Source organism: Ambystoma mexicanum, chromosome 4p (genome assembly GCF_040938575.1).
Source record: "Ambystoma mexicanum isolate Mex_15411 chromosome 4p, UKY_AmexF1_1, whole genome shotgun sequence".
NCBI classification, from domain to species: Eukaryota; Metazoa; Chordata; class Amphibia; order Caudata; family Ambystomatidae; genus Ambystoma; species Ambystoma mexicanum.
In genome coordinates this window covers 453,181,807-453,253,895 of record NC_090927.1, presented here as the reverse complement: position 1 = coordinate 453,253,895, position 72,089 = coordinate 453,181,807, and the positions used below count along the sequence as shown (strand labels likewise).

The 72,089-nt window shown below is 46.8% G+C and overlaps 1 non-coding gene and 1 pseudogene across 1 annotated transcript; both read left to right on the top strand.

Moving 5' to 3' along the window:
- Positions 1-29,647: 29,647 nt before the first annotated feature.
- Positions 29,648-30,451, top strand: LOC138452835 (5-formyltetrahydrofolate cyclo-ligase-like; annotated as a pseudogene).
- Positions 30,452-30,602: 151 nt separating this feature from the next.
- LOC138460413 (U2 spliceosomal RNA) lies at positions 30,603-30,790 on the top strand. The gene has a single exon (XR_011263136.1). It is a non-coding gene; the product is annotated as a U2 spliceosomal RNA (small nuclear RNA).
- The last annotated feature ends 41,299 nt before the right edge of the window (positions 30,791-72,089 follow it).

The following is a 72,089-nucleotide window of genomic DNA, read 5'->3' as shown; positions in this document are numbered from 1 at the left end:
TCCGGAGAGGGCGGACCGAAAGTACAGAAAGTGACCGAGGAGGTCAAGGCTGGAAAACTAGCGTGTAAACCCAAAGCAGCGAGCTAGCGCAGTGAAGGGGGTTGCAACGCCGCGATCGCTGGGAGAGGAGGAAAGAAATACTACCAGCGACGCCATGTTGGAAAACCACTAGACCGTAGGGTGAGTAACAGAGAAATCACGTAGTGGAACCTCCGCACGCCCTTCCAGCGCGTAATCGCCAACGCGGATACAAACGCCAAACAGGACGGCGAATGACAGTATGCCCCCTCCTAGAGCGTAGGACCCCCGGCTTAAAGGGGAAGCGGGCATGAAACTGAGCCAACAACCGAGGGGCATGAATGTTGGAAACCGGTTCCCACGAGTCCTCCGACCTAGGGTAACCCTTCCAAGACACCAAATACTCCAACCTACCACGGTAGTGGCGGGAGTCACGTAAAGCAGAGACCTCATATTCCCTAGAGGAATCCACCTGAGGAAAAGGCTGGTCAGAAACAGCTCTCTGGTGGACGTCCGGGATGAAAGGTTTGAGAAGAGAGGCATGGAAGACAGGATGAATGCGGCGGAGATAAGGAGGTAGTTTCAGTCGAAAGGCAACAGGATTTATTTTGGAAAGAATGGGAAAAGGACCCAAAAAGCGAGGAGAGAGTTTAGAAGGGTGAACCCATCGCGGCAAGAACCTGGTGGACAACCAGACCTTGTCCCCTTCCTTCCATTCAGGGCAAGGCCTACGATGTTTGTCCGCTTGGGTTTTGTTGTATTGACGACTCTTCTCCAAACACCTTCTGGCAGTGACGTGTGCATCAGAAATAGACTGCAGTACTTCTTCAGCCGTCGGGGAATTGGTGGGTGACGGAATGTAGGGAAGAAGAGATCTTGGGTGTACCCCATAGGTGCAAAAGAAAGGAGAGAGTCCAATGGCTGTATGAAATGAGTTATTATAAGTAAACTCTGCCGTAGGAAGCAAAGAAACCCAATTGTCCTGAAGACGATTGCTGTAGCATCTAAGGTACTGTTCCAATGTGGCGTTCAGGCGCTCAGTTTGACCGTTGGTCTAAGGGTGGAAGCCAGACGACAGAGCACGTTCCATACCAAGGCGAGAACAAAGAGCCTTCCAAAACTTCGAAACGAATTGGCTGCCCCGATCCGAGATGATCTTGTCAGGGAGACCATGAAGACGGAAGATATCCTGGCCGAAAACCTCAGCCATCTCGGTAGCAGTAGGAAGACCATGCAATGGGGAAAAATGTGCCAGTTTGGTCAAGGTGTCAACTGTAACCATAATACAGGAGCAGGAGTTAGAAACAGGAAGTTCTACAATTAAATCCGTAGAAAGCAAACCCCAAGGGCGAGAGGGTACCTCAGGTTGGGTGAGAAGACCCAAGGGCTTGCCGGTAATGGACTTAGTCATGGCACAAACCGGGCAACTGAGTATGTATTCCTCCACATCCTTTTTGAGTTCCGGCCAAAAAAAAGAACGAGTGATAGTTTCTGTGGTACTTAGCTTGCCACGATGACCTGCAGTGAGTGAATCATGACACCAATTTATGATCTTCAGACGTAGTGGACCGGAAGGTATGTATAGACGATGGTTGAGGAATAGCAAACCCTCTTTGTTGGTGTAGGAAGTCTCTCCTCTGAGTAGCGGAACAGTACCTTCCGAAGCAACACCGGCTCGAACCTCTTCCAAAAAGGTATTAGCAACCGTTAAGATCCTATTCCTGTGGAACATCGGCTCTGGGGTATGTCTTTTCTCCTCACATTTGGGACCCTTCCGAGAGAGAGCATCCGCAAGAGTATTGTTGGTACCAGGCAAGTAGGTAATTCGCAAATCATATTGGGCAAAGAAATATGCCCAGCGAGCCTGCCTGGAGTTGACACACTCCATATTCTGAAGGACCTTGAGATTCTTATGGTCCGTTCTGATGATAACGGTCTGCCTTGCTCCCATCAATAGATGTCGCCAGGTCTCACATGCGTGTTTTATAGCCAGCAATTCTTTTTCAAGTACGGAGTAGTTGACTTGGCTGGGAGAGAACGTCTTGGAAAGGTAACAAATGGGGTGTTCTCGTTCCTCGAACACTTGTAGCAGAACAGCTCCAATGGCCAAGGCCGAGGCGTCCGTTTCGACGATGAACTGTCTATTCTGGTCAGGATGGCGCAAAATGGGAGCAGTACAAAAAAGATTCTTGAGATTGTGAAAACTCTGTTCTGCTTTGGAAGTCCAGCTAAAGGGATTGTTGACCTTCTTGAGTAAAGAAGTAATAGGGAGAACTGCTTTAGAGAAGTTTGGGATGAATGAGCGATAGAAATTAGAGAGCCCAAGAAACCTTTGGACCTCTTTGATCGAAGCCGGAGAAGGCCAGTCCAGAATAGCAGAAACTTTGCTGGGATCCATGGCGATGGCTCTTTCAGAAAGATGATACCCTAGATAGGGCACTGAAGTAGCAGCAAAAACACACTTCTCTGGTTTGACAAGAAGTTGGTTGTTTTTAAGTCTTTCCAAAACTTTTTGGACATGGGTTTTGTGGTCCTCTAGGGTGCTGGAATATATAAGGATGTCGTCCAGGTATATGATCATGGAGACAGACAATAAGTCTGAAAACATCCGATCCATAAACCGTTGAAATACAGCAGGAGCATTCACCAAACCAAAGGGCATTACTCGGTACTCAAATAGACCGAAAGGAGTGCGAAAAGCAGTCTTCCATTCATCTCCTTTGGCGATGCGTAACAAATGGTAGGCATTTCTGAGGTCTAATTTGGTGAACCAACGTGCACCTTGAACAGCTTCAATGATCTCATGTATTAATGGCATAGGATACCGATCCCGGATAGTCACCTTGTTGAGGCCTCGGTAATCGATACATGGGCGCAATTCCGTTGAGTCTCTCTTCTTGATAAAGAACAAAGAAGCTCCGGCAGGAGACTTGGAAGGTTGAATGAGCCCATTCTGAACATTGGCATCAAGATAATCCTTAAGAACCTTTCTTTCCGTTTGAGTTAAAGAGAACATCCTACAGAATGGAACCAAAGCATTGGGTTCTAAGTCAATGTTACAATCTTCTGGCCTATGGGGAGGTAAGGTCGCTGGCTTTCTTTCGACGAAAACCTCCGAGTAAGGGGAACAGTACAGAGGTAGAGCATGAACCCCAGCCAGTTGTGTGGTAGACCCTGTAACAATCTGAGGAATACCGTCATCAGAAAAACAGTTGAGCTTGCAGTAGGAGGAACTAAATTGTAGTTGATTGTCCGCCCAATTGACATGAGGGTTATGTTTTCTAAGCCATGTGATGCCAAGAATGACCGGAAAATGGGCAGCTCGAATAATGTCGAACCGGATTGTCTCAGAATGTTGAAATATGGTAACTGATAGATCCTCGGTGGTGTGAGTAATAGGCCCTGAAGAGAGAGGAGAACCGTCGACCCCTTCTACCTTTTGATCTTCTTTGCGAGGCAAGGTACGGAGACCCATCCTTTTGGTCCAGATGGCATCGACAAAGTTTCCGGCGGCTCCGCAGTCCAGGAGTGAGAGACACTCAACTGTTCTGCCGTTGACCTTTATTATAACAGGTATAACCATAAGCCTGGAATCCTCAGGAATGTATGGAGCCGAAATAGAGAGAGAGACATAGGGACTGGTGGATGAATCAGAAGCCCCTCGGAACCAGGTCCCTACTGGCGCCGAGGGAAACCGTTTCCCTGACGTTTCTGAGGAAGTTCAGTACATTCCTTGAGGAGATGTTGATCCGATCCACAATAGGCACATAGACCTTTCTCCTTCCTTCTTCTTCTTTCAGCCGCGGTAAGAGGTCCTCTAGTTGCTCCAATCTGCATGGGTTCGTCTGTAGTATGGGAAGGAGAGGAGGAGACGGTGGAATCGGAAAAATGAACGGTTGTTCGTTGTTTTCGGCGTTCTGACCTTCGTTCCTGCAGTCTGTATTCAATTTGTAAAGCTGCGGAAAGCAGATCCGAAAAAGATGGTGGCATGGAAGCCCTGGCGAGTTCGTCCTTAATTTTCTCCTTAAGGCCTCGCCGAAATATGGCAAATTGTGCCTGTTCAGACCACCCAGCACCCGAAGCCAATCTCTTGAATTCTGATATGTACGATAGAACATCCGATGACCCTTGTCGGATATCCAACAGGTCCTCGCAGGCGGTGAAAGTCAGTTCGGGTCTCTCAAAGGTCTGCTTCAACAGGGTCTGAAAACCAGCAAAATCGTGTAAGATGGGATTAGCCCCGGTAACCAGCGGAGTGACCCATGCCAGGGCATTGCCGGTCATGTTCGGAACCATGACGATCTTTGTCTGGTCGTTGGCAAACAGCCGGGGCCTGAAAGTAAAATATACTAAGCAGGCCTCCAAAAACTCTTTGACCTTTTTAGGAGTTCCATCGAACTTCCCTGCCGAAAGAGCCATGACAGGAAGTTCTGGGGATTGTGGTTCGCGGGCAGTAATCATCTGTTTCAAGACTACATTCTCTGCCTTAACAGTTTGTAACTCTTGGGAGATTCCCTGAATGGCCTTCCATAATTCTTGTATCTGCTCTTCTGCCGACATCTCGGGGCGTTGCAATCTGTCCGATTTGGCCGATTCCGCTAACTCCCGTTCCTCCCCACTCTCCTCACCTGATTCAAAGTCCTCCGGTTGCAGTTGCCTGTGAGAGAGATAGTCCTTCTCCTTTTTGTGTTGAAAGTATCTGTCTCGAGAGGAAGCCACAGTGAGTGCTAAAGTATAGCAAACCTGGGACCCCCTTCCCGAGGCGAGACAGTACGAAGGGAAAAAGCCTGTTCAGGCAGAAAAAACCCTCTGAGGAGTGCAGCGGTTTGGGAGGATCTGGAGCAAGCAGTTGTAGTTCTTGAGGCAGTTAGCTGATGGGAGCAGGCAAAGCCGGACATCCGAAGCAAAGAAGGTTCCGGACAGAAAGATAGCCACCGGAAAGGGTACCAGCAGAGAAAACAACTCCGGAGCAACAGGAACCGGGGCGGCTGAATGACAGCGCAGCCGAAAGGTAAGGCAGAGGAGGCGGGCGTGGAGAACAGCGCACCGTAGAGCTGAGGGAAGGAAGGGAGAGAGAGATAGTCCGGAGAGGGCGGACCGAAAGTACAGAAAGTGACCGAGGAGGTCAAGGCTGGAAAACTGGCATGTAAACCCAAAGCAGCGAGCTAGCGCAGTGAAGGGGGTTGCAACGCCGTGATCGCTGGGAGAGGAGGAAAGAAATACTACCAGCGACGCCATGTTGGAAAACCACTAGACCGTAGGGTGAGTAACAGAGAAATCACGAAGTGGAACCTCCGCACGCCCTTCCAGCGCGTAATCGCCAACGCGGATACAAACGCCAAACAGGACGGCGAATGACATTAACAAGTAAATCAAAACAAATTATAATTCATATTCGGAGAACTAGTCTGAGTCCAGTCCTTCTGATTCAGTGACGTTTTAACTCTCATGGGAAATGCCATCAAATTCTGTGTACTGGTATCCAATGTTTTTAACAAAGTGAGAACCTTTCCTCTCCATTTGTTAAACTCTGAACATGATTGTAGTTCCTTTAACTCTACAATTTAGTGAACAGTGAGTTGGGAGAGGGATTTAACACCTTGGAATAGAGAAATAAAACCTTCCAGTTTATATATGCTTAAAGTGATTTCAAACCTAGCTAATTTTGTATGGTTGACACAGGTACTCCCCTAGGGATAGTTAAAGCCCATCTCTATAGGTTGCCCTCCACATTCTCCCACTTGATTTTTACTGGCCTACTTTCAGCTCCAAAACTTTAACAAGAAACTTTTTTCCCCTATATAACCTTAAGAGAAAAAATAGAAATGTCCCATATTTCGAATCAATTTTCCTCATTTGTGACCCCAATATCAAATATTTAATGTGTAGTTCTTTGGAAGTAGATTGAGAGGAAATATTTTGCTCTACATTGATCCCAAGGAACCTCCAACCTTCCACTAGGTTCTCTTGTTCCTTGTTAATATACCATTTAAATATTGGTTTTCTGTTAATCACAAAATTACAAACAAGTGTTTTGGTTTTTGTCTAATTGATTTGTAGATCATTATCACACATTTAGTTTTGTGAGCATTATATGAAGACCCGTGGGTGTTTGGTACATCACCACTATGTCATCCATGTGCAACAACAAATGACGTATGGGGAACAGGCCCAATTTAGGAGGAAAGACTCACCGTATAATAAGACAGTTCCTACATCAGAGATATAAAAGTGTTGGCGCTAACACCCATCCTTGGTGGAGACCATGAAAAGCTAAAATAGGTCCTAAATGTATTTCTAGATTCACTTCCAACTTGACAACCTTATTCTTGTCTTGTAAAGAATGTACAGCTGATTTTAAACACTGTATTTTTTACTCTAAATGTGTTTTTTCATTCTGGGAAAGAATGTGGACAAGACTACACAAAATGCTTCATTGTACACCTCAACTCAATCTTGGCAATTTGATTTTGATTTGATTTGATTTATACCGCGTACCATTGACTCTGAGGCATGAGGGCGCTGACAAAAAAACAAATACAGAAATCAAATACAGAAATCAAACAGATCAGTTCAGAACAATTCTTAGCTTAGTGGGCGAGGGCATTTCATGCAGTTTTGTAATTCTATTAAAAAACAAATGCAACCTACTGAAACTACATCCAATCACAATACAGTCAGTGTTGTCAACGGAGCACCAATTATTAATCTGTATTCTACGGAGGACTTTCAGGTCCTGAATTCTAACACAATTAGAACCCACTTTTTGGTTATGCCAGGCTAGAATTTAGTTCTTAAGTGCCTCCCTTGATTCATACTGTCTAGGCTTGTCAACATTAGTAATGATGATATTTCTGCAATCCAAAACCAAGCTCCTTAAGCTAGAGTCCATAATTTTAGCTATTGTTGATTTTTTTTGTCGGATATCCTTGAAAGGTGGGGGAGCCGATAGTGTAACAGGCTTAACGGGAGGCAGAACATCCTCCGAGGGAACTGCACACACTGGGCAAAGAGAAGGGGAGTCTACCTTCGCCTGCAAGGATGAACCTTTATTGGGAGACTCAAAAAGGTCTGTTTGGCAGCCCTGATGAAACCCATTCTGAAAGATGGGTGTTTGGGAGGACTTATCCTTTCCTTTAAGTTCCGTTTGTCTAGGCTTCTGCGAGTTTGACAGATGTGATGAAAACATTTTTGGACCAACAGAAACCCATCCAAGACTGAAAATCCTCGAAGTTTAAGCATGCAGCAAGGTCCCGCAGCATGTGTTCCTTAAGAAGCAAACAGTTTTCTGGCGCCTTGGGGTCGTCCAACTCCCTCGTAGCACTTTCTACAGTCTCCTCTCCAGATTGCTCCCCTTTTTTTATTGGCTGAGGTGACAGGAACCAATAGGCACATGGCTTTCTAATTTGTCGGGTACCTTGGCCTCTAATAACGCCCCATTTAACTGTAATTGCATAGATGTGGGTGAGAGGGAACAAGCAGCAATTGCATCACTCTTGAAATCTTTATTAATAAGCAGGAGATTAGTGAGCAAGAGATGTTCTTTCTGGAGCTTTTGTTTCCTATTAGCACTTAGTGCTAAAACGTCTGATAAACAGCTACCACTCCTGTGGAGTGCCGGGGGTGGTGATTGTAGGGAAGTTTCCAATCTAATTGTCAGATCACATGGTTACTCAGATTTAACTAATATTTCCTCTTCCAGGTTATTTCACCTACTTGTCTTCATTGGCTTTCATGTAATATCTTCTAAATGGAAATGTTTTGATCGCTTATCTTATGCTACTTGGTGGAATTATATATGCTACATTAACAGAATAGAAAACGGTTGTGCCACTTCCCTAATAGACGTATATAAATATATATAATCAAAATTGGAGTCCACATCACGGGATGGTGGAGTGACAAGATCTGCTGGCAGGAGGGGATGCAGAATTGCTCCGAGCTGCGCAAGACAGTGCCAGTGCCTGAAGCTGTGTCCTTAGAATGGGCATCAATGTGGCGCAATCATCGGCCGGCCGCTAATGTGAGGAATGTGTGGTTAGCAGACTCGGACTACAAAGTACTTTAATTGCAGGCGAGTGGTGTGACAAGTGGACCGCTCTTACTGCAGCGACGTGGGAGGGGAAAAGAAAAACGTGACTTCAGTGAACAGAAAGATCAAGGACAGCCCTGGAGCAGCAACTCGGCGGGGATCCCATTGGCATTTTCTTTGCCGTCTGGGCGGCCCTCACTTGTTTCACAGCCCTTCCGCATGGTATATAGGGAAGAAGCAACCCAAGGCACAATTGGATACATTTGATATGCATAATTCACACACAGAGTCCGGACGACTTGGGCTCTATTACTTGTTTTTCGAGTTGCAGGAGAATGCAGTAAGAACGTTGCATTATTCTGGTTGCTTAAGCACATGCCCGCACAGACGCTAAAGGCCAGCAGATCTTAAGTGAAATAATTACCTTTGTGCAGGCAAGGACCTTGGTGTGCCTGACAGGGAGGGGATCGTGGTAATCCACTGCATAGGGACTGATGTACATTTGGCTGCTACTATCCGGATGACAGTTGGTGATGGTGTTCTGTGGAGCTTAATAGACAGTACTGCTCATGGGCATTGGAACAGTATCTTATTTCTATCACCATACCACATGTGACGTCGCAGTTTGGTTGATGCGCATGCGCGGGCCTCGTTGTGGCCCCGCGCATGCGTAGTTTAATAAAGTGCGCCCGTGCGGCAGTTCCCGCCGGGACGCGGAGCAAGCAGCATCGCGTCCCGAGTGTTCTTGTGTCCGTGTGTGTGTGTCTGCGTGGGCCCAGGGGGACCAGATACTACAACTGGCGACGAGGCGGGATCGCTGCCACAGCGTTCGCTCTACGGACGTGGGCGTAGGACACACGTCGTCGGCACGAGAGTGCACGACGCGGATCGAGCGAGAACGTTTGTCGCCTCGAGGCAGTAGCGGCCTGAAAAGGTGCTCGTGCGCTGCCACGAGGGAAATTTTTGGAACTTTTGACTGTCCCCAACAATCTGGGGACAATCCAAAAAAAAAAAAAAAACTAACTACAAAAAGACAGACACAAAGCCACGGACTGGACACAGCAAAGAGTGCGCGGAAGAACGCATCAGCCAGGTTAGCGGCCTCTTTCACACCGAGAGGTGCCTGTGCGACCTGTGAAGATGTCAGGCAGCGAGGAGGAAGTGGAAGTGGCGACAAGAGTGGTGAGGACAAAACGGGGATCACTACTGCCCATGCAGGAATTCGACATGTCAGGCCCCCCCGTCTAAACTGGGTCCCAGGTGGCTCCTATGGGTCAAGAAGTTGGAAATGTACTTTACAGCGACGGGGACTTCAAATGACGATGCAAAAAGGGCGACCCTTCTATATTTAGCTGGCCTGGACATTATGCGCATCTATGAATCACTTGCCCTACCGCGTATGACAAGGTCAAGACCGCGCTGGAAAACCATTTCATCCCACAGTCCAATGTCGATTACGAAAGGTTCCTTTTCTGCAGAGAGAAGCAAAGGGAGGAAGAACCTCTCGATCAATTCTGTGCCAGACTTCGATTGATTGCCAGCACGTGTCGCTGGGACAACGACGAACTGATGATTAGAAACCAGGTGCTCCAGGGCTGCAGCTCGGGCAAATTGCGACGTCAAGTGCTGAGGGAACCAGGATGGTCACTGCAGCAGATACTGGACAGTGGGAGGACTTACGAGCTAGCGGAATCCGGAGGGGCGAGTATGGACGCAGCAGTCAGGCCGAATGCAAGGGAGGAGGCCTTTGTTGTTTCCAAGAGAACTAAGCTGAAAGAAAAGTTGGCCCCGAAGGCATCGGAGAACAGGTACCCGTCCACGCCTGGGTCGATTTGTCCGGATTGCGGGTATGACTTGCCCCATGTTGAGGAGTGCCCCGCCAAGATGAGGTCGTGCGGGCGGTGCAATGGTCTAGGACACTACGCTCGCATGTGCCGCGCACCGGCCCCTGTACCCACCCAGAGAGGTCCCGCGAGGGCGAGAGGTGGCGGATTCAGAAGGCAACGCAGCATTGCTGCCCTCGAACAGGAGATACGGAAGTTACAGATCGCAGAGGAAGAGGAAGAAGACGAAGAGGACGAAGAAGAGGTATTCTTCATCTCCAACATTGCCTCGGAGAGCAAAAGGAGGAGGCAGCCCAGGTGCGAGGTGGACATATTGGGGGTGCTGACCCAGGTACTCATAGACACGGGTGCTTCTGTGTGCGTGCTGGCAGAGGAGGACTACCAGAAACTTCCAGGTCCGCTGACACTAGGCAAGTCCACGGCGAAGATATTTACTTTTGGAGGAGACACCCCGCTGCCACTCAAGGGTGTGTTCGTGTCACCTGTGTCGAAAGGGGGTAGTAGCATCAAGGCAAAATTCTTTGTCACTGACGTGAGCCCTCACTCGCTCCTCACTCGCTCCTCAGCTGCGCGGCGTCGGAGGCCCTCATCTTGGTTCACTTTGCATATGGGGTATACCAGATAGACATTGAGACACTGCTAGACAGGTTCTCGGGCATCTTCGAAGGCATAGGGAAACTTAAAGCACCCCCAGTGCGCCTGCATATCGACAAGTCCATCAGACCGACGGCCCTCAAGCATCGCAGGATCCCGTTTCACCTACGGGAAAAGGTGGAGGAGGAACTCCGATCACTGGTAGAGATGGACATTATTGAGAGAGTGGAGGGACCGACGCCCTGGGTGTCCCCGATAGTGGTGGCCCCCAAGCCAAAGCAGCCTGGGGCAGTGAGAATCTGCGTGGACATGCGCCTCCCAAACGCCGCAATTAAGAGGGAAAGGCACATCACACCCACTCTGGATGACATCATCGGAGAGCTTCAGGGGGCGAGAGTATTCTCGAAGTTGGACCTACGAGCGGGCTACCACCAGCTCGAACTGCACCCGGACTCCAGGTTCATAACTACTTTTACGACGCATGACGGCCTCATCCAATTCAAATGACTGAGCTTCGGCATCTCATCAGCCGCCGAAGTTTTCCAGAACACCATCAGAGGAGCTTTGGCTGGCCTTAAAGGGGTGCTGAACATGAGCGACGACATCTTAGTCTTCGCGGACTCTGAACGGGAGCACATGAAGAGGTTGGAGGACACGCTCCTGAGGTTGAAGAACCTAGGGCTCACCCTTCATCGACAAAAATGTGAGTTCTTCAAGGACCGCATTGGCTTCTTTGGGTTCATTTTCCACGCAGCCGGTGTGTCGCCCGACCCCGCCAAAGTGAAGGACATTAAGGAAGCCGCCCCCCCCAATCACCTACGGAAGTGAGGAGCTTCTTGGGGATGGTTACTTATTGTGGGCGCTTCATCAAGGGGCTAGCGTCGCTGGCAGAACCACTCAGAGTACTAACGAGGAACGGCGCTGCGTGGAAATGGGGAGCCAATGAGCAGGAGGCATTCCAGACTCTGAAAAATGCCCTATCAGATGGAGACACCATGGCTTATTTCAACCCCAAAGTGGAGTCAGAGGTGGTGGTTGATGCCAGTCCGGTAGGAGTGGGAGCGGTGCTGATGCAACCTGACGAACGTGGGGACATGCGCCCCATCGCATATGCGAGTAAGGCCTTTTCGGACACTCAAATGAGATACTCTCAGATTGAACGGGAAGCGTTAGCCATCCTGTGGGGCTGTCACCACTTCCGGTTGTACATACTGGGCAAACCTGTAGTGGTGGTAACGGACCACAAGCCGCTCCTGCCCATACTGGCTGGGGGGTCGTCCAAGCCGCCCCCCAGGATAGAGAGGTAGATGCTAGCCCTGATGCAGTACGGGGTGAAACTCGTATACCGACCAGGCACGAACAACCCGGCCGACTACCTGTCGCGCCATCCCAATAAGGAGAACTCTGGCACCGACATTGGGGCAAATGAGTGCCACGGGCTGTTGTGTCAGGTGGTGGAAGGGTCTCTTCCAATGGCAATATTGAGGCTGGAGATGGCAACAGAATGCTCAAAGGATGAGGTGTTCACCATAGTCAAGAATGCCGTGAGGAGCAGCGAGTGGAGGGAAGTGCTGCAGGACAACTCCCGCCGTCAAGCGGAGGCTCAGAACGACCTCCGGGCGCTCTGGAAGGTGAAGGATGAACTCTCAGTCGCGGACGATGGACTCATACTTCGAGGGCGGCAAATTGTTGTCCCAAGGGCACTGCGGTCAAGGATCCTCGAACTTGCCCATATCGGCCATCAGGGGATTGTCAAGATGAAGGCTCGGCTGAGAAATAAAGTATGGTTCCCGGACTTGGAGGGGCGAGTGGAGAGTTTCGTGAGGAGGTGTATCGCATGTCAAGCGGCGGCCCCGGGGGACAGAGCTCCGCCGATAAGGTCGATGGAGCGTAGTTGCAGACCATGGGAAACTGTCCATGTGGACTTTGGCTCGACGGGTCGGGGAATGTACTTCCTGGTGGTGGTGGACCAATGGTCCAGGTACCCCGAGGTGGAGGTGGTACAGTCGACGGCGACAGAGTTCGCAACGAAGGCACTAGACAAAATGTTTGCCACCCATGGATTCCCAGACCTCCTGTGCTCGGACAATGGGCCACCGTTCACCGGCAGCCAGTTCGCAACTTACCTCCGTGAACGGGGGATCCGGCATCGCAGGGTGTCCCCACTCTGGCCGCGGGCCAACGGAGAGGCTGAGAGAATGATGCGGACTCTGAACAAGGTCCTGAGGATCTCCGCCTGCGGCGGTGAAGACCTGGAGAGGAAGCTTGTGGAGTTTCTGAGGGAATACCGGACGACGCCGCACCAATCCACGAAAGTGGCCCCAGCCGAAGCACTATTTGGGCGATGCCCGAGGGGAATGCTACCGGAGGAGGATGGCCGTCTGCCCGGAGTGATAGACGATGAGGGTGTCAGGGATGAACGGGCCAGGCGCAATGATAAAGAAAGTGAAAGGAGGGGTCTGCAAGAAAAGGAGGTGCAAGTGGGTGACACCGTGTTGGTCCGGAACAGGCACCCCGAGGGGAAGTTGTCCCTGCCCTTCGAGCCGCGCCCGTGGAAGGTAACGCATGTCAAGGGCACCACGGTGCCGGCAGCCTGCGACCGAGGAACAGTCACACGCAACCGGTCGTTCTTCAAACGCATTGAAAGACTGGCTGAAAATGGGACCTCCGAGGAAAGCGCAGGGCCGGCTGGTCCGCCAGGAGATCCGGGGAGCGGGCAGGCTAGTCCGCCAGGAGCTCAGGAGAGCGTGCCGGGAAAGGAACCACCGAGACCGGAACATGAGGCTTCTCCTCCGCCTCCCGCCTCGCCAAGGTACCCTATCCGCCGTGAGCGGCGGTTGCCCGGGCATCTCAAGGACTATGTCCTGGACTCACGTGACTGAGCTGACCGAGGAAAGGTGAGACTCCTGGGTGGTCATGTGTCCGCCCGTGCACCCGGCGTGCAGGGAGATGCGCGCCCAACTGTTTACTTTGTTTTGATTAAAGTTAAAAAGGGATGTGACGTCCCAGTTTGGTTGATGCGCATGCGCGGGCCTCGTTGTGGCCCCGCGCATGCGTAGTTTAATAAAGTGCGCCCGTGCGGCAGTTCCCGCCGGGACGCGGAGCAAGCAGCATCGCGTCCCGAGTGTTCTTGTGTGCGTGTCCGTGTGTGTGTCTGCGTGGGCCGAGGGGGACCAGATACTACACCACAGAGGCGAAACGCCCCATGAGGATGGGGGTGGTAGTTAGGCTTGTTTACTGCTTATTCTATGGGCCGGGAGACTGCTGATTTCTGTATAGGACATTGTGTTAAGGACAGTGGCACATTAGAGGTCAGCTCTGTGGCTGTTTGGTGTTCAGGATATTCCGGCTTTGTACCTCATATCAGCAAAAAGAACAGATTTTGCGTACGGCTCAAAAACTGAATACCATCACATACAATGGGATGGAAATTCAGCTTTTTCAAGACCTCTCACTAATCACTCTCCAGAAAAGGTGTGAAATGCATTTGGTTGGTAGAGTTCTACGGGAGCGAAGGATAAAGTATAGGTGGACATTCCCATTTGGACTTCTTTTCTCCTTTGAGGGTACACAACGCAGGATTACATCTCGCGAAACAGGAATGGCGCTTCTGCAAATTGAAGATGACGAAGGGGCTGCAACTATGGACCCTACTCGTATATCCCAGTAATCGAAATCATGGGAATGGTCGGGGGTGCCGCGTCGTCGGCGGAGGCAAAAAGAAGATTGGAAAGTTTGCTTGCGTGGCCCAACTTCCAAAGAAGCATATTAAGGCATAACAAGCTCAGGAGAGGAATGCTTTCAGTTCAAACTAAGCCTTAACGTTACTAGACATGGAGGATGAGATGTAATATTTCATGCTGTAGCTCATTTCGGAATTATCTGTCATAGCACAGATGGGGGTACTAGGATGCCCTGCACGTTGTCCTGGGCGGTTAAGGGGCACATGGCTGGAGCTGGGTGCTCTGGATGTTGTTAGGGACCATAGCTCACACAAGGAGACTATGAGAAGCGTTTGTTGGCGACATGTTGGAGTTAGAGGGGGTGTAACAGGGTAGGGGAAGCTGGAAATGAGGGGTGGAGAGGGTTAATCTACATGGTATCGGTGGGTCATATACAAAAATATGTCTGAACATGTGGCATGTCAGCTAATTAAAAGTATTGTAGTCCAGTGGGTCAGCTTACATGTTTTACACTGAACATTAGAGGTCTTAACACGCCAGCAAAGTGGAGGAAGCTTGATGATCTTTTGGGGCGTCACCAACCGGATTTGGTGGTGCTCCAAGAGACGCATATTTGTTCTTCGGATAAGCACAAACTGCGTCTTCGTCGTTACCCGTTGGTGATACAGGCGAATGCAAAGGCAAAAGTAGTGGGCGTGTTATTGGCATTGAAACCTGGCCCTTGATATAAAGTATTGAAAACACACAGCCACAAAGAGGGACAATACGTATTTGCCACCTTGGAGATAGGCCTAAAAAAAGTAACAGTGGCATCTATGTATGCCCCAAATATGGGCCAAGAGAGCTTTTTGAAGTCAGTTTTAACCCAGGTAGAAATGGTCTGTGAGGGGGACATTATTCTATTGGGAGATCTCAATGTGGATTGGGACCCATCGCGGGATCGGAGTGCGGTAGTGGCAATGCCGCAACTTACACCTTCTAATCTATTAAAACATACATTTGCATATCTGGCATTGGTGGATGCATGGCCGTCCCTAAAATGGGAAACTAATGGATATACATTTTATTCCCATCCCCATCGTTCATTCTCCTGTATCGATTATGTGTGGGTTTCTAAAACGCTCATGGGCGGGATTCCAAATATCACATGTCATCCAATCACGCTCTCTGACCATGCCCCACTATCAATACAGATACACATAAAAGGGATGCACCAAAGGCTTTGGACATGGCGATATCCGTCTGATGTAGTTCAGGATATTCTGGTTAGGGGGAAGATTGAGTCAAAGATCTCGGAATTTTTTTATATTAATACAACACAAGACACTTATCATAATGTGGTGTGGGATGCTTTTAAGGCATCTTTTTTATTTTATTTTATTGCAATTGGTTTATACAAACCTTTACAATTTAGAAAATAAGAACATAGGTCTATTACAGTATACCAGATAAGATAGAAAGAAAAAAAGAAAATCACATTCTTAATACATTAGAATTTGTACAATAAACGATATACAAAATATAGTCATAAGGAACCCTATAGATCAATCAATCACATCAACAAGAAATCACCTCAACAATTTATATGGATACCATTAAAAAACATTCATACTTCAAATTCCATAACCAACTGTTCATTACAATTCATACATATATCAAATAATTCCTTACAAGTAAAATAATCTTCATACCGAAGAATAAAAAATCTAATAAAAAATTAAAGATTTAAGAATCACTCCATCTTACTACTCTTCAGAAAACCAGAGAGGGCCAAACCTTCACATACATTTTGTATGCTAAGACAGCCTTGCCAGATTGTATCGATGGAGTAACAACCAAAATGATCCTTTAATCTACCTAAAAATACATTCCTTAAATCATCCAATACCTCACAAATAAGATGTTTCACAGTGTCAAATTTTGCATCACAAAACCAACAGCTACTTTCTTTCGAAGTTATTTGTCTCCTTCTCACTAGAATTTCCTTTGTTGGCAAAATGTTCCATCTCAACCGCAGTAGTATCCCATGATAGAACCGATTTGGAAATAAGAGCAGGATTTTAGAGAGGGATCCTCGTTTCTTGTATTCATGAGCCAAATGACTCAATGAGCTATACGCATGAAATAGTTCTGTCGTTCGTATCCAGTCATAATCTAGCAGCCGTTTTTTTGGTTAGCATAGAATTATCAACTAATGTTTCCAAATTAGGGTCAATCTTCTGGAGAATAATTTCACAGTTGTTTTTAAATTCTAGGAGGAATACATCGCAGTCTATGTTATTACCCATCAACTCGTATAATGTTTTAGACATAGGAGCCACAATTTTTGCATAAAGAGTTAACAAGTTCCATTGGACTTGTGCCCAAAGTGATATATAGCCTAATTCAAACCTAATTGCTGCTATTGGAATAGCCCTAGGAATACCGAGGAACCTTCTTCAAATGCTGCCCTCTATTTTATTCATCCTATTACCTATCAAGCTTGGACACAATTCTAAGCCATATATTAGTTTGGGTACGATTTTCCCCTCAAAGAACATCAGAGCTGGTTTTAGTCAGAACCTACCAAATTTGTGGTCTATTTTCAAAATCTGAAATTCCAGGAGATTCACTTTGTGGGATAAAATATCTGTGAGGGTTTTAGTTCCCTTATGTGACCCAAAGTGAAAGCGCAAATACATAAGGCTAGAAGAGGTGCTCACATGGGATCCTTCAATATGCCATGATGGGCATAGACTCTTACGTGCCACTTAAGTGAACGCAAGGATTTTTGTTTTATTTGAATTAATAATTTGACAATTTTCCTTGGCATATTTAGCAAATATGTTTAAAAGCTGCTGCAGACCTACTCTCGTACAATCAAAGATCAGAAAATCATCTGCATACGCCAGCCATATGATTTTACTTTGACCAATTCTTGGTGCTAATAACCCTTCATTCAACAGGCACTCTGCCACGTCTGACAAATATTGATTAAAAAGCCAAGGTGCTAGGACGCATCCCTGTCTAACCCATCAGTTACATTGCACTCTTTCAGACATATCCCCTTACTGGCTAAGTCGCACTTGGATTCCACACTTCAAGGTCTCAATTTGTGGATCTCTCATCGCAGAAAGGGCAATTAAATGGCGACAGCATGTAGCATTGTAGAAACACTGGAAGCCAAATTGCAACATGTGATGAAGGAAATGGAAACTCGTAAAGACCCGGCAATCTTAAAAGCTTATAGAATTGCGAGAGCCAAATTAAATTTACTTCTCACAAAAAAAGCAGAAAAGTCCTTATTATATCTGCGCCAGCTATACTATGTCAAGGCCAATAAGGCGGCTAGACTGCTGGCCAGACAATTATGCCAGAAGATGGCCTTGCAGATTATCTTATCGATAATATTACCAGATGGGGATAGTGCTGGTCAAACCTCCTAAATAATTTCACAATTCCACTCATTTTATTCACATTTATATCACACAGGGAAGCCAGATGTGGGTTCACAGACGGTGTATCTGCAGACAATAAAGCTCCTGCATATTTCGCACACAGAGCGGGATTTATTGGAAAAACAAATCATTGTGGAAGAAGTAATGAAAATTATCAAATCACTTCCCCTTAATAAATCCCCAGGACCAGATGGGTTCTCTGCCCCCCTCTTCAAGACGTTTTGTACAGTGCTGGCTCCGAGGTTGACATATCTGTATAATTCATTCTTGAGCTCAGCAAGTGTTTCCTCCTCTATGGAGGAAGCAAAGATTATACTGTTTCCTAAACAAGGCAAGGATACTGGGAGATATGGGTCATATCGACCTATAGCTTTAATCAACCTGGATGCCAAAATGTATTCAAAGGTTCTCGCAAATAGAATCGAAGGCTTGCTTCCATCTATTATCAGCCCAGACGAGTCGGGATGCATACAAAATCGACAGACACATGACAATGTAAGGCGATTATGCCATGTGCTAGAAAAAGTAGCAATTAAACAGATCTCAGCACTTCTTTTATCATTGGATGCCGAAAAGGCTTTCGACCGGGTGGAGTGGTCGTTTCTCTTTCAGGTCACGGCCAAGATGGGATTTGGGCCTCAGTTTATTGCTAGAATTAAAGTTTATCATAATCTCCCAGAGGCCAGATTATTAATTAATGGACAACTTTCTCCCCTATCTCCTTGCAGAGTGGCACAAAGCTGGGATGCCCCATGTCACAGTTGTTATATGCCATAGCTCTCGAGCCCTTCCTAGCCAAAATTCGACAAACACAGGATATCCATGGTATCCCTTTTGGAGGTTTGGAACTTAAAATCATGGCATATGCTGACGACATGTTGTTAGTAATTACAGAACTGGCTACATCTCTATTGGGAATAGAAAGGGAATTCGAACAATATGGTGCGGTTGCAGGCTTAAAAACCAATCTAGCCAAATCAGAGATACTAAATATTATATTTACCCCTATTGTTTCCTCCTTACATACCTTTACTCAATTTGGATGGGCACAGGTGTGTATCAAACTCTTGGCAATCACTTAGGAAATTGGATGGTTTATATGAAGCCAATTTTCCCCCTATATTGAAAACAATTATGAACCAATTGGGAAACTAGGGTCCGTTAACGATCCCATGGCTAGGAAGGATGAATGTCATAAAAATGACTATTCTCCTTAAAGTGCTCTACTTTTTTCAGGCCCTTCCAGTCCGGATCCCTCAGGCATTCTTTAGAACATTGCACAGGAGGATATCTGAACATATATGAAATAACAAACCTTTGCATGTGGCTTATGAGTTCTTGACGGCTCCTACAGGTAGAGGAGGAATGGTGCTTCCCAATTTTTATAAATTTTATCAGGCAGCACATCTTAGAATAGTTAAAGACTGGTGGGGTGTTGATGGCTGCAAATGGATCGGGCACTGGGGGGCCCTAAATTAGGGTAAGCTCTATGGCTTATAAAGAAAAACGGCCCTCCTAACATCCATAGAAGTAACATTTTGCATTTGGTTGAGGAGATTTGGGATGGGGCAGTTAGACAGCATAACCTTACGACATTCCCCTCACCACTTACTCCAATATTTTCTAAACCAGAATTTGATCATCAGGCTTTTCCTAAATGGAGGCAAGCAGGATGCTGCAAAATATGCGATCTGTTTAATGGCAGGGACTTCAAAACTTTAAGTCAATGGAAGCAGGACTTAAGGATAGAGAGTGCTATCAATACTATCAGGTCCGACATTGGATATTAGCCCCCCCAGTCAGGCAGGCGGCATTCAGAGAGCTGACTCAATTTGAGAAATGTGTTACTACCAATCCTGGTAATAAGGCCTTAATATCAAACCTGTAAAAAAATATTGAACAAGTCCGCTCCCGCTCTTCCCTTGCACTATAAATACAGATGGCATTCGATGCTGGGGCACTGGTTACGGATAATGAGTGCGATGGGCTTTGGTGGGATATTTCTAAGTACACTCGTTCCTTACAACTGAGGGAATTTTGGTATAAATTGCTAACGCAGTGGCACTATACGCCCGCACGCTTACATAAGATAAAATCCTCTTTGTCGGAATAATATTGGCGACAGTGTGGAGCAATTGGGGTCATATTTGGGGGCACTGTGCGGTATTAGTGGGGCATTGGGCAGAGATTGATAAGCATATGCAATTTTTGTTTGGTACGTCGAAAACTAATTCTATGAAGTCAAAGCTGTTGTTGATATTGAACTCTGCTATGCGTAGGAGTTCTAAGCAAAAACATACAGTGGTTGTGGTGTTACAGTTGGTCGCCTTACTGGGGATTGCTCAAAAGTGAATGTCCAAGGATCCTCCAATGATAAACGAATGGTTCTATACGATTTGGAATTTTGTAGCGTTGGAATGGACCACATATGCAATTCATGGAGAACAGACTAAATTCTCAGTGGAATGGGCGGAGGTGCTTGAATTTTTACAATCAGACTACAATCTACAATGCTGTCCACAACTATTAGGTATTCTTGATATCTGTTGATTGTAAATATATATGTTATTAATACCATGTAAGTACTCGAGGGGGGATTTCCAGCAACGGGGTCGGGGGTGATGGGACTTTGTTGTATGATTGTTTTTTGTTTTAGAAAGAAAATATTCCAATAAAAATAACATTTAATAAAAACATCATAACCAGTTATGTATTGGGAGTGAGAAAACTCCTTTTGAAATCATGATGTTCATAGAGAACTAAACTCTGAAAACCATAATTCCCATGTTAAACTGAATTCTTTATTAAAACCTTATAATACTCCTTTAGGGAATTAAATAATGAAGGAAAGGAACTTGGTAATTATATATCTATTAGAAAAGCTGATTTTGACATTGTGAACACCATGACCCATAATTCCCAAAGTACTGGGATGAAGAAGAGGGCCGCAGAGGCACGAGACTGAAAGTTGCAGGCTAATGGTGCTAATGACTCACACCTGAGAGAGACTGGGAGGCACAAAAGGCCCCCTCATGTGCAGGCCATAGAGGAGGGTGCAGCAGAAGGTGGAATAGTTGTAGTCTCTCCACGTTGCAGCAGAAGCAGAATCTGGAGGAGAACAGAGTTGCTGGGACCACAGTCGTGTGACAAACAGTTGCTGGTCCGGAGAGGGTCTCTGCCTCTGGAAACCTTAATAGCGGAGGTTGCGCAGCAGGAAGCGCTAAAGTTGGAAGCTTTCCCCCAGGAGATCGGACTTGCAAAGGTTGCACGGCGGGAAGCATAAACTTTGAATGCTTTCCCTGAAGTAAGACAGGCTCTGGTGGCAGGCGAGCACTGGAGAGCCTCTGGAGCAGAGAACACTCCTTTTCCGAGTGGCACAGGCTGCAGGGGACCGAGGAAAGCAGGTTGCCGGAGCTGGAGGCAGCGGAACGAGCGGATGCGCACCTCAGACCCAGTGAGTTGACCCAGAGCACTCTGTGTTGTGACCCAGAGTGCTCCGTAATCGCCCGCTGGCTATGTGTGGGTGCCCTAAACCAAGACACATTATAAAGAGAGTGAAGAGGCAACATAACTCTTATTTTGAATACCGAACTGATGTGAGGTTAAATAATTATCCATTTAAAAACCAAGCTGATGTAAAGAGGAAGAGGTTGCAGAATGAGAACTTGGTAAGCAGACCAATGTGGATCAAAATAAAGGCCAGCAACAAGAGAGGGCAAAGAAACCAATACAAACAACTATTGCCAAAGCCAAAAGAGAATCATAGCAAGGCAAGTTGAAAAGAACCAACATTGCCAAAGCCAAGAGGAGACAATTCAGAAACCTAATGTTTGTATAACATATTGCCCATATGTAAAGGAAGTCATAAGAGGAACTGCCTTAAACCCAAATTGCCAAAGCCAAAGAAGTGTAAGAGTGAGAGAGAACTATTGTCAGCATTTGGTAAATGCAGAAATGGGCTACCAGAGTGTCAGGAGGGCTGTCCTTCTGATAGGAGATAGTCAGGTGGAGTAGAGCATAACCCGCATTGCGTGTGGCATTCACACGAGTGTAACAAAAAGCACCCGTCTGTTTCTCGTTTTCCCAGAGGGAATACATAAACTGATGTTGTGTAGCAAAAGACATTGCTACTTTGTTGAAAATTAACCTTTACCACAGAAGTACTTTAGCAGTGTTATTCTGCACTGAAAGGAGAGTACACCAGGGCAGAGGAGCTTGTAGTAGTAAGCCTGGCAGGTGAGTGGACAAGTTGGAAGTTAATGAATTACTGTGGTGTGGTTAGAAGTCATGAAGAAGAAGTTGCAGAACCACTGAAGTGTTTTGGTCAACTGGCATAGAACCATCCTGACAAATTTATATTGCTGAAGCAAGTGTTGTATGAACTGCTACAGAAATATAGAACATTGTTAGAGCAAGTGTTTTGTGAACTGTTGAAGTATTCTTGGTGTATGATAAGAAGTTGCTTTGAGATCTTTTGTCACCAGTGTAAAGAGGAAAAATCTTGTTGAACAATTTTGAACTATTAGCTCAATTCCAGTTGGAACAAGCAGAACAATATTGGAACTTTTTGTTGTCAAGTTGGAACCAAAAAAACTGTATTGGAACTTTGTAAAAGACAGGATTTCCTTGTACTTCTGGAACTGTTGAACTGAATCCTGCTTGAATCTGGGGAAGGGGAATTCAACCAGATTATGAGGAAAGACAGCTATAAGCTGTTACACTTGTTGTCTTTGAACTGTCACATGTACAAGTGTGAGGGACAGAAACCTTTTGTTAGAATGTTTCCTTTAGTATATTTTAGGCAGGTAAATTCTCGTCAGGGTTGGGATAGTGAGGCGTTTATCCAACCTTCTGAGTTAACAAAATGGCATCTTTTGAAAAACCTTCACAAAGTTGTCAGCCTCACATGTCTGACCCCTCAGAGTTTTCCAAAGGAACTTTTAGTGAATTTGGCCTTTTATTGTAACCTGGATACACTACGTTATGCTTTTTAATTGTTAACTCAACTTACATTTTTATCTTGGATTATTGATTAGCAAGTCTTGTAATGGTTAACTGTTGTTTATTATATTCTGCCTTTATCCATTACAAAGCTTAATAAAATGTGCTTAACTTAAAATAATAGGTTTTGACAAGGATCTTCGACAGTCCAAACACATTTCTATAGCTGCATCTGAATGAAGATAACTTAAAAATGTAACATTAAATGATGGACAACCCATGGGGGATAGTTTGTACCAGAGCCTACTTCTATTTACTCAATCGAAGGCTTGTGACAAAAGCCAAGTAGATGGCTGTCTAAACTCTCAAAACTGTTGATGTAGGAGCAAAAGGATAAGGTTAATCAAAGTAGAATTCATACCTAGTCTAAAGTCAGATTGGTTTCATTAAGATTTTTAAGGACTGCTGCAGAGAAGATCTTACTCATGCAGTTGAGGAGAGCTATGGGCCTATAATTCATAGGAAGTTCTCCATGTCCGTTCTTAAAGATGGGAATAAGAATCAAGGTCTTCCAAGACTTAGTGGTAGTGTTAGAAAATAAAACAAAAGAAAATAATTCAATTAGTATTTTAGAGCAAAGGGAAGGGTTTTCTTTGATAACCATCATTGGAATCAATGCTGGTTATCAAAGAAATGGGATGAAAATAGGATGCTTTGTCCTTCAAGATTATTTGGTGGATCACCTCTTTTCCAAAAGGTAATGACCATCTTGCATTTTCCCATTGAAGTAGGTCATGATCTGAAGAAAAAGGCTGTGCAAAGATTTTAGTGAAATATGCCTTTTATAGATCTTTTCCGGAATTGGATTTGTGTGAATTTGAGCTTGAAAGGATTACGATCCATTAATGAGTTGGCAGAAGTTTATTAATTTCGAGGGATTTAACGCCTTTAGCATTACCTCAGCATCTCTTTGACATAATATATATTTGTGTGATTTAAGCCAATTCTTATACATTTGTTTTAGGGCTTTCTAAATCATTAAGGACTGGGGATTATTGTTTCTCCATAATTGTCTCAGATTAGGTTTTAGTTGCTTTTTCTTAGAGACTACTATTTCATCATTGCGATGATACTTTTGAGTGAAACACTTAGAAACTTGAGCTTTTTCTCGAATGAACAAACGCATGCAGAGTTCTAGATTATGTGGAAAAGTCGAGAGCCTCGATGTTCGATTAACGTCATTCTGTATAAATGAAATAACTTAAAAGATGAATTTCGCAATAGTTTGAGGGGCTCAAGATATGCTGTTATTTTAGTATTTATCTCAAGGTTTCTGTGAATGGAGTTCGGGTTTCTCTTACAACAATTCAAATTAATCGTCATGTAGAACAGAGTGTGGTAGCTAAGCTTCATTGGAAGAACCTCAAAGACAAAACAATTATCAAAGAGAGTTTAGATAAAAACATGTAATCAAATATAGAAGCACTAGAGCCCCTAGACCACGTGAGGGGAGCTGGAATGTCACTGCCTAATGGACCATTAGCCATGACAAAACCCCACATTTAAATACAACTCAGAATTGTTGTGCCTCTTACTGTGGAATTTCTGGAGTAGGCCCTATCTGAAAAACGCAGCTAGGTCATAAACCGGGAATCCAAGTTAAATCTGACTCCCAGAAATAGAGAATACTCACACCAGAGTTTCCTAGCTAAGGTTCCTTGCAGCTGCCTAACGAAATATAGCTCTGTCGATTTAAAACGTTTTATATTGTACCTCAGGCTAAGCCTTCTACCCACTAGAAAATATCTAGGTGCATGATCAGGTACGCTATACGAGGATCAGAAGTGCCGACTATGTGAAAAGAAAATAGAGTCTCAATGACAAGTACTGACCTCCTGTCCAGCACTAAAGTCTCACTACATGAAGGGTTACTTACTCACATGCATTATCAAATATTGATTCTATAGAAACTGACCAATTTTGGTCCAGTGTCAATGACGCAGCATCAATGATATTACCTGCTGCTGCCTATCACATTTGGAAGGCAGCAGAATTGATGTTTTAAATGTCCTTTCATAATCTAATAAAAGCCCTAAGGCAAAAAGAATTCTGGCATATTCAGGAAATTGACTGGGGCCAGTTTCCTAGTATGAAATGTCTAGTAACCTTTTCCAGGTTTCTATATTTCTTTTTTAAGAATGTTTATTTATGTGCGTTATTTAATACAATTGTTTCCTTTTATGTTGTTCAAATTTCTTTTTACTTTATGTGATAAAATGTGCTTAAAGTTTAAATTAACTAAATGCACAATACAAAAAATAAATTAAAAAAATAAAAATAAACTGGGAATTCAAAATATGTTTCAAGGAGAGAATACATCTAGAATCAGCACCTCTTATGTGTGTCTACTTAGGTATTGTCCCAAGTGACTTCCATTTACTCCCCTCCACAACCTGGCCAGAATGTCCCTCAAACTTATCCCATTATAAGAAGCTCACTGCTTCCTGCCAAATGTGATTTCTTATCTATTGTATGTTCTTTTGCGATCAAAAGAGCATTGTTCCTCCTGTTTATAAATACATAAATCTTATTGGATTCCAATATATGTTAATTAGCAACAAATTATGACAGCAACTGTTAGTTATTCTAACTGCTGAAATCTCAGGAGTGTTAGACTCCAATAGATAACATTTCATATTCGCATGAGAGAGCATTTAGCTGTCAAAAGACCCACAAACGGTGACCATTTGCATCCTTAGCTGCTGGCTGAATAAAAACAGAATACCCATCGAAAAAGGTTGTAACCACGCTTCCCATAACAATAAATGTCAAAGTTCATTGTATTTAACATGTTTGAATAAGTGTTCATTAGATGAGAATTTCCTCTAGAATGCCATAAAATCAAAGAACAAAGAGGAAGGTCCTCTCCTCATGGTGCCAGATTGGACTCAAAGTTTGATTTATGAAGGTCTAAAGACATCGAACAATAGTTCTCTTGATTGCAAGTTGATTGAGAATTCAAATATCATTGTCCCAATGCTCATATTTTTTTATGATGTACCTATTTCTTTGTTAAGTGATTTCTGAGGAATTGTGGCACCCAGATTAAAAATATCATAGCCCAAAATGTGAAAAGAGTGAGCTTCTTCTTGTAAAAGAACAGTAGTTAATCTTGATTTTAGATGAATTGTGACTAAATCAACTCTATTGGGTGCAATTAATTCAACTTATTTAATATCCGCAGAGGATATCATGAGTAAACATGGAATATCATGAAATAAATGCAATATGGTCTATCTATTTAGGCTAACTAATGTCCTAATGGAAATAGCCATTCTAGACTTTTTCGACCTGGCATCACTGGTGTTTCTTTCGTTTGTGCACTCCCTGTTATCATGCTTGTCGTGCTATTTCCTGGCAGCCACAAGCATTTTCCTTATAAGCTGGGATACCAGGTTTTCCAGTATCTCCCTGGTGTTAGGCGGAAACCTGTGCAGTTCCCTCTGGGACCACTGCAAAAGATTTAGGACTACAGGTGTTTGGCAGTAAACCCACTTGGTAGCAGTCTGTACCACACAGATTCACTTGGTAGCTGTGGCTGAGCAGTCAGACTTCCCTCAAGAAGAGTTAGGCAGTATGTGGAGTACACAAAATAGGGCAATTTACACAGTAGAACAAGGAAACACGGAACAAGGCTTCGGTGTAACGATATATAGTTATTTATTTATAAAAACACATCTATGAAAAACACTCGGGCACTAATACGGCAAACAACTTCAATCACAATTACTATAAGAAAAAGATCAATCCCCCTAACAATAGTTCGACAAGTCTAGGTTCAACGGCATCACTTATTTTCAGATAGAGGTGTCTGCTTTAACCTAGATGGCACTCTAGTATTCGTTAGGACGAGAGAGAAAAAGGCAGGTTATGAAATCACTCGGCACCAACACTTTTACGAACAAATGCAAGGCAAGTACGGCAGGGTCCACTGCAGATCACAAAGTTCAGAGGCCAGGCCCACTCGGAGAGAGGCAAGACGATATGTCCCAAAAAAAAGGGTCTAAGTGCAACTGCGCTTCAAGTCTTTATCGCAAATTTTTATGGAAAGATTGGACCAGTTCAGAACAGAAAGTTAAGAAAGCTTGGAGGTGACCCAATGGAGAGGCAAGGATTAAGACACCTCACTCTATCCGGCAGAAAGGGAAGCCAGGCGGACACATTACCTTGTTTGTGGAGAGACAGCTCCGGCGGGGGCAGTTGTTCCTGGTGGTGGATGCATGTCGGGGCTTTGCCAAGAGAAGAGATGACCTCGTCGTCGAAGGAAAGTTGAAGATCGTTGCACCACCAGGGAAGAGACCAGCCGCGGAGTGCTCTGTCACAAGGCACCACCTTTTGGTCGCGGTACAGGGGTAGTGGCTATCCGGTTGCCGAGGTGCTCTGCACGGGCAATTCGACCACTGCGTCCTGGAGCGAAGAAAAAGCAAAGGGGGACTGGTTGTTCCCACCAGTCAGGGGAAGAGACTCTCCGGCAGGGAGATCTCCTCTGTCATCGGGAAGTGGTGAGTCGGTTCAGCAGGGCTCCACCGGAGGTGTCGTCGTTGCAGGTCGACTCAGCTTTACCCTCGTCGGATTCTTAGGTCCTGTGGTGACTTCTCTAGATCCAGTCCCAAAAGCCCTGCTTTTATGCAGAAAACCCCAATTCATTCAGCCTAGCTGTCAATGAAAACACGCTAAGTGGTGAGCGGGGTGGCTCACCAATTGGGCCAATCACACCAGAGTGCGACTCGAGTTGGCAAGGCAACTCAGTCCAGGGTGCCTAAACCCCCTCCCACACCCCCTGTGGTACCCAGACAGAATGGCAGCACTTTGGAGGGCCTCTGTGTAGAGGCCCGCCAAAAGTGGAACAAAGGGCTCAACCTTTGGTTTAGGAGTCACAGAGACGAACACAGACGCCATTTTAAAAACCGAGTTCTGGCAGAAAATACCATCCGATAAACTTATTTAAGATTAGTAAACCGGTGGTATGTTAGAGATTAACGAGAAAAAGTATTAATCTCCAACAAATGGGAAGAATCCCATAGGGTTATATTCGGGGTCGAATATAACAAGTAGTTTCCACTGCCACCAGCCAAAACTCGACGAGGGGGGACGGGACAGTGCCCACTCGAATAACAGACCCAGGAGTAATCAAATTACCCCTACTAGTACGTCCACAATAGGATGGTTTGTACTAGTTCTGTTAGTAAATTTAGGTCTAGTAAAGCCAATGGTGACTTTACATGCCCGGGGAGACAGTAGTCAGTCCCCGGGTATGGAGTCTATGGTGGAGGTCCGCTAGGACGCCCCAGTGTTACGGCACGGAGGGTGTGTTGTAACACACATAGCAAAACATATGAGACCCTATGGAGTAAAAGACCCCATAGCCCATAGAACAAATTGACATTACAAGGAATTAACCACATTCATGTCCAAGAGTGGGAGAAAAAGAGTCTCACTCTTGGCATGATGGAAAAAACAAACTCCAGAAATCCAGCAAAGCTGCTGGGGGACTCACTAGGTTAGGAAATTCAGCCTAAACAGAGAATTCTCCCTAAGACCTGGTAAGGTATTTGTATAAATACTCTACTAGTGTTTTCTTGCAAGAGCAGACTGTGAAAATCACTTTGAGCTGGCAGAGAGCTTTTTTTGTTCAATATCCTCTGGAGGGACACCTTAGATTCTTTTGTTAGTTTCCTCATCATACGAATAATTTATAATTGCTCTTTATAACGTGCTTAATACCAGGGACCAGTTTGTAAGCGCAAGCCCGGGATTCAAACCTGTGCTGCTATGCATTGTCTTGCTTCCAAGACAAATGCATTACCCCTGAGCTATACCCCGGGCTAATAGGCTGAAAGGGTTCCATGTCATTTCATCGCGGGATGATTTTTTGTGGGTTTTTTACCGCGATTTCTTTTCGAAAAACCCATCCAATTATTTTTTTTTGAGGGGGGGTTTCCCCCACCACTCCTCCATTTTCTAAAAAATTCGATGGGTTTTCCGGAAAAGAAATTCACGGTAAAAAACCCTGCGAAAAAACATCCTGCGATGAAAGGATGTTGTACCGCTGAAAGAAGCCTCAGATTTAATTCATGCTCCTCCCGCAACAAGTCTTCTGCAATAGGAATAATGCTTTAAGGAGCACCCCTGACCAACTCACTCCTAAGACTAAGCCTTGACCACTCTCCACGCTTACCTTGATTGGTTTTGGCTACCCTCTCAGAGTTCCCCTGTTCACTTGCAACTAGGGTGTCCTCCTAAAATCTGTTCACCAGGCCAGATTTTAAAAAGCCATCTTAACATATGCCATGCTAGTGGACGTAGCTCAGAAGAGGGGGCTGCTGGCCTGGTGGGCCTGAGACTTCCCCAACAACCTGGGGAGAAAGGATGGGTTGGCCGAACCCAGGTGTTGGAAACAGTGGAGGCAAGACATTAATAAAATATTGGGAAAAAGAAACGAAATCTGATCCAAAAAAAGCACCACCCCTTCCTTTTTTTACTTGGAAAGAAAAGCTGCAGCTTTTTTCCTTGCACTGCCGGCTGTGAATGGCCTCGAGCGGCCAATCATTATCAAGGGGGCTTCACACTTGGGCCCTGGCAGGCAAAGGTGGCTTTCGGGCCACAGGAGTCAGGGCCAGAGCTTTGCAGAGGCTCCAGAAGGGCAAAGCAGAGGTCTGCAGCCTGTGTCAGGCTAGTGCTCTGGGACAAATAGAAATCCAGGGGCAGAGCTATCCATAATCTGCTGAGAAGACTGCCAGCGGGAATGCTCATGCAAATACTGTCCACTGCAGAGATTGATGGGTGCCTGCAGGGAAGTGCTCTGGGCTTTGGTCTGGCTACCTCTCGAGTCATTGCATGCTACCAAAGAGAACAATTTGCTAAACTGACTTCCATTCCTTTGAGGACTGTCAAAAGAAAAGATGTCCAGAGATAGCAAGGGAGGCTTTCCTCTGGAAGCAGTGATTCTTGGCATTTTGCTAATATCAAGTGAATGCTTTTGGATTTCCTGATTCGCTTCACATGATGATGTCTCTGGAAACTCTGCTGAGTGCGCTGAGTCATAGGCTGGTTTCCTATCATAACTACCAAGCATCTGATTTGGTGGTTGTTTACCTCACTATGGCATATGAAGTGCATAGTAAGGAATGAATTAAAAATATATTCAAGCATGGAAAAACATTCTTCATCCCCCGATACTGTCCACAAGGTAACCACATGGACATGGTGAAGTTGTCATCAGTAGAGGCGATTGCCCATCTTCCTCTAACATCGTGGAATATCACCATGCAGGAGGATGATGAGACAAGAGAAGAAGCCTTATAAACAGATGGTCTGGATCTGATTCTGATGCCTGGTCTTGGGTTCGATAAGCGTGGTGGACGATGGGGCCGAGGAAAAGGGTACTACGATACGTACCTGCAACGCTGCTTGTCTCATCCCAAGGGGAAGCCATACACCATTGCCCTGGCCTTCAAGGAGCAGATCTGTGGGTATGCAGTAAAAACATAGCAGCAATAAATGTCGCTTTTACAAAAAATTCCTGGAAAAATACAGTGGTTTGACCGGTAAAGATGTACCCCATTTTACCAATTAAGGAAAGCAGGGTTTACGGGGGTGTCGCCCACTCCCCTCAAATGGTATAATGGGTCTGGGGGCTGTGGGGGTGTCCCTGCATCTTTTACAAGGATTGCAGCGGCAAAACCACCACCTTTTTGCCACAATGTTTTGTGTAAACAGCCATTTTGGCCGCGATTTTAACACATGGAACCGATCTGTGACTCTGTGCCTGTGTCTGATCATGATATTGCACTGGATGAAATCCTCTACGAACCTGAGGACTCACCTGATGGTTCCATGTGATGCTCCTGCTGATGCCAAGTATTCTGACTGACATAGTGATGCCCCATTGGGGGCTGAGGGAGGCACCTTTGGGGCTTGGTCTCTTGCCTGATACAGTCAGAGGTCCCCCATTTATGTGAAATATGAGTGTTGAAATATGATTCTGAATTAAATGCCTTATTAAATGGTTAAAACATTTTTTAAAAGTCTGCTCTTATTAGTCTAATATCTGAAATGCCCTACATCTGGGGACCATTTACTAAACTGATTTTTGGAACAGGGAGATGGAATGGAAGTTTGCTCTGTCCACTCCATGCATGAACCTAGTATTGCAGAACCTCCAGGACGAGTGCACTTCCCCACTCAGGCAACAAAATGATGTGAAAAAGAAGGATGGCAAAAAATATAACAACTGCTGCCACTTCAACCTACCTGATCCCCTCCCTCCTCGCCCCTCTTCACTTGGAAAACGTGGCCTTTTTCTCGCTGAAAGATAATCTGATGTTTTGATCATTTTCACAGAGTTTGGGCTTTAGAACAGGAAAGTAAAGCCCAACTAGCCAGCCTCCCACATGAGAAGGGAAGACGGTTGTTGCCTCCTTGTCCTTTAGTCTGACGGCCCCACAGCCTTTGTCTGTCCATCTTGGCCACAGCGCTCTGAGACCAATAGACATTCTGAGGTGGAGCTATGCAAAGTCTACTGATAATAGGGTCAGCTGGTGTGCTCACACAAGTGGTGGCCCTTACAGAGGATTCTGTGTGTCTGCAGGAAAGTGCTTTGGTGTCCTGCCTGTCTCCATCTCGAGCCAGGCCATGCTGTCGAAGAGGGAAATTTGCCAAGATGGCTGCTAGGCTTCTGAGGAATGCTGAATAGAAAAGGTTGCACAGAGTCAGCGAGGGAGATGCTGCATGAGGTCTTCCTCTGGAGAGTATTGATTGAATTGCTACTCAGTCTTTTGGTCAGAACAAGTGGTCAACTTCAGACAAGAATGACTTGATCAGTTTGTTCAGACTGGGCGGTCGTCATGCTTTTTCCAGTCTGTTTGGTTTGGCTTGACTCGGCACTGAGGCTAGGGAGAGTGCATAGGTGGACTGAGAAGGCGATTGCCTGCACATCCCAAGTGATTGTAGTTTTGGCATAGGGGTGGCAGCTAGACCTAGAGTGCTAGTAAGCGGGTGGTGAAGGTCAGAAAGGGTTACCTGTGCCCCTACAATCTGGCGGTCTGGCTTGTCTAGGTACTTGTACAGAGGGGGCCCGGGGCAAGTTCAAATAGGTGTGGATGGAGTATTTGAGGATTTTGTGGAAAATCATATATATTTTCCTATAGAGGAGTTAGATTGTTTGTTGGCCAAATATAGCTTCCTTCAGTAGGGTAGGTCTTAGGAAATTGTGTGCAAGGTTTACAATCAAATCAGAATACAGAGCCGTTGAAATTTCTTTGGAATTGAATATACTTGACAGGATGATTTAGCAACGTACTTTGAAATTGAAAGTAAATGATATTTTTGTCTTATTGCTTTGCCATAAGGAAGTTCATGGGATGTGACATTTGTAGGTTTGACTGAATTTAATATTTTCTGATCACTATTGGAATCCAAAAAGAATAATGTGGATATTCAAAAATTCAGTGTTTCATTGACGAAAATAAGCAATATGACTGTTAGTATAAGATATTTAATGAACCTTTATTGCAAGAGGAACTTTGCCCTTGTTTGAAAATGTACTGTCAAACTGTTTCTTATGTGGAAAAGGTAAGGGATGTGGATACTATTTGGACAGGAACATGGAAAGCCTCCATACAGTTGGAATCTGAGCCTAAAGGACAATGAGGGGTTCATCCTATACCTGTCTCATTCATGTTGGGAGTTAATTGAGGTTTTGTGTATACAAGGGGCGCCCAAGCCTTATAGGATATGTGGGGAACAGAGGCATTTTACCTCAGATTGTGAAAGGATTGTGAAAGGGATTTCTTGTAAGGATTAATTCTGGAGATATAATTTATGTTGATATAAGTTAATTTATTCATGTTTTAAAAGGTAGCTAGTTCAGGAACAGTAAAGGTGACCAACTAGCACCCACCACCCAGGCTGGCATCTCCAACTGCCTGGCCTGGAACCAAGTTCACATTTTAACAACATTCCAGAAACGCACTCAGCAGTCTCTCAGTGATTACATACACTCATGAATCAAATGTATCATGACATAACACACCTCCCTTCTTTCATCAAACAAAATATCTGGGTTATGCACAGACATGGTCTCACTGCCTAAATACAACAACTGCCAGCATGCCTGGACCACAGTACAACATCATCATCCAACCGAAGGAAACTGAACACCCTCATCCAAGACTGCCACTCTCAAATCTTGGTCCTGCCACGGCCAAGTAGTAACCTAATCCCCTCAGTGGGCTACAAACACCACATTCTCAACCATGAAAATATAACAAATCTCCTTTTACCTGAGTACACCACCCCCAGGTCTCAAGACTGCCACTGAAGCACAAACCAAACATCGGGGGTATGAGCACTCTCACATCGGACAGTACTGCAACCCAAAGCTGAACTCAACAACTCAACGGCCTGTCAAGTGAGGAAACCTATAGACACTCACTTAAACCAAAACCTTGCCCTTTTCACACTCCCAGGAAAAGGGAACAATCACTCCCCACGCACACCTCATGCACCACCTCATACATCACCCCCTTCTTATTATTCTGAAAAGGATACCATGAGGGAGAATACAGAGTCACGCTCCCATATACAAGTGGGATGGAACACACCACACAAATAATCACAATCACTTACTCAAAGCGGAGAAAACAAACTTCAAAACCCCATCCTAAACGACTGGCCAGGCAGCTCAGAATCCAACATAGCCAGACTCAATCAGTAAGACAAAATAAATACTCCATTCTCCTCTTATTGGAGAAGGCACACTATATAACACTGCTATACCTACAACCGTACTACCTCAGCACCAATTTTTCAAGGCACTGCATGAAAATTATGGTTCACAAATTTGGTAGACAGGATGCAAACTATAGGTTTACAAAGGTTTGCACCTGTTTGAAACTTGTTTGTAAACTTTTGGTTTACATTGTGTTTACGCATAGGTGAACCATATAGTTCTGCAAGTCCATTTGGACTTTATGTTCCAGATATTTGTAAACCCTACGTTTTCCATGGTTTACAAAACAGGAATATTTTGCAAACATAATGCACACTTTGTGTCATGCACAATTGAACATTTCATTTTCAAAGGAAACTTATTTGTAAACCTTTGCAAACATGTACACATCAAATTTGTCAATATTAGTAAACATTTGGTTTACAGCATTTGCTATAATTTGTAAACCTTTGCAAACCTAGTGCACACAACTAAATTGTCAATATTTGTAAACATTGAGGGGCCGATTCATGGAACAAATGTGCGCCGAAAATCTTGGCGCAAGCTGGCGCAAGCGTGAAAAAGCAAGCGCACGCGCACGCTTGCGATTCATGGAAGGTCCTGCGCGTGTTTACTGCGGGATGTGCGCCAAATCCTTGCGTGGCGCACACAGGCGTACACGTCTTTGCAAAATCCAGAAGGCCTTGAGCGACGCGCACAGGGAAAGGGCACAATGTCGGCGCACACACCAAAAAGGGGGCAGGACACGGGGCGTAACACGCGAGATGGGGAACAACGTGTGAAAAAGAAGGCATAACTGGGGAAGTACTTCAGGGAAATACACGGAACGGCCACACGCACGCGAACAACACATATTCATAGAATTGAATATGGGAAACCCGCGCACGCTTAAAGATGCGCACAGGTGTCAACACGTCCGCCACACGAAGGCAGGCGGAAGCGTCCCCGCGCACAGTATAAAAGTGCACGTAAACAACAAACACGTATATACAGCTACGATGAATGCCCCATATGTCGCAGCGCTGAACGTGGGACAAAGCAGGAGGAGGAGAATAGCCAGGGCCCACATTTTTCCCCCCGGACTAGCCTTTTTGGGATGCCTGACGACCAGGTCTATGGCAGGTATAGGTTTCCGCCTCGTATCATCCTAGACCTGGTCAGAGAGTGGGAAGATGACCTTACATCCCCCACCCTGTGCTCCCAAGCATTGAGCCCCCTGGAGAAGGTGCTCAATGTCCTGCATTTTTTGGCCACTGGGTCATTTCAGCAGACAACTGCCATAGTGGGGGGGGGGTCTTACAGGCCACACAGTCACGCTGCCTACACCAGGTGTTGGCAATCATGACTGTGCGCCCCTCAGTCCGCAGGCACATATACATGCCCAGAACACCCGCAGAAAGGCAGGCCGTGGTCCAGGACTTTTACAGGGTGGCACACTTTCCCAAAGTGCTCAGTGCCATAGATTGCACCCATGTTGACCTACGTCCACCTAGGGCCACTGAGCACATCTATTGAAGCCGCAAGCACTGGCATTCCATCAAAGTGCAGTTCGTATGTGATGCCAAGGGAATCATCACCTCTGTCTATGCAAACTACCCTGGCTCCACCCATGACAGTTTCATATACAGAATGTCCGCCCTGAGCTGGGCCCTGGAAGCTGGGCAGCATGGCGACACATGGCTCCTAGGTGAGTACAAATGCCTGTGCACATGCATGCATGTCACACACAGACAAATACACAAACCCTAATAATCACAACCATTATCACCTCCCCAGGGGACAGTGCCTACCCTCTGAGCAACCACATGATGACGCCAATCCGGAACCCCAGCACACCACCCTAGGTAAGATACAATGCTGCCCATATTGCAACCAGGGGTATAGTGGAACGCACATTCGGAGTGCTCAAGTCACGCTTTCACTCCCTTGACCGCTCTGGCGGGCAGCTACTATATGCACCCCCAGTAGTGTGCAGGATCATTGTGGCAGCATGTGTCCTGCACAATGTTGCAACACGGCAGGGTGTCTCGGTGGACATGGTGGTGCCCCCACATCCCCAACCAAAGGCACAGGCGCTGCCCATGGGAGGGGACAGGGCACGTGGCAAGGCAGCCCGGACCCAGCTTGTGGCCACATTTTTCACCTAAACTCCCACCACTGCGGAGTGCACACAGGCCTGGCACATACCAGGTGACAATCGATGATGACAAAGAGACAGTCAACTGTCACAACCTTACTACCCTGAGAATGTTGCCATGGAAGTGCTACATTGTGTGCATCCCTAGCTACTTAAACATAACCAATCCTGTGTGACCAAAAGGAACACATGCAAGGTGTGTATCACCTCCCCCCCCCCGCAAAACAGGCCATGACAATCCCTGGTATGTCACCCAAACCCTCCCAACCCACATCACCCTTGTCTGCCACACCATGACATGGCATGCAATAGCAAAAGCCCAACCCATGACCAATAAGATACGAAGTGACATGTGATAAATGGAAACTGGCTCGAGACAATGACGCCTGACATGGAATCAGATGAAATGGCTGACCAACAACCTCCCACACATACCAAGTCATGCACAAATGCTTCCCACCAGTTGTAGCATGAACACAACACTGAATGCCTGTTCACATGCACATTGGGCACGGCAAAATCCCTACTCCCGAACACGTGCGCTGTGTATGTCTCCTGCAACACACTGCTCTGCACACAGCATACACTGCTCAGCACACAGCACAGTGAGCAGCCATTGTGTTGCAGATACACCTTGAGCATCACATGAAAAGGACTAATCAAATAAACAACCAATTGCCGCATGTACAGGATCTCCAACTGGTCATAGATCATGCGCTGCAGGGACACATAGGGCCCCAGAAGGCAATCTGTGTGCACCAGTGGCCATGGAAGGGTGGTTGTACATGTGGTAGATCATTGTGCAACCGTGTGTGTCAGTAGGGACACACACTCAATACATGCATGTGAAATCAAGTGACCCTCAGTGTCCTGTACACATCACATGTGAACATTGCCCATGCGTACACCCCAGCATGTCAAACCACACCAATCCCCTGACACCTGAAAAGTAAAGACAGCACAGGAACAGGCATTGACCAGCAGAACACATCATGTACATAGTCCCCTACAATTACAATGTCAGAGTTGCCAAAACACTGTAGCCCAAGCCAACTGTCCAACAACAAAAGGCCCTCCCTCATATACACATCACCATGACCTACTGAACAACTGTGTCTGTGGTATGTAGTCTTCTTCCTTAAAGTCTACCTGGCTACAGGATCATCCTACCCCTTGGTCTCCATGTTGCAACTTGCGTGCAAATAGGGTCCAGCCCCCTCAGAGGCCACCTTGACTGGTAAAAATACCAAATCACAGAGAACTCCAAGGAGCCAAACCCACAAACCAGGGAAAAAGCCTGTAGGCACCAAAAAACCCTGGAAGAGTCTCCAGTAGATGACTTGAAGTAGCAGAAAACATCCAAGCACATGTCCAAGCACAATGATAGAACAACCAAGGTAGCACAGTTCACCAACGCACCAACAGGATGGGTACCATGTTCGGTACATAATATACAATGATGATGCAACAACTGATGGGTAGTGTCACAGCTCCGGTGTCCAGGTGCAGGAGTGGCACAAACCAACCACCCCCTCCGTTGTCTGGGCACCTGCAAGGTCAAACTTTCACAGGCCTCTGAGACCATGGTGGGGAAGGAGGGTCAGGGATATGTTGTCCGGACAGGCATTGGTATTCAGAATAACCATAAAGAGGGGCAGGAGAGGGGAGTAGGATTGTCAAGGGAAAGTAGGCAAAATACAAAAAACAACTATTGACAATAAAACATACTCAATCAGACAAAACATGTCCATCAAGCACATTGTACCAAATGAGTCAAATGCAAGCCAAAGAGAGACTTATCTCTGGGGTGAGTGCTGGCCTCCTGCCTGTGCACTCTCAAGTCCGCTAACAGGAGCTGTTCAATGCTGCAAAGAGAGTGTGAGTTACTAATCTGTGTGTGTTTGCAACACACACACACAACACCATTCAAGCCCCAAAGTAAGTGACTCCTCCACAAACAAACACTCCTGTCTGCTGCTTTGTACCCATACGTTAGCTTGCCCCCGTGATGGTTCAAACACTGTCAATGCAGTAAGGCAGCCGCACATGGGGGCACGGGAAATGGAAGACCAATGCATCAAGAATCACACATCATACAATGGTCCCTGGGTGAGCAGCTAGACGCGTATAGCGCGGTGCGACATCAGTACAAGTTGTGTTCTGGCATCCGCAGATTTCTATAGTCAGTGCACGTGTCAATTAGCACATGCAAATGATATGCACTGCACACAAGTCTGTACCTTGCTGGGTGTCCCTGTGCGCTGCATCAGTTTCTGGGTAGAAACGCTACTGCGCTAATAACTCTGCCTCTATGGAGCAGGGGGGACCGGAGGATATGTCTGACAGGCCCTGCGTGTGCCCCTGACAACTTTGAAAGCAACTTGCCATTTGTCCCCCAACGCATTTTAGCTGGACTGTGCGCTTCAACAACAATATCTGTCCAAGCTCCCCATCAGTGGTGCCACTTAGCATGCATGTGTAAGTGGCCTGTTAGAAGGTTGGCTGCGGTGTGGCCCCCTTGTACTGCTCACCTTGCTTAGAGCACCTTGAAACACGTCTGCTTCTGTTGTACGTCTGAGCACAAGCCCTGTGCCACTGCTTGCGCACACATGCACATGTGTGCCCCACCGAACGTGGCCAGCTGTCTGTTGTACTATGCCCCATGTCTGCAGGCAAAGGTGGTCTGGAGGCTCATTCTCCTGCACAAAGGGCACAAACATATAATTAACGCTGGGATGTTCTCTGTGTGTGTTTCTTCATGCTGGTTGTGACTGGCCCATGTCCGAGACCTACATCAGAATTCCTCCCACCTTCAGTGTGACTTTGACAGGCAAAGGGTGCCGGCCACTGTCTACATCATGAAGTGCATCAAGCACATGTACAGCAAAGAAAAGAAACATACATCACAATGTATATCAATTAATTGACACATCAATCATGAACCCACCCAAATCTAATACAGACATGTCTTGGATAAAACCCCCACAATCCCCACTACGGGTGTTAACACAAGTAGTACAGCAGCAGACAGACCACAGATATGACAGTCCAAAGCCCTTGTGTAAATGACTGTAACACCAAACCATCCTTGCAAGCCCATGGATAAGGGAAGCAGGAGTGGCCTATGTGAGTCAGGACCCCCAAGCTGCAAACACATACAAAAGACAAGCTTGAAGGGCCCAGCTGGAACAGACAGTGGATGCTTTCAAAAGCCACAAAGCAAAAGCAATTTTAAACTATATTAACTAATTAAACTAACTATGAAAAACCTATATCACCTAATTAAACGAACTATCAAACTCAATATTAACCAACTGAACTAAAATCAAAAATCTAAAATGGCCACATATGACCCGGGGGGGGGGGACCAGGAGTGGGGAGGTACAGGGTGCACCTCAACACCCACATGCAATGATGTTGAGACAAAAAAAATCCCCCATGGGCTCAACGCCTGCACAGCCCGACCTGTGTGGGAGATATCTCGTCATCCGAGTCTGCCTCTTCCTGAAAAGGTAGACGTGGCACAGGAGCCTGGCCACGCCTAGGCGCAGCTTGCCCCTCGTCGGCAGCAAGTCTGACGGACGGGTGAGCCTGGTTCTGTGCAGTGATTACACGTAGGTCAGCATGAAGAACCTCCCGTGATACACGTGTTTCCTCTTGCAAGGTAACATGTGTAACACAGGGTTCTTCCTGCGTGGCCTGGCTGGACAACTGATGCACCTCCTGGCAAGCACATAGCTCAGCCCAGATGGTACGCTCAAGCTGCGCAAACCTCTCCTCTCACCTCTCCCTCTGGGACATCAAGAGGACACCCAGAGTGGATCTGAGGGATTCATACTCAACCCTCAGGGCCTCCATGTGTGCCTCTGCGTGAGCAGCAATTGCTTGACGCAAAGACAACATTTCAGCCTGGCGTGCCCTATCTGAGGCTGCCATGCCCAGCCTGAGCGAGCGGGCTGTGGACTGTGCCGCCCGCTGCTGGACAAGCACCTGCCTAGCAGCGGGGAGCACAGATTGGGCCACATGCTCCATGCTCACAGCGTTGTTTTCAATTGCTTCCCCCTGGCGTTCTGAATTGCCAGTCATGCCTTGCTCCCACTCAGTATACCTCGGTGGCACGCGGCAACCGCATGGCTGGGCTTGACACCTGCAGGGCCCAAGGACCGGACGTCCTTGTCGGGTTGGCACAGCCGCCGGCTGCAGGACTACATTCCACCGTCGATGTGATGTCCCAGGCACATCAGCGACTGGTGTGGAGGGTGACCCTGCGTCCCGATCCACCACAGGCAGAGGTCCCACCGCCGTCTGGCCCCTCAGACCAAGTGTCGCGGACAGAGGAGCGTCCACATCAGAATCACTCAACCCTGACAAATGGACCTGATGCTCATCCAAATCGACATGGATGTCAGAGTGGTCATCTGGGCTGGACTCATTGCCAGCCATAGACAAGATGGTCTGTAACACATGTGGGTTCTCGTGGTCTACCACCCCACGATCCCCACTTGTGCTGGGTTGCTGTTGTGATAACAACCCTGTGCCTGGCATGACAACACCATCCTCTCGCTCCATTGCGTCATCATCTGAAAAGTGGAAAAAAAATAACATCAGTACACATGTCAGAAGCACATAACACACACCTACATAGACATCACACAGACAGCCAACACATGAAGCAGACATGTCACACACAAATGAGAACCTGCCATGCATGCAAGGTCACTTTGACATAGCATCAGTGAGTAGGCATGTAGAACGGTGTTACACGGCTCCGAAGTGGGTTGATGCAGTGCAGTACATGTGTACGTTACCCACTAACTACATGAACAAGTACATCATGATGTGTATCAATAAACGTGAAGGCAGTGCAAGGGCAAGTTCAGGCATCACGTGCAATGTGCATGCAATGGGTTGCATGGCTACAAGCAAATCCCCCCTCCCCCTAAGTGGAAATGCAGGGATGCCTTGCATGGTATTAAAAGGGTGACCAGAGACCTGTGTGTTGGCAGACAGTGTTGACTAGCATCAATTGCATCATCTGAGTCAACTGACAACACAGCAGATGATGATGGGACAGTAAGCAGGACACATGATGAACCCTCAGTAGTAAACCCATGTGTGCAGAAGCCACTACACCAGTTGGACAGAGTCAGTGGGCCTGAAACAGGGTGAGGCATGTGCCCCACACAGACTGTGACACCCTAAACATGTGTGTGATGCAGGACTGAGCCAGAGTGGGCATGGGATGGCTGATGAAACGCCATGAAATGTAGGTCACCCTGGACACGTACTACAATGATCATCCAGTCAAGGACACATAGGGGCATGCATGGAATGCACATGGTGCATGAATGGGCACTCATGTCCCTGCGGAGCATCTGCCATCTGCACAGTCCAAGTGAGACACCCTGCATGAAGGACAGAGGATGTACCCCACTGCATGTGTCTGGCAGGTTGGCTGGTGGAAGTTTGCATGTACACAGGAGGCTTGAACAGGCCATTGCATTACGGCAAAATGATACACACCAGTGCAATGGTGAAATTGGGGTGCAGGGGGGGTCGAGGGGCAAGGGAGCATGCCTAAGTGGAGTACCCACATGCAGGCAGAGGACACATGCACGTCAGTCATGCAATGACATAACCCAGTGCTGAGAGGAAGGACACCCCAGGCTACATGCAGAAGGGCCAGTGAGCTGGATCATGGACCGGAGGGGCATCTGGGTGACTAGCATGTGAGTAGCGTGCAAGTGTGGTGATGAGGACAGTCCCCGTCTGCTCTACAGAGGTCATTCCAACGCTTTTTGCACTCTTGCGCTGTGCGCACCTCATGGCCGAATGTACTCACATCTTCCGCAACTTGCTTCCAGTGGGTATCGCGATGGGCAGCCGTAGTTTGACAATTCGGCCCCACTAGCATGTCACGTTTTGTTTCTGCACGTAGTCCATGAGGAAGTCCAGTTCCTGCTTGCAGAAAGGCTTCTTCCTCGACGTGCCAGAGGCCGTAGCTGTGTTTCGGGTCCCAGCCTGTACTGCAGGTGCAACCTTCCTCCTCTTGGATGCTGGTCCAGACCCTGGCTGGCAAATGCTGCCCTGATCAGTATGGGCAGTGGCGTTGGTGGAATGAGCCGAGGGAGTGACAGGTGGAACATGGAGTGTGGCCCTGACTTGCGTCAGTGGCTGCTGGGTGCCCTGGAATGGACCCTGCGCAGCAACATCCGCTGGACCAGGGTCATTGGCCGAGACTGTCCTGGTTGATAGACTTACAACCGGGGTTGTGTCGGCTGCATCTGCCCATGCACTTGCCAACACCCGGCTGGTCGGGGCAGCAGACGACATTACTGCCCCAGGGACACGTGCCTCGGTCTGGGCAGCCCTGCGTGCACCTATGGTGTGCCTCCTGACTGCCTGGAAATCTTCCATGGACTCCTCAAGTGCCAACGCAGCCTGCGCTGGCAGACCCTGAGCCTGGATGGTGGTGTCCACAGCTGCACCTGCAGCTACCACTACCCTTGGACCTGTGGCAATTGATGAAACGGACTGCCAGGTCACAGGGCCGCCAGATGCAAGAACTGCATCTCCCGGAGCCGCAGGGGGTGGTGGCATGACTGCACCAACACATGGCACAACATCGTGCCGAGGTGGCACACCCCTGCCTCTTCCCCCTCTGCAGCCACCCTGGACACCCTGGAGTCCCCCTATTCCCTGGTCACCCCGGCCACATCCCTGACCACACCCGCCACGTGGAGTACGCCCAGCTGAGGCGCCCCTCACCTTTCGTGGCCTCCCAGCCATGTCACAGATGGAGTAGTGCCGGCACAGATGGAGTAGTGCCAATGGGAGGTGTACACGACAATTGTCCTGGGCAATTGGGGTGAAGGGGGTGGGGTACAAGAAGTTAACAGCACTCCTGCACCTGCAGGGCTGTATGTGACCCCGGTGATAATGTGATGGGTCACGCAACGCTCAGGCACCCCAAAACTGCAGTAAAACCGTGTATGCAACCCCCGGTAGCCCACGTGTGTGGAATTAACCTCCCGCAGTATGCGGTGGCACCCAGGGACACGAAAAACACATAAGCATGGCACACGCAGGCTACTATGACCTCGAAAATGGTACGCGGTACACAGGGGGGCCCGCAGTGGGAAAAATAGTGTGCGTGACTCACCGTCAGACTAGCGTGATAATGAAAAACACACGTAGCCAATACCCCCGCCAAAAGAAGAGATACGTCCTTGATACGCTGTGAAGTTGTGATGGCGCGCAAAACAACACGAAGTAGCAACACACGTCGGTCTCCACGAAAGGCACGTACAGCGAACTGCTGGTCCCGCTCACCTTTAACCCGTGCTGAGGGAAATGCCTGCGCGCGTCACTTCCCTTACGCGCTTAGGCCCTTTCCTCGGATTACACGCATTAACATGCGGACGTGCTGTTTTTTCACATGCTGAATCACTATGTCACTATGCACCCGTCACAGGGAAACGCCCGCACGCGTAACGTCACAGACGTGCTTACGCGCCAAGGGCCTTTCCTCGAATTACACGCTGACGTGCAGTTTTTTCATGTGCCAAATCACTCCGTATCAAGCTGGCCACGCGACAACACACGGAAGACCACGCTCCTGCCCAGAACACCGAATTACTGCTCCCCAAAGCCCCGAGCACGCTCCCACCTGCCGTCTGCTGCTGCCTGCCTGCCTGCTGCCACTGTGCCCTGCTGTTTGGTGCCTGCACGTCAGCCATCTGGAGGGGTCCAGTTGCTGTGACCACCCCTGCTAGAACAGGAGACTCCCGACTGGGATTCCATTGCTCCACAGCCCAGCCCGAGGACCCAGTTGCCCACCCACACCTGCCTCGGGGGTTGTCATATCGGACGCAACACCATCTGGCACCACTGGCAACCCCCAGCCAGAGAGGCAGAGGGCTACCAGCTTCAGTGCAGCAGAAGTTGGTATCCTGGTGGAGCAAGTCCTGGGGCATTATGATGCCCTCTTTGAAAGTTCATGCGCCGACAATGAAGGACGGAAGGGGATCTGGATGGACATCGTGGCAGCCATCAACGTGGAGGTGGTGGCATCCCGCGACTTGCAACACGCCCGGAAGCGCGGGGAGGACTTCAGGTCCAGGACCCTCAGCAAGGCCCGGCGTCTCCTGAAGGCAAAGCATGCAAAGGGGCACCGGGTCCGCCTTACCAACATCCAGGTGAGGGTCCTGGAACGCATACACCCAGCGCTCCACCTCCAGATCCTTCAGAGGCAGACCCGTCTGGAGTCGAGCGGTAAGTGTTCATGCGTACTGATTGGATGCTGTGCATGTTGAGATGTGGCAGGAGTGTGCAGGTTGCACATATGTCTTGGAAGGCCCATGTATGGATGTGTATGTACAGGGACATAAACCTGCCACATGAGAGTCCAGTCATGTGTGAGGCACATCAACGGTGTATGAGTACAAATGCATGATGCCCAAATGCATGTTGGGGTGCACACATGTTTACATATCTGTGTATGTACCATGGCATAGTTGGGGTGTGACACATGGATGCTGGTTCCACCTTCATGTACGTGCAGGGTGTACATGTGCATGTGAGGGTATTTGACATGTGTGCCACTGTGATACACCATGGATGCATGTGACACTGACATGTAGGAGGTTGATTGGCAGATGTGAGATGGATGCTGATGATTTGACTGCAACAGGTGGTGGAGATGTACAGATGGATGTATGTCTGGTGGCGTGTGTGCATGTGTTTGGCACTCCCCATGTTGCATGTGACGTCAGGCTAACCTTCGGATGGTCATGCTGTTTTTATGTGTATGGATGGTGCTGCCTACTGCAACATTCCTGTTCATTTGTGCATATGTGTGGGTTGAAATGATGTGTGTTGGTGAGTGTGATGCCATTTGTGAAGTTTGAGACTGCCACTCATCTGCAACTGTCATGTGTGTATCAGACCATTGTACAGTGCCCTGATGCCTGTGTTCTGTCTCTCCCTGTCTGCAGCGTCAACTGCAACTCATGAAAATAGGTCCATCCCTGTTCCTCTAAAACCATTAAGGACCACATCGATACCCTTGCTCTGGCCCTTGCCGATTTCTGCAACCTCTCCTTTGCCTCTGGGTCTTTACCCTCCCCTCTGAAGCACTCCCTTGTGCATCCTCTCCTCAAGAAACCCACAGCTGATCCTTCTTGCCCGGCTAACTATCGCCCAATTTCCATAACTCCCTTTTTGGGTAGGCTCCTGGAAAAGCATGCCATCTCTCAGCTTAACCTTCATTCTGACTCTGTTGGCTCTATCCACGACCACCAATCTGGCTTCAGATCAGCCAGAAGCACGGAAACTGCTCTCCTGAACATCCGTGAAGACCTGCTCTCCAACCTTGACCCTAACATTCCCTCTGTCCTCATCCTACTTGATCTCTCCTCTGCTTTCGACACCATACCACCCTGCTCAATCGTCTCTGTGACAACCTGGGTATCACTGATCAGGCTCTGGCCTGGCTGACCTCTTTTCTCTCTGATCGACCCTCCAAGGTACAACTTGGGTCCTTCCTATCTTCTATCTCCCTCTTTACCTGTGGTGTTCCCCAGGGGTCTAACCTCTTGCCCTGGCTTTTCAACCAATACCTGGCAACTCTCGCATACTGCATTTCCATTCTTTGCTCAAATTTCCAGTGCTATGCTGATGACACCCAACTCATTTTCAGGCTCCCTTCAGCCACCTCCTCTCCTTCCCTCATCTCTGACTGTCTCATCGCCATTCAAAATTGGTGTGCCGCCAACAATCTCTGTTTAAATGCCAACAAGACTGAGATCTTCCTCATTGGTACACCCTCTCCATCCTTTCCCCTCACTCTCTGGCCAGCCTCCCTTGGCCCTCCTCCTGCCCCTACCTGCAAAGCTAAGAACCTCGGGGTCATCTTTGACTCCCCACTTTCCTTCTCCCCGCACATCTTTGATGTCTCAAAAAAATCAAACTTCTTATTGCACCTCCTTAGAGGTACTCTTCCTTTCCTCACTTTCCCTCAGAAGCTCACTATCTCCCAAGCTCTGATTCTCTCTAAGTTGGACTACTGTAACAGCCTCTTTCTAAATCTGCCTGCCTCTACTCTCTGCCCTTTACAACTAATCCAGAACAGGACTGCAAGACTTGTCCTTGGCCTCAAGCCCTGGGATCGTATCTCTCCAGCTCTGAAATCCCTTCATTGGTTCCCAGTGGATGCAAGGAATAAATTTAAAACCGTTTGCGTTGTCCACAAGGCTTTCTGGGGCCTGGGTCCAAAATACCTTCAACTATCCCTCCGTAAACACCTCCCCACTCGAGCCCTTCGCTCCTCTAACTCCCTCAGGGTCAGTCGTTTTTCAAAGAAACGAGCTGGAGGTAGATCTCTGACTTCGGCCGGGGCCTCCCTTTGGAACTGCCTCCCTGTCACTTTGAAACTTGAGGAGAACTATCTACGGTTCTGGAAGCTCCTCAAGACCTTCCTCTTCGCTTCTGCCTTCGCCCCGCTTCTCCCCTGCTGATCTGCCTTTTTCCCTCGGCACTCTGCACCTGGCCACCTTCTGCCCTTTGGGCCCAGTTACCTGCTCACCCTGCCATCCTCCTGCACTGCCTCCGGGCCACCCCTTGCACTGGGGCCTGTGTCTGTACCCGTACAGTTCCCCACCCACTCTTCTTCTGCACTTATCAGATACTCCCTATCTGACTAACCTAGCACCTTTGCCTCTTACAGGCTGCACTACCACTGCTAACACTCTATTTAATTATTTATGTACTTACTATTTATTTAGTTTCTCTCCCATGCTCTGCACTTTCCCCTTTTTCCCTTCCCAATGCACTTTCCCCCTTTTTCCCTTCCCCATGCACTTGCGCGTTCTCAATGTCACTGGGCCTAGTAAGATCGTTGTTTTTGTTTCTCCCCTGTTCCCCTCCCTTTGCCTGGTCGCGCTCTGAATCACCTGTGTAATAGCGCGATATAAATAAAATATCATATTATATCATGTATCATATATCATATATCATATCATATCATATATCATATCATATCATATCATATCATATCATATCATAACTGATGAAGAGGGTGGAGACGGTGCACAGCGGCAGGGATCCCTCCGCCAGCCGGAGACGCAAGGCCAAGCTCCCCTCCCAGGTTGACATCTCTTCGGGGAGTGAGGAGTCTGGTGCTGTGTCCGCAGCCGCAGCTGCCGGGGGTAGGTCCAAGAGGCGGAGGTCGGAGGTGGACTCCTCGGCAGCAGAAGGGGAAGCTGAGACCCCACAGGGGCCTACGGAGGAAGATGGCACAGAGTCATCCAGGTTGGTGGGGGGTTTGGTTGAGGAGGAAGCCGTGGAAGTCACACACACAGGGCCTGGAGGGGGGGATTCCACTGGTGCCAGTAGTGCAGTCCAGGGCCAGGGACAGGAGGCAGCACAGGCCGCCGCGGAGGTGCCTGTGTGTAATCCTGTCCCCGATCCTGTGACTGCATCATCCGGCACCAGCAGGGATGCCTTCGTCCAGACCCGTTTTCAGGGAGGGGATAGCCGCACAACAACTGGCCTTCCTCTCCCTGTGGACGTGGCAATCCGGGACCGTGTTGAGCCTGTCCTGGCTGGCGTGCCGTTGCGTTTTCGAGACATTCGGGGTGACGTGCAGGGTTCTTGTAAGGACAACGCACGTAATTTCGAATGCCTCGAAGACCGCGTCAACCTTCTAGGAGGGATCACCAATGCTGGGTTCCTCCGCTTCTACGACCCCCTCCTCAACTGAATGCCCTATGTGCCAGTCGTCCTCCGTGCCATCTTCCTGCCCAAGTGTCACCCGGGCACCCTGTGGAGCTGCCCCTGACCCAGCAGCCAGGCTGGTGGAGGACACATCACTGCCACAGTTGGGAGTCAGAGGTCCAGCAGGGGTGGCCACCCCAACAACTGGACCCCAGCAGGAGGAGGACGTGCAAGCAACAACAGACAGGGCACATGCACAGCAACAGCAGGCTCAAGGTGGGAGCGATGATGGCTCGGGCCATCAACATCAGAGGGGCAGGCATCGGCCGGAGGGCAGGAGGACCCTGGATTGGGAGTGTCTTCCGTGTGGCAGCGGTTGGGCCAGCACATAGATGCGGAGCGGTGGCGGGCGGAAGAGGCATGGCTCACTATGGTCAGGGCAGAGAACTCCATGCGCAGGGCGCTGAGGCGGGCGGATGCCTCGAGGCAATTCGCAGGGAGTTGGAGGTGGACATGGCTTTATCCCTGTGAAACCTCGGGGCCATGGAACAGGCCCGCCTCCAGGACATAGATCAGGAGTTCGATGATGCCCTGGCCCGGGAAATCAACAAGTGAGCCGCAGGACTTGTCCGCCACCATTGTATATAGTTAATTAGTGTTAGGTTTCCTTACTGTTTTTCTTTCATTTGGGGCGCTTGGACTATGCCCCACCTTTTTGTATACAGTTGTTCATTAGATAGGGTTTTCGGCAGGTTTCATTTGGATTGTTGGCCTCATGGACCCTGGATTTGCAAATTGTATATAGTTGAACAGTGGATTGGACTTCATTTTTTTCCATGGAGCAATGGATTTATTTTTTTCATTTGGATTTTGTTTGAAGGACAAACCCTTTGGAGACATTTTCATTTGGATTTATTTGGTCTGTGCATTCATTTTGTTTTCATTCATTTTGGACATGCAGCCTTTTATTCATTATTTCTCTTATTATGTGATTTTCTTTCATTCCATTGCTTTAATTTTGAATATATTTTTGTTTCATACTTCATTTGTGTGGTATTCTCTCATTGGTTTCATGCATGTCACGATGTGGGTTTTCACATTCACTTACACCCATTGTGTGTGTGTGACGGACATGTATTGATGTGCATACTTGCCATTTGGGATCTATCATGACATGGCTATTTCAATGTGGGGTGCATGTAATGCTTGTTTGGGTGTTTGGACTGGGGTGGCGTGGGGTGGGAATTGGGTGACCATAAGGGCCAGGAGTGTGTATCGTGATGGCATGTTGGGGTGGGGGGACATGAGTCAGGGCCTGCTGGCAAGTGCCTGTCAATGGTGGGTGGGGGTGGGCAAGACATGAGTCGGGGCCTGCTGGCAGGTGCCCCTCAATGGTGGGTGGCGGAGGGGTGGGGGGACATGAGTCGGGGCTTGCTGGCAGGTGCCCCTCAATGGTGGGTGGGGGTGGGAGGACATGAGTCGGGGACTGCTGACAGGTGCCCATCAATGGTGGGTGGGGGTGGGGTTAGGGAGACATGAGTCAAGGCCTGCTGGCAGGTGCCGGACAATGGTGGGTGGGGTGGGGGTGGGGGGACATGAGTCAGGGCCTGCTGGCAGGTGCCCCTCACTGGTGGGTGGGGGTGGGGGTTCATGGCTCGGGCCCTGCTGGCAGGTGCCCGTCAATGGTGGGTGGGGGTAGGGGAACATGAGTCGGGGCCTGCTGGCAGGTGCCCCTCAATGGTGGGTGGGGGTGGGGGGACATGAGTCAAAGCTCCCAGGTGCATGGTGCCATGCAGGCTGCCTGCGGGGCATGCCCAGGAGTGTAGTGTGCTTCCCTGTGGTGTGGGCTGCCTGCAGGGCATGGGGAGGGTTGTAGGGTAGTCCCCTGTGGTGTGGGCTGCCTGCAGGGCATGGGGAGGGGGAAACCGCACACCCGGGAGGGCCCACGATGCCAAATCGCGTGTGGTACTTCCCGCGCACTCCCCGAATACACGTACCCCGCTCGCACAGGGCCTATCGTGTGTGTAACTTCCCACGCACCCCCCAAATACACATAACCCACTCCCACAAGGCCTATCGCGTGTGTAACTTCCTGCGCACCCCCCAAATACATGTAGCCCGCTCGTACAGGGCCTATCGCGTGTGTAACTTCCCGCGCACCTCCCAAATACACGTACCCTGCTCCCACAAGGCCTATTGTGTGTGTAACTTCCCACACACCCCCCGAATACATGTACCCTGCTCGCAAGGGCCTATCGCGTGTGAAACTTCCCACGCACCCCCCAAATACACATACCCCGCTCGTACAGGGCCTATCGCGTGTGAAACTACCTGCGCACCCGACGAATACACATAGCCCACTCGCACAGGGCCTATCGCGTGTGTAACTTCCTGCGCACCCCCCAAATACACGTAGCCCGCTCGCACAGGGCCTTTCGCATGTGAAAATTCATGCACACCCCCCAATACATGCAGGCACACCAGCCACCCCGGGGCATGCCCCACAGGCAGCCCACGCCACAGTGGGGTGCTTTTTGTACGTGATTTACCTGGCACGAGCGGGGTACGTGTATTCTGGGGCATGCGCTGTGAGTTTTACATGCGTTTTCGCTGGCGCGAGCGGGGTACGTGTATTCTGAGGGGTGCGCGGGGTGTTTTACACACGTTTCCGTGGTTGGGGGGCTGTATGCTGGTCCACTGGCCTTTGCTCAAAGTACTGGATTTGTGCACTGCTCATGGCGCACGGGGCAGGGTTGGGGGCTTAACAGGCGCTGCTGCAGGGTCGCTGCACCACTCTGTGCCACGGCTGGTTATGGATGTTGAAATCCATGAATACGCTGTGCGCTGAAATGGGTTTTGGCACACGTGGCTGGCTCAGACTGCCGCACGTGCACACTGTGCGCCATCCGCATGCGCCACTTGTGCGCTGATTTCTATGGATTAGCCCCTGAGTTTACAGCATTTACAATGTTTGGAAACCTTTGCACATAGTATTTATTTCAATCGTTAGTGTTAGGGAGAATTCTCTCTTTAGGCTGAATTTCCTAACGTAGTGAGTCCCCCAGCAGCTTTGCTGGATTTCTGGAGTTTGTTTTTTTCTCCTGCCAAGAGTGAGACTCTTTTTTTCTCCCACTCTTGGACATGATTTATGGTGTTCCTTTGATTGTTAATGTGTTTTATGGGCTATGGGGTCCTTTACTCCATAGGGTCTCATGTGTTTTTACTATGTGTGTTACACAGCACCCTCCGTGCAGTAACACAGGGGTGTCATAGTGACACCCACCATAGACTCCATACCCTGGGACTGACTACTGTCTCCCAGGGCATGTAAAGTCACCATTGGCTTTACTAGTCCCAAATTATTAACAGAAACCGGTACAAACCATCATATTGTGGACGTACTGGTCGGGGCAATTCGATTGCCCCGGGTTCTGTTAGTCGAGGGGGCACGTCTCCGTCCCCCCTGATCGAGTTTTGGCTGGTGGCAGTGGATACTACTTTTGATATTCGACCGCGAATATATCCCTATGGGATTTTCCCATTGTTCGGGGCTACCAACTTTAATTATTTAATTCTCATAGCCTCGAACATACCGCCGGTTTATTTATTTAATATTAATTTGCCGGTTGGTATTTTTTGCCAGGACTCGATTCTAAAATGGCGTTTGTGTTCTCTTCTGTGACTCCAACCCAAGTCGAGCACTTTGTTCCACTTTTTGGCAGGCTTCTCCACAGAAGCCTCTAAAAGTGGTGCCACTCTGTCTGGTTACCACAGGGGGTGTGGGAGAGGGTTTAGGCACCCTGGACTGAGTTACCTTGGTAACTCAAGTCGCACTCTTGTGTGATTGGCCCAAGTGGTGAGCCGGCCGGCTAACCACTTAGCATGTTTGATTGACAGCTAGGCTGAGTGAATGGGGGTGTGCTGCATGAAAGCAGGGCTTTGGGGACTGGAACTTCAGAAGTCGCCACAGGACCTGAGAATCCGATGAGGGAGAAGCTGAGCCGACCTACCACGACGACACCACCGGTGGAGCCCTGCGGAACCGACTCACCACTTCCCGACGACAGAGAAGATCTCCCGGCTGGAGAGGCTTCTTCCCCTGACTGGTGGGCAAACCAGTTTACCTTCTTCTCTTCGCACCCCAGACCGTCTTGTGGTCGAATTGCCCGTGCCAAGCACCCCGGCAACCGGATAGCCACTTACCACTGGACCGCGAATAAAAGGACTGCTCCTTTTACCTGAGAACTCTGCGGCTGGTTTCTTCCCTGGCAGTGCAACGGACTCATGTCTTCCTCCCCGACGAGATCCTCTCTTCCCCCGGACGAAGCACCGACTTGCATCCGCTGCCAGGAACAACTGCCCCCGCTGGAGTATTCTCACCACTTTAAGGTACTGTGTCCGCCAGGCCTCCCTTTCTAAAGATTGCTACAAGGTAATAATAACCCCTTAACCTTCTGGACTGGGCTGGCCACCTTGACCCTCTAACTGGTCCCTTTCTTTTAGTCGAACTCTTTTTGAACCTTTGCAAGACTCTTGTGCACTTCAACTAAGTGACCTTGGACACATTTCGTTCTGATCCTCTTAAAGTGGATCCGGCCTACTGAACTCTAACTTCACGGTTTTATTTGCCTTCCTCTCTTGATTTGATCTTACGAAAGTGTTGGGATCTGTTTCATATTATTCTCTGCTTTTCTCTCCCTTTTTAAACAAATTATTAGAGTGCCATCTGCGTTAAGCGCTCACCGCTGTCTGAAAATAAGTGGGGCTTTACTTAAGACTTGTCTAATATTCTTCTAAGGGAGCGTATATCTTTTGGTGACCGTGTTTTTGAATTGCTTACTATTAGTGCCTGTGTGTTTTTCTAGATGTGGTTTTAAATAAATAATTATATCTCTTTTACACCAAGCTCTGGTCAGTGTTTACTTGTTCTACTATGTTCTTTTGACCTATCGTGAATACTCTGTATACTGCCTAATTCTTCTTGAGGGAAGTCTGACTGCTCAGCCACAGCTACCAAGTGAATCTGTGTGGTACAGACTGCTACCAAGTGGGTTTACTGCCAAACAAACACGTGTAGTCCTAAATCTTTTGCAGTAGTCCCAGAGGGAACTGCACAGGTTTCTGCCTAACACTGGTGTACAGCGGTGGGATTTGTATTGAGTATACACTTTAGAGTGCTTTTTGAACACTTTAGGACAACTAACCACAGAGCTTAGCACTAAAACGCTGATTTTCTAAGTATGTCTGCTATGGAGAGTTATACCCTAGAATCATTGTCTGCCAAAACTGCTGATTGCTTAAAAGTATTGTGTAGACATAAGAATCTCTCTGAGAAGGGCAAGAAAATGGAACTTATAGAAAGATTGTTAGAAAACCAAAGTCTGGGTGGTACAGAGGAATCTACCCCCCGCCCCCGGCAAATGTAGAAAACAGTGAGGGTATTGATCTAAATCGAAGTCTTGATAATGAGTCAGAAGAGGAAAGTAAACCTAATGAAGTTACCCACTCTGAGCCTCTGTCTGCCTTACCTACTGTACCTACTGGGCCTATACCAGGTCCTACATGTAACCCTGCTTATTTTGAACTTGGAAAAATGAAGCTTGAATTAGAGTACAAACGTTTTATTGCTCAATCTGAAAGAAACCAAGAGCTAGAGTTCAGAAGAATGAATGCCCAGGCTGAGCAGAAGCAAGCTGAGTTAAGACTCAGAGAAATAGAGCTTAATCATGCGACAGAAACTAGAAATGAAAAAGGTGTCTGTGGAAAATGCTTCTCTCTCCTCTGGTTCCTCTAGGAGTTCCAGTCCCAAAAGACCCCGGATGCCTAAGGAATTAGTGGGTATGTATGAACCTAAGTTGGATGTGTTGGATTGGTTAAAAATGTTTGAGTATAATCATAGGCTCCAGGACATCGCAGGGAATGAGTTACTTCCCTGGTTGTTCTCTAGGCTTCCCCCTGTTGCAACTGATGTGGTAATGGAGTTGGGGGAGGTGCATAAGAAGGATTATGAATGTGTGAAACTAGCTTTGATAGCTAGATTTGGGAAGACCCCTTCCCAGTACCTTAAGAGGTTTAGGACCCTCAAAAAGCATGATGGTACCCCGTGGGCTACCTGGGTGAGTGAAAGTTTGAAAAACATAGAGGGATGGATTAAGGGTTACAGAGTTAACACTTATGAAGGAATGAAGAATCTTGTAATGTTGGAGTCAATTTATGATGCCTGCTCTCCTGAGCTCAGACAGCACTTGGCTGATTCAAAGGAATTAGATTCCAGGAAGTTAGCTAAGGCTGCTGACTTGTGGGTTTCCAACAGGGCCACTCACAAGGATTCTGGGGCTACTCAGAAAAAGGATGAGGGGAAACAGCCAAAAAAGGACTCCAAAGAGAATTCTAATAATTCCAATTCCAAAGAGTGCCCCAAACAAAACCAAAAGGGTAAGCCACAAGGGAAACCAAATCAGGCTAGTGTACCTCCTGGTGCCAAACCAGAAAGAGGTCCGAACAAGCCACCATTCCAGAAAGTATTTGGTAAGTGCTTTGTTTGTGGCTCTACTGACCATGTGAAAGGAGATCCCAGATGTAAGGGTAAAACTTCAGGGGTCCAGCTTGTCTCCTTAGCCTTCGCTCCAGAGGAGGAAGTACAAATGGTAAGTGGAAACTTTCTATTACTGGCTGATGAACCCATTGGAGTCTCAGCCAGTGTTTCTTTAGTGTCTCTGGGTTTATGGGAACAACAGAACTTAGATGTCTATAATTCTATCCCAGATAATACTAAAGAGTATTATAAGGACAGTGTCCTGGTGAATGGTCAGGAGACTCCTGCCATTAGGGACACTGGGGCCAGCATAACTGTGGTGGACAAATCGTTTTTTTCAGGCTGAGGATGTTGCTAAGGCACCCAAACGCCTCACCAAGTTAGCTGGAGGGCCTGTGCAGATGCTTCCCCAATTGCCAGTTCTCAGCCAGTGTAATGACATGACTGTGAAGATACCTGTCAGCATACAAAGTGAGGTGCCAGGAAGGGTTCTGCTGGGTAATGACTTGAAAACTCTTGGAGTAGTGTCACATACCCCCAGACCTCCTAGTAAAAGGTTACAGGAGCTCACAAGACCTGCAAGGGAGAGAACCATGAGAGGTACTCCCAAGGAGATGATGAAGAAAGAGATCACTCCTGCTCCACTGGAGATGTCAGCTGCTGTCTCTAAGAAACTGGAAGAAAAAGGGAAACCTAAAACTTCTAAAAAGAACCTCACAGCCAGCACTCCAGTGCAGCCAACAAGGACTTCCCCTAGGTTGTCCAAAGCTACACCAGTAACTCCCCCTCCAGCTGAGGCTGAGAGGGAGGTACAACCCTGTGTGGTTGAACTAGACTCTGAAGAAGAGCTAGTGGAAGGCCAGGAACTCATTGGAGATCTGGATCCTGTTGACCATCCTGAGCTGCAGTCTTTACTGGCAGAAGGTGGACCCAACAGGGCAGACTTCAGTAAGGTACAGAGAGAGTGTCCAACTCTGGAAGGTCTTTGCCACCAGGCAGGTGCTCAGGCTGAAGGGCAAGAGCCTAGGAAATATAGGTTACACTGGGAAGATGGCCTCTTCTACAGTGAACCAACAGAGTCTGCACCTGGGGACAACAACCGACTTGTAGTACCCCAAGAGAACAGACCACAGTTCTTCCAGTTAGCCCATGAGATTCCTTTGGCTGGTCACTTGAGTTTCAAGAAGACTAAGGAAAGGCTCTCACTCTACTTTTATTGGCCAAAGATGGGAGCTGAAGTAGATAAATACTGCTGGAGATGCCACACCTGCCAGACTTCTGGTAAGGTTGGCTCCAAGAATGTGGCACCTTTAGTGCCTCTCCCCGTAGTGGGAGTCCCATTTGAGAGAGTAGGGATTGACATTGTTGGTCCCCTTGATCCTCCAACTTCCTCAGGCAACAGGTATATACTTGTTGTAGTAGACCATGCTACTAGATACCCTGAGGCAATTCCTGTGAGGACTGTTACAGCTTCATCTGTGGCTAAGGCCCTCCTTGGTATTTTTTACCAGGGTTGGGTTTCCTAAGGAAGTAATCTCTGACAGGGGGTCACATTTTATGTCCCACTACATGAAAGCCATGTGGAAAACCTGCAGAGTTACTTACAAGTTCTCAACCGCATACCACCCCAGACAAATGGGCTGGTTGAAAGGTTCAAGAGAAGAGCATGATAGGTGCTTTAGAGGACCCCCTTAAAAGAAAGTGGGGCCTTCTACTGCCATGCCTTATCTTTGCTTATAGAGAAGTCCCTCAGGAGGGAGTAGGTTATTCTCCCTTTGAACTTCTTTATGGTAATCCGGTCAGAGGTCCGTTGGCCCTGATCAAGGAGGGATTGTAGAGTGCTCCTTCCCCCAAGCCAGTCAGAGTGACTGACTATGTGATAGGTCTCCGAAGGAGAATGTCACAAATGATGGCAGAAGCAAGTGATAACTTGAAAGCTGGACAAGCATTGGTGAAGCACTGGAATGACCAAAAGGCTAACATGGTTGAGTTTACTCAGGACCAGCTAGTTCTCGTTATGATTCCAACAAGGCAGAGGGCCTTGCAAGACAAATGGATGGGACCCTTCAAAGTTGTGGGTAAACTTGGAGAGGTCAACTATCTGGTGGACTTGGGCAATCCCAAGGAGGCTCCAACATTCTTCCACACCAACAGACTAAAAGCGTATGTCTCTAGACCTGATGTAGGAGCTTTGCTTCTAGCATCATCAGAGGAAGAAGAAGAGAGTGAAGCTCTTCCTGATCTCCTCAGAGGCTTACCTTTAGACGAAAAGATTGAAGGAGTAAATCTCTCTTCAAATCTGACACCTGAGCAACAGGAAGAGTGCAAATCTATGTTGAATCAGTTTGCCTCTCTGTTCTCACTTTCACCAGGCTTGACCCCTTGGGGACAGCATGACATACTCACTGGTGACTGTCTGCCAGTCAAAAACAGAGGATATTGAATGTCAGAAAATGTAAAAACCCACATCAAAGGTGAGGTCAACAAGATGCTTGATCTCGGGGTAATAGAGCCCTCTACTCGTCCATGGTCTAGCCCAGTTGTGTTAGCACCAAAGGCAGGATCTAAAGAACTTAGATTCTGTGTGGATTACAGAGCTCTTAATGCCGTCACTAAGACTGATGCCCACCCTTTGCCCAGGACAGATGAGTTGGTGGATAGACTTGGTGCAGCCAAGTTCCTCAGCACATTTGACTTGACGTCAGGCTATTGGCAAATAGCCCTGACAGACCATGCCAAGGAGATAACTGCATTTTCTACCCCAGTTGGCTTATACCAGTTTAAGGTTATGCCTTTTGGATTGAAAAACGCACCTGCTACTTTTCAAGGGATGGTAAACCAGGTTCTGAATGGTATGGAGGACTTCTGCATGGCATACTTGGATGACATAGCAGTGTTCAGCAATTCCTGGGAAGAACATGTGGACCACCTGAGATATGTTTTGCAGGCTCTTGGAAAGGCCAATCTGACCATAAAGGCAAGTAAATGCCAGATTGGACAGAGTAAAGTGGTCTACCTTGGACATGAGGTAGGAGGTGGAGAAATAAGGCCTTTGCCCAGTAAGATTGAAGCTGTGCAAAATTGGACAACACCTACTACTCAGACCCAGGTGAGAGCCTTCTTAGATCTCACTGGGTATTACAGGAATTCCATTGAGACCTATGGGTCCATAGCTTCTCCACTGAATGTCATCTCCTCTCCAAAATTCCCTAAAAAGGTTAGGTGGAATGAGGAATGCAATCAGGCCTTTGAAACCCTGAAAAAGGGTCTTTGCCACGCCCCAGTACTCAGAGCCCCTGACTATCACCAAACTTTCATTGTGCAAACAGATGCTTCAAATGTAGGAATAGGGGCAGTCCTCAGTCAACTGGATGGGAAAGGTAGGGAGCACCCCATTTACTTCATCAGTAGAAAACTGAAGGATCCTGAAACAAGGTGGGCAACCATTGAACGAGATTGTTTTGCTATTATGTGGGCTCTGACGAAGTTTAGGCCATACTTGTATGGTTCTACTTTTGTCATTCAGACTGACCACCAACCCTTGAGATGGTTAATGCAAATGAAAGGGGAAAACCCAAAACTATTGAGATGGTCAATCTGCCTGCAAGAGTTTGATTTCACCATTGAGCACAGGTCAGGGTGTCACCACCAAAATGCTGATGGTCTCTCTAGGATGTATGTCATCGACTAGAGGTATGAGATTCATCCAGGAGTGGATTAAATCCTCCCGTCCCTTAGTCTGGGGGGGGCGAGTGTTAGGGAGAATTCTCTCTTTAGGCTGAATTTCCTAACCTAGTGAGTCCCCCAGCAGCTTTGCTGGATTTCTGGAGTTTGTTTTTTTCTCCTGCCAAGAGTGAGACTCTTTTTCTCCCACTCTTGGACATGATTTATGGTGTTCCTTTGATTGTTAATGTGTTTTATGGGCTATGGGGTCCTTTACTCCATAGGGTCTCATGTGTTTTTACTATGTGTGTTACACAGCACCCTCCGTGCAGTAACACAGGGGTGTCATAGTGACACCCCACCATAGACTCCATACCCTGGGACTGACTACTGTCTCCCAGGGCATGTAAAGGCACCATTGGCTTTACTAGTCCCAAATTATTAACAGAAACCGGTACAAACCATCATATTGTGGACGTACTGGTCGGGGCAATTCGATTGCCCTGGGGTCTGTTAGTCGAGGGGGCACGTCTCCATCCCCCCTGATCGAGTTTTGGCTGGTGGCAGTGGATACTACTTTTTATATTCGACCGCGAATATATCCCTATGGGATTTTCCCATTGTTCGAGGCTACCAACTTTAATTATTTAATTCTCATAGCCTTGAACATACCGCTGGTTTATTTATTTAATATTAATTAGCCGTTGGTATTTTTTGCCAGGACTCTATTCTAAAATGGCGTTTGTGTTCTCTTCTGTGACTCCAACCCAAGTCGAGCCCTTTGTTCCACTTTTTGGCGGGCTTCTCCACAGAAGCCTCCAAAAGTGGTGCCACTCTGTCTGGGTAGTACAGCGGGTGTGGGAGGGGGTTTAGGCACCCTGGACTGAGTTACCTTGGTAACTGAAGTTGCACTCTTGTGTGATTGGCCCAAGTGGTGAGCCGGCCGGCTCACCACTTAGCATGTTTGATTGACAGCTAGGCTGAGTGAATGGGGGTGTGCTGCATAAAAGCAGGGCTTTGGGGACTGGAACTTCAGAAGTCACCACAGGACCTGAGAATCCGACAAGGGAGAAGCTGAGCCGACCTACCACGACGACACCACCGTTGGAGCCCTGCAGAACCGACTCACCACTTCCCGACAACAGAGAAGATCTCCCGGCTGGAGAGGCTTCTTCCCCTGACTGGTGGGCACAACCAGTTTACCTTCTTCTCTTCGCACCCCAGACCGTCTTGTGGTCGAATTGCCCGTGCCAAGCACCCCGGCAACCGGATAGCCACTTACCACTGGACCGCGAATAAAAGGACCGCTCCTTTTACCTGAGAACTCTGCGGCTGGTTTCTTCCCTGGCAGTGCAACGGACTCCTGTCTTCCTCCCCGACGAGATCCTCTCTTCCCCCGGACGAAGCACTGACTTGCATCCGCTGCCAGGAACAACTGCCCCCGCTGGAGTATTCTCACCACTTTAAGGTACCGTATCCGCCAGGCCTCCCTTTCTAAAGATTGCTACAAGGTAATAATAACCCCTTAACCTTCTGGACTGGGCTGGCCGCCTTGACCCTCTAACTGGTCCCTTTCTTTTGGTCCAACTCTTTTTGAACCTTTGCAAGACTCTTGTGCACTTCAACCCAGTGACCTTGGACACATTTCGTTCTGATCCTCTTAAAGTGGATCCGGCCTACTGAACTCTAACTTCACGGTTTTATTTGCCTTCCTCTCTTGCTTTGATCTTACGAAAGTGTTGGGATCTGTTTCATATTATTCTCTGCTTTTCTCTCCCTTTTTAAACAAATTATTAGAGTGCCATCTGCGTTAAGCGCTCACCGCTGTCTGAAAATAAGTGGGGCTTTACTTAAGACTTGTCTAATATTCTTCTAAGGTAGTGTATATCTTTTAGTGGCGTTGTTTTTGAATTGCTTACTATTAGTGCCTGTGTGTTTTTCTAGATGTGGTCTTAAATAAATAATTCTATCTCTTTTACACAAAGCTCTGGTCAGTGTTTACTTGTTCTACTATGTTCTTTTGACCTATTGTGAATACTCTGTATACTGCCTAACTCTTCTTGAGGGAAGTCTGACTGCTCAGCCACAGCTACCAAGTGAATCTGTGTGGTACAGACTGCTACCAAGTGGGTTTACTGCCAAACACCTGTAGGCCTAAATCTTTTGCAGTGGTCCCAGACGGAACTGCACAGGTTTCTGCCTAACAGTTAGAGTAAACATTTACTTTATTAAATAATAGTGTTGTATACCCCTTAAAGCACAATGTTCTAAAGGTTGTGTATTAGGGTTTTCTCCTAACGAAACCTCATAATTACAGACGTAAAATCTACTGCAGTAGCTGTTCTCCCCTCTCCGTACTGGCTTAGCAAAGGTGCATACGATTTGAAGAAAACAGCTTGATTGTGCATTTCTGGCAGCAAATATAAAAAAAGATCCAAAAAAGTTATACAATATTTACACCCTCTCGGCCATGTGATTGCATGCCAACATTACACTGCACACATCACATAAGATGGAGATCCGCAAACAAGCATGCAAAATAACGTACCACTGATTTTCTCTAGGATGCTAGACTCTTGCTACACCGCCCCTACATTTCTTATTAATTATCGGTTAATCCTCCAGTTATGGCTCTTGTCTTTTTTTAATCTTAATTCACCAGAGCTTAAACGTCATAAATGTCCTCAATGTGCCAGAATACCAAAATTAACGTTTACAGGGCAAATTAGTGTAAGCAACAGCTACATGACATGTTTACAGCTTTGTGAAGCCAATAGGTTAGTGGGTTTAAAAGTTCAAGAAAATGTTGTATGCTGAACATTAGGCATATAGTGGCCACTGGCAAATTCAATAAAAAAACTAAAAAAAAGCTGATGAAGCCATATGAGGTCCTACAGCACATAGAAGAAAACTATAGGTGAAGCTACTGTACGCTATATTAGAAACCCGCAATAAAAGCATTTTGTAATACAAGGTCCTATATTTGGACAAGCCAAACATATGCATCACCTAGCCTGCTAAAGTATTGCTGTGCACCTCAACCCTACTTCAATGCAGAGCACCAGCTCTCATCTCCCGGAGGTTTCATCAAAATATCAATTCTTATCCCAGACAGTATCCAACATGATTTCATATCCTATGATTGGAGTAGGCAAAACCGACTAAAACACAAGCAACTTATAAAAAGGCACATGTGTTCAAACAGAGTAATGTAATAGCAATTACAATGTGTGTGACTGTGGTCAATACAAATTGAGCCTTTCAAGTATTGGGGCATGTTGAATTGGTCATTAGAAATATAAAAACAAACCTATGGGCAGTTAGACACATCTGCTCTACCAATTCCCTGTGGTAGCAACAATATAATCGTCTTAGGTTCTATGTCAGCCACTGTTTACTTTACAGTGTTCATATGATAGTAATATTAACCACTTACAAAGCAAAATTACTACAAATTCCTCCTTAAGTCTTAAAGTTTTCAGAGATCACGATAGTTTTTTGGAAGAATATTTCCTGTTGGAAAGCATCATTATTTGTGGCATAAAAGGCATAAGAGGCCAATAGAGATAGCGATTTGGCCAAGAGTTTTGTCAAGTGGGGGACTTAAACATAAAGGGCCTCATCACGAGTTGGGCGGTAACGCGGCGCTATTAGTGCCGGCGTTAATAGCCCTACCGCCAAACCCCCCCGGTGCTAATAGCGCCTGATCACCGGTTTGGCGGAACGGGTATTGCCCATTCCCCATTGAGCCCATTCGGGAATTCCCCATTCCCCATTGGGCTCAATGGGGAAATTTTGCGCTCTTACCACCAGCGGATTTCCCGGCGGCGGTAAGAGCGCAAAATTTTGGCAGATTTCCCCCAGCTAAAAGCTGGGGGGAAATCAGCCGAAGCCGTGATTTGGCGGACCCTTAAATGCGGTGGTAATAGCGCTACCGCCACATTTAAGGGTTACCGCCAAACTCGTGATGAGGCCCAAAGTCTGCTAATCCTCCCGTTTATTGGGGCATGTCACTTACTCGTTGTTTTGAACTAGGTGTCCACAGCAATGTGATCCTTATCCCCACTTTGTATGGTTTGGTCTCCCCATTGCGAATGGTCTTTCTTCTCTGTGCCCTCATTATGGAACTATGGTTCCCTCAGCCACTTTGTGAAGCCCTGTATCCCCCTTCTGAACATGGGTATGAAATTAGCATGGTGTGATTGACCACATAAACATGCATAACTCAAATACGAAAAAAGCAAAACAAGGACTATTAGTTAATTGTGACTTAATGCCTATAATGAAAAGGAAGGAAGAGAGAGAAAGTGAGAGGGAGAAAGAGAGAGAGAGAGAGAAAGAGAGAGAGAGAGAGAGAGAGAGAAAGAGAGAGAGAGAGAGAGAGAGAGAGAGAGAGAAAGACAACCATTAGCACAGAGTGGCAGAACGCTTACAGTGAGTACCTCCTCTTTGGCAGATTGTAAGAAAGTAGGCTAACCATTAGCAACTTGTGGCATACCGCTTAGAGCGAGTGCCTCCACAGTGCCTCTGATTCAAAGAAAGGAAGAAGATGGCCATTAGAACAGTGTGAGACTGCTTCGAGACAGATATTTACTAGGGATCCAAGGGAGTGGAGGGCAGAACAGAGAATCCCAAGCGGCAGCTGAGAGAGAAGCACAAGAAGTGCACAAACAAGACCAGCTGTAAATGCTGGTTTACAGCTGGTCTAAAAATGTTCACAGGTTTGGGACACTGGAGCAGATTACATCACTAGGCCTAAATGCTTTACATGCATGTGAAGTCTAAACATGTCTAACCCTTCAAACAAATTCACTTTAGCCCCTTTATTTCAAGAGGTTAACTATTCTTCAGTGAAAGATGTGACTATGATGCTAAGTTATATTGTACTTTTAATCAACTACCAATAAACTCATACTCGAACAGCCATCCCAAAATAAAAAGCATTTATTGATGACCAATCCTAGTTAGCATTCAAATCCACAACCAACATAAGTCTGTATGGTGCTGCTGTTCCTTCTGGCCTAATCAGATTTCCAGAAACCCAACTCATGCTTGTAAAACGCAACAGGTGAAAACCCCAAAGTGCAATTATGTTTCATCTATTTCCAAATACCCACCCTTACACTAGAGGTTGTCTAGTAGGCATAGGGTAACTGTCGAATTAGGAAAACGCGTTCTCCTTTCTGAAATTAATGCAGAATCTCCACGATTTATCGGGCTTAGCGACAAGTACTATCGGAGAGAACCAGGGTTCAATGATGTTTGACCTTAGCATATTATCCACCTCCTCGATGATTATTCCTTTTCTAAATTCGGGTATCTGGTAGGGTTTTAAATGCACCACTTTCCCATGGGGTGTACATCTGTAGTGAAAGACCCCTTTTACCCTGCCTGGCTAAGATCTAAAGACATCAGGGAACTGACTGTTCAAGTAAGTCTAACATTACATCTCTCTGATTTTGAGATAGGTGGGAAGGAATAGGGTGTTTTTTTATCTGGGTCTTGTTGCGATGCAAGTTCAGCTCCCATACTCACCCAAATGATTTAGGTTGAGGAAAACATATTAGAGCATGAGAAAATGAATGTACGCAGCTGCATGGGGGTGAAACATGCAAAATAGATTTAACACATGTAGCATTTTGTAGCGGTTGTGGAAACGTTGGTAGGACCTGGTACAGGGCATGTGTGATGTTAAGGTGCAATAGTTGAAATGTAGTGAATAATAATGTAAACGTAGGGCCTTGCCCCCGCTGGAGAGAAATACTGAAGTACCGCCATTTTTAAAGTGAGACCTGGCAGCCACCGTCCTCGTAAAACCGAATCTGCTACCTGAGCGGGAAGTCAGGCTGTGGATTTGGTAAGTCCCAGTCCACTACGACTCCACAGGAATGGGTTCACGGAAGCCCCCGCTAACGTTGCCAGTGTTTCTGTGACAACTCTGCCTTCTGGGGCCATTGCGCCCGGCAGGTCAGACCTGCCAGGCGCAATGACCCTGGAAGGCAGAGTTGGAGTGTGGTGGTCCGCAAAGTGTGCCGGTATGGTGCGACTGGCACCCTTATATCCGAACCACCACACTTGGAATGATGCCCTAGTCTGCTGCAGGTTATGTTGAAATTAGCAGCACAGAATCATCTTCCCATCCCAAGCCCCAGCATGAAAACCGAACATAGAGGCCTTCAGGCCTGATAAATAAAATACAGTTCTATCATGTTGCAGGCCTGCAAACCTAGAAAAGAATGTGAATGGCCAAGCACAGGCCATCCAGAAAGACAAACCCATGGGAGCCGGGCCAGAGGTCTTGAGTTACCAAAGGCCTGGTCTAGATTTAGGACACTAGCTCCCCCAGAATAATGGTCATCCTATTTGAACTGCCAGATGCTCACATACAAAACACCTAAATCCATCAGAACCCAGCTGATAAGTGTGGTCCTTGAGAGGCCCAGGTGAACCTCCATGGAGGGGCAGCTGATAAGGGGGAGCAGGGGGTGAAACATCCCATGATTTGTACTATGAGGAGCAAGAGGTGATGCCAAATAATTTAGTTCTGCGATGGGGAGGCATGTTGGGGTTGCCCATTTGTCTGGGATCAAGAGAAGCCCTCCTTTATTCTTTAGGGCCAATTTGACCTAAAAAATATCTGCTTAGCTCATAATAATGACCAGGTGCATACCATGTGACTATGCCCGTGGGGAGGATAACATATCAAGCAACCTGCCAATCAGGTAGCGGTTAACCAAGGTGATGAAATAGAAGACCACATGTTAGAGGGCAGGGGTAGATCAAGATGTGACCACTCTCCCAAGGGACTAAAGGAGACTGGTAGTATGTATATAGGTGGTAGCCAATGAGTATCGGGGGTTAACACTGTATAGTGCTTATGTCACGGATGATGATTCTTCTCCTTAAAAACATTATCACTGCTTTGAACAGTGAGCTCTGTGGCAGTTGGGTTCTACGACACCCTCTGTCACCTTTTTCCTCTTTGTATACAAAATAGATTTGTTTTCCTTGCAAAGAGGCGCACCAAACCTTTTTCCTTAGAGGATTGTTTTTTTCTCTGTCTGGTTGTCTGAAGGTCTGCTTTACAGTCTTTAGACAATAAACTAGTCAAGACTACTGTAGTATTCTCAACAGGATTCTCTCTCCACTCCTTGAGCAGATTTACGTGATAAACATGGGCCTTAATTCTTCTATCGGTTTGGGTTACTGGACAGTTACATGGCTCTGTTTGTTCTATCACCGCATAAGGACCGTGCCATTTGGACAGCATATTGTTCTCAGATGACAGAAGGAGAATGAGAACCTTTTGTCCAGTGGAAAAGGAACTAAGTAACATTCTTTTCTCATGGTAGGCCTTTTGATTTTCTTTGGCCTTAACCATGTGAGCTGGAACTACAGTTCTAACAGTAGCCATATGTTCCTTTAACCGGTTTGGGAAAGGGGCAGGGTGGTTTCTCCCGCTCTTCCCAAGGCTCTCAGCCATCTAACAGCTCAAATGGAGAATATTATGTTGAGGATTGGGGTGTTTTCCAGATGGCAAAAGGGACCCAAGATGTCATGATATCCCAGTTGTTGCCGTCTCCCTCTACTAACTTCTTTAGGACATGTTTCAGAGTTTTATTGAATCGTTCCACTGACCTATCAGTTTGTGGATGATGAACGCAAGTCCTAAGAGTTTTTATATGGAGGATTTCCTTCACTTCTGCCATGATTCGGCTCATGAAGGTAGTCCCCAGATCCATTAGGATCTCCTTTGGGAATCTGACTTGCGGAAAAGAATGGAATCAAATGTTTGAGGATTTGTTGGGTTGTATTATTGCATAATGGGAATGCTTCAGGATAACAAGTTGCATAATGCACAATTACTAATGTATACTTATTTCTCAATCTCGATGGTTCAGGGACCCAACTATGTCCATGCCTATGCAGGGAAGGGCACTTCAATTATTCGTAGACGCAGTAATGGAGCTGGAGGGGGCATCTGAAAACTGGTCTTTTGGCACAGGGTAAAAGTAAGCACAATGTTGTTCACATCAGTATACATTCCTGGCCAATAGGAATGGCTTAATATATGTGCCTGTGTCTTAGTTGTTACTAGGTGACCACTTGTTAAATGGGAGTGAGCAATTTCAAATACCACCCTCTTGTGACTTTTTGGAACCATTATCTCAGATCTGGGCGTACCATCGGTATTAAGGCCACCCTCATAAAGTAGCCCAGCCTTTAGGAAATAATATGGACCCCCCTTCTCTCTGCCCTCGTCTTCGGGTAATAGATGAAGGAAAGCTTCTGCAAGCAAGGGATCATTCCTTTGGGCGAATGCAAGGTCTGGAATAATCTCAGCTTTATCTCCAAGACCTTTAGCTGGTCCTACCTCTGATGTAGTTGGGAGATCTGCTTCGGCCTCTCCAAATCCTATGTTCTCCCTTCCTGTTTTATCTGTGGTTTTAACCTCCCTTGTTTTGGGAAACAATGCCTGCTCCAGGACCCCCTTGGCTATCCTTTCTCCTGCCTTTACTTGATATGTCTCCTTCCCGTTGTTCTATATCAAGATTTCTATGTTACCTCTATAGTCAGGGTCTATGATGCCTGCTAACATGTCCAGGCCATAGCGCCAAGCTAGGCCCGGCTTAGAGGCAAGTCTGATGTAAGTACCTGATGGTGGTATCAAGACCAGGTCAGTTGATATTAAGACCGGATCCCCAGGTTGTGTTAACTCTCCCCTGCTTCTACAGAAATTATATTCTATGGATTTTCATGTAGCTATTGATGGATCAGAAGCTCTGTTGCTAGGTTTTTCAAACCTGAGGGTCCCCCAGTTTGTATCAACTGAGCCCGATCCCACCCATGACGCCATATGTGATGAGTTAGGAATGAAACTCGGACACAAGGGGTTCATAGTTTTGGTCAAAGACTTTTATTAAAATAAAAGGGGTTGTAAAAATGCCTCTCTGTCCCTGCACTAGAGGAGTTTCCTTTACTAAAACCAAAAGTAAGGATCTGTCAGTGGTCATAGTGTCCAAAACAAAACGTCCTATGTCCAAAGTTCTACTCTGACCCTCACATTCTAACAAAGTCATTCTAAAGCGGAAAGGGAAAATGTCTTTGGCCTTGGGTGATATATAAATGTTCACAAAGAAAGGAATGTGTATCTCCAACGCAAAAAGTTTCAAAGGAAAGAGTTCCTTACTCTAGAGGGTGATTCCCTTCCCCTGGATTACTTTTCACTCTGGTTTCCTTTCAGGATTATCAATCGCTTGAGTATCAATGCTACTGGCACACAAAACTACTTTACTCTTGGTCATTGTTGTGTTAGGATACCTGGTGTACTCTCCTGCGAGGTTTCCTTTCTACTTTGATATATTTCCTCTATCTTTTTCTGATGTGCTCTGTTCAGGATTTCTTGAATCAATCTTTGTTTTACACTTAGTTCAACTTGTTGCCTGATGTGCCTTCCTATCAGGACTTCTTTTTGGAAACATACATTCACAATTAACATCCACCTGTTATACTCTCCTGCCTAGGACTTTCTCCTTTAAACACTCTTACAACTTGTATTTTGCCTGGTATACTCTCCTGTCAGGACTTTCTTTCATAAGGACTTGTTTATAAATTCAAACTGCCTCATATACTCTACTGGCAGTGCTTATATTACATATGCACTATCTTGCACCTTCAAACACACCTTCACATTTCCTGGTATACTCTCCTGCCAGGGATAATATCTTATATTATCTTTTTCTGGAATTTTATCCGCCTGGTATGCTATTCTGCCAGGCCTTCTTTCATATGTGGATTGCATACACTCATACGATTGCAAGTCTTTTATTCTGTTTGCTTTTTCCTTTTTACAACAATGTTCTTTTGCATGTATTCGTTCAGGGACTGTTTTATTCATTAATGGTGTTTGGCATGTCTGCCATTACTCCCCTGTTTCCCCTCTCCCCTTCTGTGGACTCACCAGTTCTTCTTGCCATATTTTGCCTCTCTCGCTGTTAACCGGCAACAAGCGTTCAGCGTCTTGCTCAATGCTTCTGTTTCCCAGTCTTTCTGCTCTTTGCAGCTCCCGCAGGGCTCTCCAGCATCTTCCTGAGCTCTGGTGAGCAACCTTCAGACAACTGCAGACACCCAGAAGTCTTCTTTCGGCTTCTGGTGTCCCTGCAGCATGTTCCTCACCGTGGTCTGCTTTCCCTATCTTCCTCCATAAGCCAGTTGGCTTCGTGGAACGCCATATGGTGCCTCAATCTCTCTGGCGCTCCCGTGAGATGCAGTCTTCTCCCGCCAGCAGCTCTCCTTGATCAGCTGCTTCAGATGTTTAAATTTCCCCACTGTAGGCAAGCCCTCATAACAACTAGAGCGCAAATTGTGCTCTCTGGCTTGGGTGATCTGTATTACTCGATCCCTCTTCCTCATCTCAGTATTCTCGGGTTTGTGGGAATGGAAGTCCATGTTGGGTTTTGATGGTTTGTAAACAGATCTGGTGAAAAGGTTTTTTTTAACATTCTTCTTAGGTGGATGAGGGCAGATGTAGCAATATGCCATTAAGGCATTAGGTATGGGTGGGTTATCCTCAGAAGGAAAAGGGGGATACCATTTCCCATCCGATGATGCCATGACGCTGCCCTGCATGTTGTCTGCCCCCATGTGATCCTCCCACAAATAGCTTCCCCAAGGGTCAGGATCAGGTAGCGGCTGCCGTCCCCTGACCACATGAGGGGAGGTCACCACTGGGAAAGGAGTGATGACACCATCAGATTCATCACACATTGCAGTTCTCTGAGCAGTAACTGCTGTGATTTCATTTGAGAGTGTTAAAGTGGTTTGGGGGGATATGCCGGTGAGTTATAGTTTCTGGCATGGGTGTGGGGGTGGTATGCTGTGGGGAAAATATGCTGTTGACGTTCTATATCAGTCCCAAAGCATAGGAGACTTTTCATGTATGCCAAAGGAAATAAGTGAATATAATGGCAAGGTACAGTACATGTAGGCGGTTAACACAATAGAATGAATGTGATGACATGGAATATTAGGGGGATGAAAAACACTAACATGTTCTGACAGATTGAACAATATGCACATAGGCACCAGAAAAATATATTGATGAGCGGCTAGTCATGGCACAGGGATGGGGGATACACTGATATAGCTCTGACTACACCACTTACGCTAGGGGTTTGCCACATATATCCATAAGTAATTGCAGTATAAGTTACATAACATGATAGCAGATGTGGAGGGTCGATTCCTACTCCTAGATGGAGCTATAGGGGGAAACAAGGCACTTTTAGTGAATACTAGCAGAAGTACCCGTTCTCCGAATGGGTACTGCAGACAGACATGATAACACTGATCCTGTAGGTCGCTGTTCCGATTACCTTATCACTTGATGTGCTTTGCATCCTGAAGTAAACTGCACTGAGAATGGGCACATGTGGCTGGCTGACATACCGCAGAGCAGACGTTGGGGGAGGCGAGAGTTGGTGTGCTACTGCATACTGGCACCTTCTTTGCTGTCTCCCCACATGTCGCCTCACCCTGGCGTGGTGCAGTTCATTGAGGTGCATTCTGCTGCAAATACCTTGGAAACCGTGCATCCTAGCGCATGGATCTGAGTTTTGTACCTCGTGTTGGGACCGATCCTTCTACGGCCACATTGCTGTTTCGCCGATGTCAGGCAACCGTCTCATGTGTGAAGGTGCTGAAATCCAGGGAAAAGGGTGGGGTGTCCAAATGTGCTGGAGCCCTAACAGGTAACTATGCAAACTTTTGTGTAGATCGGTGAAACAGTGTGGAATTGTATAAGGAACAATGCTTTGCCAAGCCACAAACCCATAAACACATTTTGACTTGTGCTGAAATCCAGGGAACGGGGTGGGGTGTCCAAATGTCATGTAGCCAGTAATTTCTAAAGGGTCCTAACAGGTAACTATGCATAATTGGTGCAGAGGGTGAAACAGTGTGGAATTGTATAAGAAACCACGCTTTGCAACAAACCCACAAACAAATGTTGACTTTTGTGGAAATACAGGGGAAGGGGTGGGGTGTCAAAATGTCATGTAGCCAGTAATGTGCAGAGGGTCCTAACAGGCAACTATGCAACATTTGGTGCACACTGGTGAAACAGTGTGGGATTGTATAAGGAAAAACCCTTCGCTACAAATCCCGCCACAAACACATTTTGACTTATATATATATATATATATATATATGCACCGAATGTTGACTCCCCAGAGTTTTCTCAGAAATGTGCAAGAAACGTACATAAGTTCCAGGGATATGAGACGATCTAGGTGGGTGATTTTAACCTTGCCCTGACTTTCTACTTGGACATAGCACATTCAGCATAAAAGACCCTTCCTAATGCAGCTACTATATAACAAAACAATACCACAAAACCATGAACTGGTAGATGTATGGCATCCCAATAACCACACATCAAAAGATTACACCTATCACTCATGCATACACAGATTTTCCTCTTCCTCATGTATTGACTACAAATTATATAAGTTCCTCGTCCTCATGTATTGACTACAAAATACAACCATGCAGAAGAAGGACGGACAACACTAGAAACAACAAAAACATAATCGACGCAATAACACCTTACATCACCAAAACATGAGGAACTTCCACTCGACACCCACAATTCCTGGAAGAAGAATGTGATGAAAACAAAAATCCAAGACAGAACCTAGAAGACGACACAGATGCACCTGTACCAACACCTCAACTAGAGATCAACCAGAAAGGAAACCTCACCACCGATCAGGAGACGACCACAACAATAAAGCCCAAACCAAACTACACCTCTAAACTCCACTGCAATCTAATAAACGCAAGATCCATGTCAAAACACTCAACAGAGATCTTTGACCTACTGGATGACAACGGCATTGACATCCTATTCATCACAGAAATATGGCTGGACGACAACTACAAAATCACACTGCAAAGCTGCCTCCCAACCAAGTTCAAATGCCTTCAAGTAAACAGAAAAAAGGAGGAGGCCTTGCAATAGCATTCGAAGGACACCTGAAAATAAAAACAGACAAACCCCTCAACATCATTAACTGTGAAACCATGGTCATACACCTATCAGCAAACCCAAAAACCAACATCACATTCATCCTGGTGTAGAGACCACAGACATACAATGCAACCTTTGTCGATACCTTCATAGAAGCCATCACCAGCACGGCCATCAAGCACGAACATCTAATCATCCTGGGGGACTTCAACATCTGGTTTGAAGAAAGTCACGCCAACTCCCAAAACTCACTGATTGGACAACTTACAACCATGAAACTACGACAGCTGGTCGAAGGGGCTACACAATCGGCAGGACACACACTCAATGCAATCTTCGCCAAGGAAAAACGTATCACCACGGCACTACCGATACAAATACTGTGGAGCGACCATCTCATCATCTCATTCATGATCAGACTACCAACTCATGTCTGCATCCAACCCTCCAAACTCACAACCACCACAAAAAGAAACTGGAAAAGCATCAAAGCAAGCAACCTATTCAAACAACTGGAGATGAACAATCCCTCAACGATAGAACTAGAGCTGGCTGACCTAGACGGGAAAGCTGAGCTACTACACAAATGGTTTGCTGATACAATTGATAAGATCTCCCCAGAAAAAACATTTACCCCATCAAAAAATAGAGCTATGGCTAAATGTTTCACCCCACTACTAGGCACTATGAAAAAGGACAACAAGAAGATGGAACTGGAATGGAGGAAAGAATATAACCCAGACAAAAAATACTATTCCAGAAACAAATCCGTGCATACAAGAAGGAAATACAAAAGGCGATGGGAAGGCATTATGATGACAGAATCACCAATGCCACCAACACACAAAAAGAAACGTTCAACATCATTAAAGAAATGAGAAACCCACCAGGCTGCGACAACACCCCAACCCCCTCAGAGAAACAGAGCAGACCACTTCAAGAACAAAATCAACAACATCCGATAAATCATACAAAACAGACCAACCAACCACAACAAAGAGAATATAAGTTCCCAAGCCGGGAACTTACGTCCCCTGCACACTATCTAATATCTGGAATACCAGACAAACAATAAGGTTTATCTAACAAGTAATGTTTCTTAATAAATTCAAGAAGATCTGTAAATGGTAATACATAGAGAAAGGTAATTTGTTCAAAAAAATGACTTTGAATCAGATAAGGTACCAAGAACCATTCTTCATTGTTTATTCTTGATGTTGAAGCTGTGGAAGGCCCAACGCGTTTCGAGTGCTACAACACTCTTCATCAGGGGCAATAACAAAGGTTTCTAGGAAAAGATATATATAATATGTACATTAGGAATCTATTTACACCAACAACGTTTGTTCAACAACATTTCTAAATAACTCATTTTAGATCAGGATATGTATCACAATAACCCAAGACATACAAGGATTACATATGTGGCAGAACGTTTGACATTTTAAATGTACAGAGTATACACTAACCCACAAGAGGACAACCTGTCCCTCATTAATATGTATAGAAACTGATGGTAAATTCACTAGGTTAATAGTATCTTCTCTGCTGTGATCGAATGAGGAAATATATAGAAAAAATATATAGAATAACTACTGATAGTGAATTCACTGAAATTCTAATATGACAAGGTAAGAAACTGTGCAACTATTTAAAGAGTCTAACCTT